Source organism: Elaeis guineensis, chromosome 10 (genome assembly GCF_000442705.2).
Source record: "Elaeis guineensis isolate ETL-2024a chromosome 10, EG11, whole genome shotgun sequence".
Classification (NCBI taxonomy): Eukaryota; Viridiplantae; Streptophyta; class Magnoliopsida; order Arecales; family Arecaceae; genus Elaeis; species Elaeis guineensis.
In genome coordinates, this window is record NC_026002.2 from 74,928,314 (window position 1) to 74,989,261 (window position 60,948).

General features: G+C 42.5%; 4 protein-coding genes across 5 annotated transcripts; 2 read left to right on the forward strand and 2 right to left on the reverse strand.

Moving 5' to 3' along the window:
* Positions 1-28,276: 28,276 nt before the first annotated feature.
* On the reverse strand, positions 28,277-32,571 carry LOC105052217 (probable protein phosphatase 2C 4). Its single transcript, XM_010932954.4, has 4 exons — positions 30,685-32,571; positions 30,464-30,577; positions 28,750-29,014; positions 28,277-28,649 (listed from the first exon to the last, which is right to left on the reverse strand). Exons 1-4 carry the CDS (start codon positions 32,263-32,265, stop codon positions 28,534-28,536), a joined length of 2,076 nt encoding a protein of 691 aa, XP_010931256.1. The 5' UTR covers positions 32,266-32,571; the 3' UTR covers positions 28,277-28,533.
* Positions 32,572-32,870: 299 nt separating this feature from the next.
* LOC140852226 (uncharacterized) lies at positions 32,871-41,930 on the forward strand. The gene is made up of 6 exons (XM_073245199.1): positions 32,871-33,017; positions 34,835-35,201; positions 35,286-35,403; positions 37,199-37,261; positions 40,769-40,874; positions 41,679-41,930. The coding sequence occupies exons 1-6, from the start codon at positions 32,871-32,873 to the stop codon at positions 41,928-41,930; spliced, it is 1,053 nt and encodes a 350-aa protein (XP_073101300.1).
* Positions 41,931-41,966: 36 nt separating this feature from the next.
* LOC140852093 (uncharacterized) lies at positions 41,967-43,594 on the forward strand. Its single transcript, XM_073244879.1, has 6 exons — positions 41,967-42,198; positions 42,279-42,482; positions 42,584-42,676; positions 42,837-42,938; positions 43,032-43,391; positions 43,492-43,594. Exons 1-6 carry the CDS (start codon positions 42,157-42,159, stop codon positions 43,567-43,569), a joined length of 879 nt encoding a protein of 292 aa, XP_073100980.1. The 5' UTR covers positions 41,967-42,156; the 3' UTR covers positions 43,570-43,594.
* A 1,468-nt stretch (positions 43,595-45,062) lies between these two features.
* Positions 45,063-50,359, reverse strand: LOC105052218 (fasciclin-like arabinogalactan protein 4). 2 transcript variants are annotated; one of them, XM_010932955.4, is made up of 2 exons: positions 48,902-50,352; positions 45,063-45,680 (listed from the first exon to the last, which is right to left on the reverse strand). In XM_010932955.4, exons 1-2 carry the CDS (start codon positions 50,201-50,203, stop codon positions 45,558-45,560), a joined length of 1,425 nt encoding a protein of 474 aa, XP_010931257.2. In that variant the 5' UTR covers positions 50,204-50,352; the 3' UTR covers positions 45,063-45,557. The 2 variants fall into 2 exon arrangements, with proteins under 2 accessions (XP_010931257.2, XP_073100879.1); XM_073244778.1 differs by lacking the exon at positions 45,063-45,680 and adding an exon at positions 46,387-47,454 and having other exon boundaries at positions 48,902-50,359.
* Between the last annotated feature and the right edge of the window lie 10,589 nt (positions 50,360-60,948).

Sequence of the window (60,948 nt, forward strand, 5' to 3'; positions counted from 1 at the left end):
ATAAGTATTATTAACGATAAAAATTTTTGTCGTTAATACTTTAAAAAGTTAGATAATTTAAAATTTTAAAACATAAAGATTATTTGCGACGAAAAAATAAATGTCATAGATAATTAAAATATTTGCGATGGAAAATTTTTTTCATCGCAAATGATCAATCATTTACGATAAAATTTTTCGTCGCTAATACCTGAGAATGAAAAAAAATTCAAAAATTTAAAAAGTAAGATATTTGCGAAATAGAAAAAATTTTCATCGTCGATAAGTAATTTTTTACAACAAAAATATTTCATCACAAATAATTAAAAAAATTAAAAATTTAAAAATTATAAAATATTTGCGACAAAACACGTTTCGTCGCTAGTATTATTGCTTATTTGCGACGAAAACTTATATTCTGTCGCAAATAAATATATTTTAAAAATTTAAAAATAAAAAATAATTTATGATAAAATTTATTCATCATAAATAATCAACTATTTATGATGATAAATCAAATTACCGTCACAAAATTGTTACTTATTTACGACGTATATCTTTCGTCATGAATATTTGAAAAATAAAAAAAAATAAAATTTAAAAACTAAACTATTAACGACGGTAAAAGAATTTTTCATCGTTAAAATAATTTTTAACAATGAAAAATTTCATCGCTAATGATTTAAAAATTTTAAAAATTTTAAAAAAAAATTCTATTGAAGGATATATATTATAGTAATTTTTTTATATTTAAAAAAAATATAAGATAGTTTTAAAAAATAATATGTGCAAAATAAAAGTATGTAAAATATTAAGATGAATATGTAGTAATATAAAAAAATTATTGGAATCATACTTAAAATATCATATGTAATTTGAAAAAAAAATAATAAAAATTTTTATCATAAAAAATTATAAATAACTTATAAAAAATAATAAATATTCAAATTAAAAATTTACAAGAATGATGGATAGAGTAGGCCAAGAAGATATTTTAGAATATGTGACTACATTTTATCTAATTTTATCATTAGTTAGTTCATAATTATCATATATACTAAAATTTATATTTATTATATTTATAATGATATATTTAAAGAAAAATCTTGATTTTGTTGCTTGTGATCTTTGAAAAACTCATTTTGTTTTATTTCTTAGTTATACACATAAGTAATAAATAAAAATTTAAAAAGATTGATGAGCTGATATGGATGAAGGAAAAGTATATGTAGGATATGGGTCGAATCTACTGAAGCGAAAATTCAGTGCAGGGGCAAAATGATAATTTTAAAACTTTTTTAAAATTATTATTTTATAGTAAAATTATTAATTAATCTCATTAATTAATACTAATTAACCCTATACTAGGATCTAAATATGATACAACAGCATGCATTTAAATTTGAAATTCAAATTTGAAACAGTAAACTTTTTACTGTACTGTGTTCAGAACACATCACCTTTTGCGGATAGTCGATCACTGCAATCTGATCACCGTCGGAGAGCTCTGATCGTCACGTCACAGCCACATTAGTATCTGGCCTCTGCGGATCATCCACACGAAGCTTCCATCTGATCGGCTCCTCACGAATGCTAGTTCGTGATTTCATCCTTTTGATGGCTGATGTTGATCGAACTCCTTCGATCGATGTGTGCCAACTCCTCAGACGCTTCAGATCATCTGCACGGTTGGTTGAGAGGCTGATGGATCTTTCTCTGAAATTTGGTGGACTCACAACACTCGTGGCACACAAATCTCACTTCCCGATCCCTAGGTAGAAACCCTAGGGTACACACCAAAAATCCTACGCCCTTTTTCTTTCTTTTCTTTCTTTTTCTCTCAGAAGGTTTTGGACCTTCACCTCACGCACAAGGCTTCCTCACGCCCCACTTTCTTTCTCAAAATTTTTCTATGCACGCCCCAGCTCCCTATCTCTTTTAAAATAGTTCAAAACGTGTCTTATCCGCGTGAGAGGATAAAGATAAGTGGTTACACATTTGAATTCAAATCAAATTTGAATTCAAACTAAAAATGCGTAAGAGATAAGTTATCCATTCAAATTCAAACATGCTTTGAATTTGAATGGCTAACTAATCATCTTTATCCAAATATTGGCGCACAAGAGTGGGCGTGAGAAGGGCTTTGCATGAGAAAAAATTCACGAGAAGTTTCTTCTCGTGAATTCAAATGGGCGCAGAGATTTAAGATGGTGCAGGGATTCAAATTCAAATGGTGGTTTGATCTTAATTGAACCAACCTAATCAAAATAGGTTAAACACAATTAAACTAAATTAAACCCAACTTAATTATGCTTAATTAGGCTCAATAAAATTCTAATCAAATCAGGAATTAACTAAGCCTAACCCCTGATCAAATCAGGGACTAAACCACCTTAGCGATTAGATCAACACTTAACCTAATCGGGTCAATCCAAACTGAATCCAATTCAATTGGACTTGATCTAAAAATAATTACTCAATCAAATTGAGTTAATTAGCGATCAAATCACTAATTAAACTTCTCATAAATATTGAGTCCAAATTTGATGGGTAATTAGGCATCAGAGACCATCGATATGAAACCCTGATCAAAGAGTTCAAATTTCAAATTCAAAATTTGAAATTTAAAATTTTGACCCCGGTACCCAAAATGTGTGGAACTCATGATCAGAAAATCCTAATTCTCAATCATAGAGTCTCAGACACATAAGACTCATAATCAGCCATCAGATCAGAAAGGAACCTCTAATGTGTGTGACCCCGCAGGTTCGAACCTAAGTCGGTAGCACAGGAACCAATTCCTGTACCAATCGAAGTGACCATCTAGCAATGGTACCCGACGACCGGATAGGTCGAATAGTCGCAATCATAATATTCAGAACCTACGTGAATATGGTTACCGTATAATTCATCCCTTTTGACCCCTGTGTTTAGGACGACTCAGGGTTAAACTGTCAACTCTGATGAGATCATCCGAATCGTGCTCAACTCAATTAGTCCTGTGACTCCTCACTAGAACTACCCTGGCCAAGATTTTGCTAAATTGAAACATGACTGTACACAGCTCCTAAACTGGAGTGGTCAATCCCATCTTGACACACGCACCGACAAGTCAAGTACTTGACTACACCCAACAGCCTTCCATCACTGAATTAGAAATTCAGGTAGTCCAGTGCCTAAGTGCAGTGAGTTGCTTGCAAGTCACCGTGGCGGTCTCAGGTCGGAGGGACATTTATACCCATATCCCATCGGAGCAAATCTTGACAGCAGAAATAGCTCCGGAGTCTGTCACGTTCAGTGCAGATGTACCATTACATCTCACCTATATGCCATACCAGTATCTCCACACTCCTTGATTATGAGGACAACCAACCCATATGGCACACAACGACCTATGCTCGATAAACATTGTCGTCCTTGGTAACAACGTATCATTTGATCGCGAACAGGTTTAAGGACTAAGTGACAAATCCTCCTTTGTCGAGTCTAAATAGTCCTAAGGACTTCACCACAACACAGGAGTTCATTAGAAGATGAAATATTTGTGATGAAAAAATATCAAAATAATTTTTATTTATTTATAATTCATATACTAATACAAAAGGAGCACAACCGTCAACAGACTGATGATTGGCTTTGGGACACTATTTCCAACAATCTCCCACTTGGCCTAAAGCCGATCGGTGCAGTATCTAATACCCATCTTCGACTTATAGTCGTTGAACTCCTTCACCGCAGTGGCTTTAGTGAATGGGTCGGTCAGGTTCTCCTTTCCGTCGATCTTCTGAAGGTCGACGTCACCTCGATCCACGATCTTTCGGATGAGATGGTAGCGGCACAGAATATGCTTCGTCCGCTGGTGTGCCTTCGGTTCCTTCGCCTGAGCAATGGCTCCAGAGCTGTCACAGTAGAGCAAAACTGGACCAACAAGGGAGGGTGCTACTCTGAGCTCGGTGATGAATTTTCTCAGCCACACCGCTTCTTTGACAGCATCTGATGCAGCAATATACTCCACCTCGCATACTGAATCAGCCACAGTATGCTGCTTGGAACTCTTCCAGCAGACAGCCCCACCATTAAGGAAAAAATAAATCCTGACACACTCTTGCTGTCATCGCGATCAGACTGGAAACTAGAGTCTGTAAACCCTATAAGTCTCAAGTCCGATTTACCATATACAAGCCACTGGTCCTTAGTATTTCTTAAATACTTCAGGATGGTTTTAACAACCTTCCAGTGATTCTCCCCTGGATCAGATTGGTATCTACTCACTACCCCTAGTGAGTATGCCACATCTGGTCGTGTACATGTCATGGCGTACATGATAGATCCCACTGTCGAAGCATATGGAATCCTACCCATACACTCTCTCTCTTGAGATGTTGTTGGACAATCCTTTTTCGAGAGAGAAATTCCATGGCCTATCGGTAGATAGCCTTTCTTGAAATTCTCCATGCTGAACCTTTTCAGCATAGTATCAATGTACGTGGACTGGGATAAGCCAAGCAACCTTTTGGATCTATCCCTATAGATCCTCATCCCTAGGATGTAGGAAGCTTCTCCCAGATCCTTCATGGAGAACTATGACGATAGCCAAATCTTTATTTCCTGTAATGCAGGGACATCATTCTCGATTAAGAGAATGTCATCCACATACAATATAAGAAATACTACTATTGGACCATTAGCCCACTTATAAATGCAGGACTCTTCTCCGTTCTTAACGAAGCCATACGTTTTGATTGTCCTATCAAAATGTATGTTCCAACTCCGAGATGCCTGCTTAAGTCCATAAATGGACCTTTGTAGCTTGCATACCTTAGACTCATCTGTGGATGTAAACCCTTCAGGTTGTATCATATACACCTCTTCATCCAGCTCTCCATTTAGGAAAGCTGTCTTCACATCCATCTGCCAGATTTCATAGTCTAGATGGGCAGCTATCGCAAGCATAATCCAAATGGATTTGAGCATTGCCACAGGAGAAAATATCTCGTCATAGTCTATACCATAACGTTGACGATATCCTTTGGCAACCAGATGGGCTTTATAGGTCTCCACCTTTCCGTATGCGCCCCTCTTCCTCTTGAAGACCCACTTACACCCTATGGGTTTCACTCCTTCGGGTGAGTCAACCAATGTCCACACATCGTTGACCTTCATGGACTCCATTTCGGATTTCATGGCCTCTAGCCATTTCTCAGAGTCAGGTCTCTGCATTGCATCCATGTAGGTGATCGGATCCTCATCGTTTTCATCAAGTTCGATAGGATCGCCATTCCGGACCAAGAAACTATAGTATCTATCCGGTTGATGTGGTACTCTACCAGACCGCCTTAAGGGTGCATAATCAATGGGCTCCGGATCTGATCTAATCAAATCCAGTTCAGGTTCAGTAACATGTGTCGGATTTTCCACCTGTCGAACTTCGTCAAGTTCGACCTTAGAGGCAACAGTTCCTTCACTAAAGAACTTCTTTTCTAAAAAGATTGCCTTAAGGCTGACAAACACCTTTTGCTCATCAGCAAGGTAGAAATAATACCCTTTGGTCTCTTTTGGGTACCCTATAAAATTATACTTGTCAGACCTAGGTCCAAGCTTGTCTGTAATTAAACGTTTAACATAAGTCGGACACCCCCAAATCCTAAGGTGCGAGAGTACTGGCTTACGTCCTATCCATATCTCATATGGCGTTTTAGCTACAGACTTACTCGAAACTCTATTTAGAAGGTAACAAGTCGATTCGAGCGCATATCCTCAGAGGAAGATCGGCAGACCAGCAAACCCCATCATGGATCGAACCATGTCCAATAAGGTCCGATTCCTCCTTTCAGACACACCATTATGCTGTGGTGTTCCAGGAGGAGTCCACTAAGAGAAAACTTCATTCTCCCCTAGATACGTCAGAAACTCATTAGAAAGGTATTCACCTCCTCGATCAGATCGAAGAATTTTAATACACTTCTCAGTTTATTTTTCTACCTCATTTCGGAATAGTTTGAACATTTCAAATGACTCTGACTTATGCTTCATTAAGTAGACATACCCATACCTCGATAGGTCGTCTGTGAAGGTTATGAAGTAGAAATATCCACCTCTTGCACTTGAGCTCATAGGTCCACATACATCAGAATGTACCAGACCCAAGAGTTCACTGGCTCGCTCACCTTTTCCAGTAAAATGTGACTTGGTCATCTTTCCAAGAAGACAAGACTCACAGGTTGGAAGTGATTCACAATCACCAAGTTCAAGAATTCCTTCTTGAGCCAACCTGTTTATCCTGTTCTTATTGATATGACCTAGCCTACAGTGCCAAAGGTAGACTTCTGACACATTATCTATTCTAGGGCATTTACCGAAGTTTTGAACCACATTAACAGGCTGTGATAGTAAGTAAATTCTATTATTTAATTATCCAACAAACATTGTAACACCATTCAAAATGATATTGCAAATATTTTTTTTTATTAAAAAATCATAACCGTACATGGCCAAAAGGCCTACAGAAATAACATTTAATAAAAAGTTTGGACAATAGTGACATTCACTCAAAATTACATTACGAGAATTGATTACAAGACTCATGATTCCTAAAGCTAGAACTGAAACTTTGCTTCCATCTCCAACGTTCAGGAACCTCTCGCCTTCATCAAATCTCCTACTGACCTGCAGACCCTACATCGAATTACAAATATGATAAGGGCTTCCGGTATCCAATACCCAGGCAGTAGTATCACAAATGGAAAAGTTGCAAGGAGTTATCATATAACTACCTTGCTTCTTCTTCGGTCTGTTCGGGTCCAGGGAGGCTATGTATTGAGGACAGTTCCTCTTCCAATACCCCTGCTTCTTGCAAAAGAAGCACTCTGCCTGGCTCTGATCGGGCTTGCACTTCTTGGTCTGATCCTGTGCAACCATCCCAGCATGAGGCTGCACCTTCTTGTTCTTCTTCTTGTTGTTCTTCTTCCCCTTCCCAAAGGATCGACGATGAGAAGAAAACCCTCTCACTACATTCATCGACTCCTTATGGAGCTGGTGATCCTTCTCAAAGTTCTGCACAACCCCAACAACCCGTGGTAGTTTACTGTAGGCTTTGTCATTCGAAAATGAGTAAGGAATGAGAGAAAGGACTTGGACAAGGAATTAAGGATCGCATCCTTACCGAGCTACTCGTGCAGAGGAAAACCCAATTTACTTAGGCGCTCAATCATCTCGATCATGTACAGTACATGATCAGTGACTGAGGCCCCATCCCTCATCCGAGCATTGAAAATGGCACAACTAGTTTTGTGCCTTTCAACATCGTCAGGCGTGCCAAAGGAGTCATTCAACATTTGAAGCATCTCCTGTGGCTGGGCGTTCTCAAACCTGCAGCTGAACTCGTCATTCATTACTGCCAGCATAATATATCGGACGGTGGTGCGGTCATTGAGCCACTTCTGGTAAGTGTCTCGGATCGCCTTACTAGCGTTCGGAGCTGGCTCCTCAGGTGCTGGATCCATTACTACATAAAGGATCCACTCATGCTCAAGGATGATTTTTAATTTTCGATACCAGCTATCGAAATTAGGTCCCATGAGCTTGTCATTATCTAATAATGACTGGAGCGACAAGGTAGTGGCCATAGCTGTATAAAGAAAAATCAGACCTCTATTAGTACATAAATTAATACTAAAGACTTGGACTTTAGTCTAAAATTTTTTCCAATATTTTTACGAACTGGTAGCCTCAACCTTCAATTCGAGAAATTACTTTAATTCCTTAATGAGTACTAGAATCCACACAGACTACACACGAGCCCAATTTTGGTTGGTCAACCCATGTGCATCTATGGGTAGGTTCTTAACCAGTTATTTCTCTAAACAACTTCTAGTAATTGATTTTGCCCCAGAACCTAATCAGTAGGCTTTGGCCTCCACTGAAAAGATCTGGTTAGGTCCAACCATTAACATGACTTAATTTGGTGAATCAGATCAATAAATGATTAGGCCCGACTTTGACCGGCCAACCTAACCACCATCAGAAAGACTCAACCAAATTATCATATTATGTATGATAATTCCATTAGCCAATGAGCACCAGGCCTTTGGGCTTCCAATGATCATTGAACAAATGGACTCATTATCACTCACTTAATGGGAGGCATTGACTTAGTTATCATTATAACTTAATCATTTTAGGGACCTAATAATTTTTGAGAATTTTATTAAAGGATAGTAGAGAAGAAATCATCCAGCCAATTTCAATCCTCCCACTGACTTCACCAAGTCAGATTAAAAAGGATTTAATTAAAGCTGGTATTAGGAGCACCTAAATCAGTCACACTGATTTACCTAATGACATGGGTGAGCTCTAATCACCAAGTGATTTAATCAAAATCTAACTTACCAGATTGGCCAGGTAAGTGAGATCAGTGGTGGGGATTTTTCATTAACTCGTCAATGATCGAATCAATGCGAGTAGCTCCCGCTTAAGAACCACTGGTCAAAACTGCCGAACTTACCTTAGACACCAACCGGTTCATTAGTTTTAATTTTGATCAACTTAGTAAATAGGGCTCCACCGCGTAGCCATGAATTAAGTCCATCTTGGTCTAGTTAAAGATATGGACCCATTCAACTACAACTATTGAAGTTGAGTCTAGAGTATCCTTGACCTAATCTAATTCAACTTTTGATTAGATTTGACCAATTACTCCATTTAGTCCATTTTTTAAGCTAACCTTAGGTCTAACCCAATTATGGACCAATTCATCTAACTCATTGACCTACAAGTTTATACAATTGTCTTAGGTCTTAATGCACAATTTTAGACCTACTAGACAACACTTAATTCTTTTAATTAAGTACTTGAGCTGATGGGTCAGGATTTGGCATTTCAAAAATAATTTTCAAATTTTGAAAGATTTTATTTTCTGTTCACCAAATGTGTTGACTCATTTCACAAACGGGTCAGCACAATTCATAAACAGCAATCCTATTGCTCATTTCATAACAGAAAATAACTCAAAATAAATCATGAATTTTCTTTTAGATCTAATCTAACACATTCATGATAAATTTTATAATTAAGTTCTTTCGCTGCTTCATCGGCATGGGATATAATTGCATCGGCACTCCTACCGCCATAGGAGACCCCATCGAATGGGAAGAGAGGACCTTTAAACCCTACTTTTCTACTATGACCAGACGGCCATGGCAACCAACCCAACTAGATTACTTGCTACTTGGATCAAGTATATCTAAATATATCAATTTCAAAATTTAAATTTTGAATTTCAAATTTCAAATTTTAAATTTTATATTTCAACCAAATTTCAAATTTCGAATTTCCAATCTTTGAATTTTAAATTTTTGAATTTTGAATTTTAAATTTTAAATTTTGAATTTCAAATTTCAAATTTCAAATAAATTTCAAATTTCAAATTTCAAAATTCAAATTTCAAATTTTGAATTTCAAATTTGAAACTTCTAACAAATTTCAAATTTTAAATTTTAAATTTTAAATTTTAAATTTTGAATTTCAAATTTAAACTTATAGATTACACCTTAATCTACGCATGCATATGTATATCATATTCTAGAACCATGCTCTGATACCATTTGAAGTGAAAATTCAGTGCAGGGGCAAAATAGTAATTTTAAAACTTTTTCAAAATTACTATTTTACAGCAAAATTATTAATTAATCTCATTAATTAATACTAATTAATCCTACACTAGGATCTAAATATGATACAACAACATGCATTTAAATTTGAAATTCAAATTTGAAACAGTAAACTTTTTACTATAATGTGTTCAGAACACATCACCTTTTGTGGGTAGTCGATTACCGCAATCTGATCACCGTCAGAGGGCTCTGATCATCACGTCGTAGCCACACTAGTGTCTGGCCTCTGTGGATCGTCCACACGAAGCTCCCGTCTGATCGGCTCCTCACGAATGCTAGTTCGTGATTTTACCCTTTTGATGGCTGATGTTGATCGAACTCCTTCGATCGATGTGTGCCGACTCTTCGGATGCTTCGGATTGTCTGCACGATTGGTTGAGAGATTGATGGATATTTTTCTGAAATTTGATGGACTCACGACACTCGTGGCACACAAATCTCACTTCTCGATCCCTAGGTAGAAACCCTAGGGTACACACCAAAAACCCTGCGCCCTTTTTCTTTCTTTTCTTTCTTTTTCTCTCGGAAGGTTTTGGACCTTCACCTCACACACAAGGCTTCCTCACGCCCCACTTTCTTTCTCAAAATTTTTCTACGCACGCCCCAGCTCCCTATCTCTTTTAAAATAGTTCAAAACGTGTCTTATCCGCATGAGAGGATAAAGACAAGTGGTTACACATTTGAATTCAAATCAAATTTGAATTCAAACTAAAATCAACTCATCCCTATCCACTTGGGCATGAGAAGAGAAGGTGCGAGTCTGCTTTGTGCATGAAAGGTTTCACCAGAAACTCTTTCTCGTGTGAGATGTGGGGTGCTAAAGTGGATAATGTCATGTATGCGCAAGAGATAAGTTATCCATTCAAATTCAAACATGCTTTGAATTTGAATGGCTAACTAATCATCTTTATCCAAATATTGGTGCACAAGAGTGGGCATGAGAAGGGCTTTGCATGAGAAAAAATTCACGAGAAGTTTCTTCTCGTGAATTCAAATGGGCGCAGAGATTTAAGGTGGTGCAGGGATTCAAATTCAAATGGTGGTTTGATCTTAATTGAACCAACCTAATCAAAATAGGTTAAGCACAATTAGACTAAATTAAATCCAACTTAATTAGGCTTAATTAGGCTCAATAAAATCCTAATCAAATCAAGAATTAACTAAGCCTAACCCCTGATCAAATCAGGGACTAAACCACCTTAGCGATTAGATCAACACTTAACCTAATCGGGTCAATTCAAACTGAATCCAATTCAATTGGACTTGATGTAAAAATAATTACTCAATCAAATTGAGTTAATTAGTGATCAAATCATTAATTAAACCTCTCATAAATATTGAGTCCAAATTCGATGGGCAATTAGGCATTAGAGACCATCGATATGAAACCCTGATCAAAGAGTTCAAATTTCAAATTTAAAATTTGAAATTCAAAATTTTGACCCCGGTACCCAAAATGTATGGAACTCATGATCAGAGAATTTTAATTCTCAATCATAGAGTTTCAGACACATAAGACTCATAATCAGCCATCAGATCAGAAAAAAATCTCTAATGTGTATGACCCCGCAGGTTCGAACCTAAGCCGGTAGCACAGGAACCAATTCCTGTACTAATCGAAGTGACCATCTAGCAATGGTATCCGACAATCGGATAGGTCAAATAGTCGCAATCGCAACATTCAGAACCTACGTGAATATGGTTACCGTATAATTCATCCCTTTTGACCCCTGTGTTTAGGATGACTCAGGGTTAAACTGTCAACCCTGATGAGATCATCCGAATCGTGCTCAACTCAATTAGTCCTGTGACTCCTCACTAGGACTACCCTGGCCAAGATTTTGTTAAATTGAAACATGACTGTACACAGCTCCTAAACTGGAGTGGTCAATCCCATCTTGATACACGCACCGACAAGTCAAGTACTTGACTACACCAAGCAGCCTTCCGTCACTGAATTAGAAATTCAGGTAGTCCAGTGCCTAAGTGCAGTGAGTTGCTTGCAAGTCACCGTGGCGGTCTCAGGTCGGAGGGACATTTATACCCATATCCCATCGGAGCAAATCTTGACAGCAGAAATAGCTCCGGAGTCAGTCACGTTCAGTGCAGATGTACCATTACATCTCATCTGTATGCCATACCAGTGTCTCCACACTCCTTGGTTATGAGGACAACCAACCTATATGGCACACAACGACCTATGCTCGATAAACGTTGTCATCCTTGATAACAACCTATCATTTGATCGTGAACAGGTTTAAGGACTAAGCGACAAATCCTCCTTTGTCGAGTCTAAATAGTCCTAAGGACTTCACCATAACACAGGAGTTCATTAGAAGATGAAATATTTATGATGAAAAAATATCAAAATAACTTTTATTTATTTATAATTCATGTACTAATACAAAAGGAGCACAACCGTCAACAGGCTGACGATTGGCTTTGGGACACTATTCCCAATACCTACTTCAAGCTACATGTAAACCAAACACAATTTAACCCATTGACACCCCTAGTTTGAATCATGCTTCTGCCCGATTTTAATTGGCCTTCCATCTATTTTAGTTAATAAACAAAAATAAAAAATAAAAAGGGTGACATGGCAGTAGATCAATGAAAAATTTTGCACCCCATATCTGGGCTCTGGTGCTAAAGAGGTCCGATTCTATTTGCCGAAGGCTCCATTGAGTCTCTTAGATAGAATCAGGCCCAAATTTAGCTCATTTTTATGTAGTTCTCATTAAACCTATACATAATACGAGTTCTACAAAATCTAAATAAGCAGGACGAAATAGGCTATGGAAGTATAACATTCTATGAAAATTTAAAGATAGATATGGTCCCAATCGTGTGGGCCATGAAAGAGGGCCCGATGAACTTGGTCACATACTTCCTAAACAACAACATCAGAGAAGAAAGAAGCAAGGTACTTTTTTGACCTCTCAAATATCATCATTTTTCGTATGGAGCCCTAAGTTAAAAAGTTTGCTGTCAAATCCTTGAACTCGCTTTCAGTGAATCAATGTGGTCCCTGCCGTCTATCTTATCAATTGGATCTGAAAAAATTTTATCATGTGAGCATCATATAATTACTTATAAAAAACTTATAAATGAAAAAAAAAATTTAAGTAATTATTAGCGATGGAAGATCTTTTTCGTCATTAATAACGTAATTAGCGATCAAAATAATCATCGTAAATAAAATTTTTTTATCAAAAAATTTTTGATGGGGACTATTAGCGACGAAATCCTATTGTTTCATCATAAATAATATTTTTTGGGGGAATATTTTTGATGGGGACATTCTCTCGCGCTCCCCCCCCGGCGTCCCGCATCTCTCCCCCTGTCCGGCCGCCATCGCCATTCGCTCCATCATCGTCATCCACAAAGCCATCGCCAGCACCGCCGTCGAAGTGAGTTTTATTACTTTTTTTTGGAGAGGGAGGGGTTCAGGCCGGGGATGGGGACAGGGACGAGGTCGGGGCTGGTGGATCGGGGCAGGGATGGCACACTTGGGCCAGGGACGGCGGGCCGGGCTTGTGGGGCTTGCAGGCAGGGGCCGCAGGGCCTGCAGACCGAGTCCGACGGCCCGAGGCCGGGGATGGGGACGGCGGGCAGAGGCCAGGGACGAGGCCACAGGGCCTGCACGACAAGCCGAGGTCGGGGACGAGGATAGCGGTCCGGCACCGGCGGGCTGGAGACGGGGGCCTACAGGGCCAGGCCGGGTCGGGGCCGTGGCCGGGCGGGTCCGTGACAGGGTCGGGTCGGGCCTGGTCATTTTTGGGTCGGGCTGGGCCGAGCTGGGTTGGTGCAGGTCGGGCCAGGTCGGGTCGGGCTGGGGTGGACCGTGGAGCCGAGGCGGGTCAAGTTGGGTCGGTTCCGATTCGGGCCGGGCTAGGGTGGGTCGGGTTTGGTAGGGTTCGAGTCGGGTCGGGCCGGGGCCTTCGGGGATGGGTCCGGGGATGGGGACGGGGCCGGGATGGGGCCGGTCGGGTTGGGGCCGAGTTGGGCCGGGTCGGGTTTGGGCCGAGTCGGGTTGGTTCCGAGTCGGGTCAGGGTCGAGTCTAGGTCGGGTCGGTTCTGAGTCGAGTCGGAGCCTTCAGAGATGGGTTTGGGGATGGGGCCGGGGCGGTCCGATAGGTCGAGTGGGGCTGAGATTGGTCGGCGTCGGGACGGGTCGGATCAGTTTCGAATCGGGACGGGTCAGACCGGACTGAAGTTATTATAATTGTTGCATATTTTTTTTTAGTGTTACTGCTGAAATTATTTAATTATTTGACTAATTATTTTTTCACTAACACAATGCACGTTGCTGTTACTTGTTATAATTAAATTATTTTATATATTATTTTGTATGTTGCTGAAATTATAAATAAAAAAATATTTTTATTTTAGAAAAAACTCTATTGAAATTTTTGATGAAGAAATTTTAATACAAAATTATTTTTTTTAATAAATTAGAAATCTATCTTCAAATGTACGTTCAAAGATGGTACTTAAATTATATTGAGCCGTAGATTTTCGTTCAAATTTCGATCTTCATCGAGATCGAAACTTGGATGTCCCGTATTTAAATTTTTTAAAAAAATAATAATAATATTGTTGTTAATAGTTGATATTTCGTTTCATTATATGGTATTCAGTAGTTATTTATCCATTGTTCTCCAGATATATGGTGGATAGGGTGTGTAAGCACCATATCCACATCGTATACTTAGAGAACTATGGGGAGATGCTGTCGAAATTTTTATGAAAATGAGATAAAATATCAACTAATAACAATAATGAGATTATTACTTTTCTGAAAAAGATAGGACCACACCTGTTAGTAATAATTTGAAAAAGATAAGATCATACATTTTTACTTCATTAAGTTGATGTAACATATTTTCTGTGTTACTGTTCAGTCTGAATGTGTTTTTTAATATGTGTTATTTTATATCAAGTGATCCAGATCTGGATCCGAATAGAAATTTTGGCTGAAATTTGGAACGCGATTAAGTTCGAAATTTGGATCGAGAGCTAGAATACCACTAAACTTTTTTTTGGTTGTCAATGATTTTATGTTTGTTGTTAGATGAATATCAACAAAAGTTAGATGAATGCTAAAGGTATTTTTTTGTCTGAATATCAAAAAAGAGTTCGAGATTTTATTGACTTTGCACGGCATAAGGCTGACAGTGCTAGTCGGATAAAGTATCCATGTAAGAGATATGTCAATATGGTATATCGTCACATAACACTTATTGAGGAGCATCTGATATAATATGGTATAGATAAGAAGTATACTTGTTGAATATGGCATGAAGAGGGTGATCCGAATGAAGTGGTGCACGATGATGATGATACTGAATATGATAGTGATGCTGCTGGACCTGTCGAACATAGTGGTATTGAAGAATTGTTAGATGATTTACATCAAGGTGCTTGTTCAAATATATGCATGAATACTGCTGTATCTGAAAGTAATTCTGATCATGAACATAATATCCGACTTGAGGTAGAAGGGACTTCTGAACAGTTTGCAAAGCTTGTAAGGGATTCACGAGAGCCACTCTATCCAAATTGTACAAAGTTTTTTAAGTTAAAGTTTTTGATAAAATTACTTCATATTAAAATCATAAACCGATGGAGTCAGAAGTCATTTGACCAAATTTTAACATTGATTAAAGCAGCTCTGTCCGATGGAGAGAGACTTCTGAAATCATATTTTGAAGCAAAAATATACATGTGGAAAATGAGACTTGGCTATACTCCTATACATGCCTGCAAAAATGACTGCATATTATTTTATAAGGATAACGAATAAGCAACTGAATGTCCGAAATACGGTGAGCCTAGATACAAAATCGATATTAGGAAAGCAAAGAAGATACCTCAAAAGATTTTAAAATATTTTTCATTAATTTCAAGACTTCAAAAATTGTATATACCCACAAAGACAGTTGAAGAAATGAGATGGCATTATGAGCAGTAAGTTTCGGAGGAGAACATATTTAGCCATCCGACCGACTCTTTAGTGTGGAAAGACTTAGATGCAAAGCATCCACACTTTGTGAGTGATCTACATAATATCCAGCTTGGTCTAGCAATAGATGAATTTAATCTTTTTGACAATCTAAATACCTCTTACAGCATGTGACCTGTGATGCTAGTTGTATATAACGTGTCACCTTGGAAGTACATGAAATAACCATTTATTTTTATATCACTGTTGATTCTGAGTCCGAAAGCATCAGGTAATAAAATTGATGTATATCTACGACCTTTAATTGATGATCTGAAGGAGTTATGAGAAAATGAGATACAGACATATGATTCTGTGAGTCAAAGTAATTTTAAGTTGCATGCTTCGATTTTATGGATCATAAATGATTTTTCGACATATGAAAATATATCTGGATGGAACACCAAAGGATATCTTGCATGTCCAATATGCAATAGGGATGCATCCTACTTACATTTAAAGCATGGATGAAAAATATGTTTTATGGATCATCGGTGGTTTCTTCCTGCTAATCATTCTTAGAGAATCCATTATAATCAATATTTTGATGATAAGTTCAATCGACATCCATCACCTAAGGAGTTAAGTAGAGCAGAAATTTTAGAACAACTTGAAGTCATTAAAAATGTTCAATTTGAAAAAATATCAGGTACTCACAAATGGAAGCATACTGAAGCTGAGCTGAATTGGACGAAGTGAAGCATCTTTTTTTAACTACCATATTGGAAGCAGCTACTACTTCATCATAATCTGGATGTAATGCACATTGAAAAGAATATTTGTGATAATATCATCGGTACTGTATTGAAAATTTCAGAAAAAATAAAAGATGGTACAAAGCTCGTCTTGATTTGCAGAAAATAAAAATTCGATCGGAGTTATATTTAGTTTATTGAGGTGAGAGATTTTTTATGCCATCCGCATGTTATTCGTTGTTTGGAGAGGAAAAGAAGAATTTCTATGGATAGTTCAAAACCGTAAAATTTCCTGATGCATATGCTTTAAACGTATCATGGTGTGTTGGAAACAATGACGGTAATTTCTTCGATATAAAAAATCATGACTCCCATGTGATGATGCAACATTTGCTTCCTGTGGTCATGCGTGGCTATTTGGGTGGTGATGGTCAAACTGCATTGATTGAGCTGGGAGTGTTCTTTTGAGAACTATGTTGTCGAAAATTGAAGATTAACTTACTTGAGATATCAGAGAAAGATATCGTACTCATTCTTTATAAATTAGAAAAAAAAATTTCACCATCATTTTTTGATGTTATGGTACATCTGGCTGTTCATCTTCTAAAAAAAACTCTTTTGGTCGGACCGATACATTATCGATGGATGTATCCTATTAAAAGATAAAAAAATTATACGTACTTTATCATATCAATTATAAGATATAAATATATTTTTAAAATTTAAATTTATTTTTATTTATAGATTTTTGTATACCTTAAAAAAGTATGTGCGCAATAAAGCAAGGCCTGAAGGATCTATAGCGTAAGCATATGTAGCTACCGAGTATGTCACATTCTGCTCGATGTATCTTGACAATATCGAAACAAGATTCAATCATGCAGATCGTAACGCAGACCGTGAATTGGGTGACAATGAACCGACGTTGTCTATATTTAAACAAATGGTTCGACCTACTGATGCAAGGAGATATGAATTTATGGACGTGAACAAGCTATCTAAAGCATACTTTTACGTTCTAAATAATTATAAAAAAATTAAAAATTTTATTAAGTAAGTATTATCTTACCATACTATTTAATGATTAAGAAAATTTTTCATGTTGATATAAAATTAAAAATCATAACTTCTTGCAGTGAGCACAAGAGTATACTATATAGAGAGAATAATACGAATATCGATGATCGACATAGGAGGAAATTTATAAAATAGTTTGGTGATCTTGTAAGTTGCATTAATGATATGTTATTTATTTACTTATAAATAATATTATTTGAACCAACATAATTTTTTATCTTATGATGTAGATGAAACATAAGTATTTCAATAAAGAAGTAGGTACGATCGATGAGTTGCACAATTTAGCATATGGTCCCAATCGAAGAATTAATCACTATACATCCTGTATCATTGGAGGAATGAGATTTCACACAAAGGAGCTTGAGATGCAATGACAGACCCAGAATAGTAAAATTGCTACAACAAAATATGAAGGAGAAGAAGAGATTGATTATTATGGTGTACTGGTAGATATCATAGAACTAAAGTATGGATCCAGTAATTCTATATTTTTATTTCAGTGTGAATGATGGGATATTAGTAATAAAAAGATCGATATTCATATCGATTCATAATTTATCAGTATAAATCTTGCACAAATATGGTACCAAAATGAGCCGTATATATTAGCAACTAAAGCGAAACAAGTAATATATTTGAAGGATTTAAAGTATCGAGGTAATTGACATGTTGTACAAAAAATAATACCTAAAGGCATATATGACATACCAACTTGATTAGAGATGGATGAAAATTCGGGTTTACATGAAGAGAAAGCTTTTCAGCAAGAAGAGCAAACATTAGCCGAGCTTTTGGTTGATAAAGAACTTGTAACGGCACCTTTGAATAGGAATGATCTCCCATCCAACGAAGTTGAAAATGATTTTGTATTTAATCTTGATCAGTCAGAGGGCGATGATCAGTTCATAAATGACGATGAGATAGAAGACGACACATATATCGATTACTGTGATTCGGACGACGATCTACACATTAAGGAAGATACGAATATTGAAGAGTAGATCTATATTCTTCATTCAATTTTGTCTTCCAATAATGGTATGCGATATAATTATATTCCTTAAAATATTATTTGATTTTTATTATTATTATTTAATATTATATTTATTTATATCTCAATTCCTGCAGATATGGCACCAAGAGACAGACGATGACGTTTACGTTCATAGCTCGCTGCAGATATCTCGGAGGTTGAGGCACCTCCACTGATCTCCGTTGCCACACCGGCTCTACTGTCAGAGGATCCTACATCGGCAGGTCCTAGTGAGGTGGGTCCCAGTGGTATTAATTATTACATTTTATATATAATAAAATTTGATTCTTTTATTTGGATCATACTAATGATTTATTTATTGTTGTTTCAGGTGAGTCCTCATTGGTGGTGAGGCGAGGGCGAGGTCCATTGAAGAACCTCGCTCTGAAGCATTGGAGATGCGAGCACCCGGGACAGCATCTCTGGATCGAGATACCGACCGGCTATATCAGACCCATTAGGGAATGGTGTGAGCCATGACAGACTGAGCTGGACATCATATGCCGCAGTTATGCCCCCGTGACGTTATTCGATTGGCGTCACATTCTACCAGCTCAGAGAGAAGTTTTCTACACCCACTTACAGGTAAAATAAATTATATTATGAATATTTAATTTGTATAGTATTCTTCTAATATTTATTATTGGCAGGGTATATTTGACATCGCTAATTTTGAAGAGGATCATGTGAGACGAGCCATCGACACTCAGTTATCATTGCGTTTCAAGGACTATTGCCATCATATGCATCAGCATTGGTATCGGGTGGTGCAGGATCATGGGAAGGAGGTAGCGTGGCAGCAGCCTTATGATAGCATCATCATGGATGATTGGACTACCATATGCCGGCATTACGCGAATCCGGCATATCAGGTTACACATCTAAATTTTTTTTTTGAGTTTAATGACTTAATCATTTATTTTTAAATTAAATTTTTTATCTACTAATTTTATTGGTAATTTTATAGAGATGATGTGCTCAGAATGCGACGAATCGGACGAGACAGACCATGTCGCATTGTGGGGGTTCGAGATCGTTTGCTCGTCACATGGAGCATATGGTAGGTAATTTTTAATTTCTAATTAGCATATAATTCTCTAGTTATTTAAAAATTTTTTAATTAATTCTCAAATTATAGAGAGATGCTGAAAGTGACGAGCTTCCTAGTAAGATCGATATCTACCAGTTGACCCACCAGCAACAGTCGGGGGAGTGGACGATGGGGAGTCAGGAGCTCTTTATAAATTTTTTTAATTATTTTTTATTTACAATCTGATTTTTATTATAAAATTAAAATAACTATAATTTTAATTTTCAGGATCATATGACAGACATGAGATCCCAGCCTATCCCTGAGGGCTCGATCGTACCCACAGATAATGAGATGTGTGATCGGATGCTCGGTACGAGATCCTGTTATGTTAAGGGTCTAGGACATGGGATCACTGCTCCCTCATCCTCACGCTCATCTAGGGAGGACATCCATTCTGTGTGCAAGGCTCGACTGACGGAGGTACAGAGACAGACTATCGAGGATCGACAGCAGGCTGTCGAGCATCGATAGCGAGCTCAGGAGTTGGCTGCATATGTCGACGACTATCAGCGCTTCTAGATCCAGATGATGGAGTGAATAGCGCAGATGGAGCAGACGATATAGCTGATGAGGCAGCTGCAGGCCGATCTGAGCTCCATCACCGGTCCGAGCTCCATCCTGCGCTCTCCGTCCCTAGCTCATTCTCCAGATGCTGATATTTGATGACTTACTGATGTATTTTTTTTTATTTCAAACATCTTGTAATTTTAATTTAATATAATAAAATCATAAAATTTATTTATCAATTTATTTTATAAATTTTTTATTTAAATTTTTTTAACTTATAAAAAATATTATATATATAAATTTAAAATATATATTCATAAATTTTTTTAAAAAAATATGACTAAATTATTAGCGACAGAATTATTTTCAATGAAATATTCATCATCAAAAATATTTTACTAACATAATTTAATTTATCAATAAATATATAATTAAAAGTGATGAAAAATTATTCATCGTAAATAATTATTAGCGACGTAAATTTTCGTCAAAAATTATCTTATTTGTGATGAAAGTTTTCATCGCTAATATTATTTAATTTTTTTTTAAAAAAATTATTAAATTAATAGCGATGAATTATTTTCGTTATAAAAAATATTTTTTGCGACGTAAATTTTTCGTCGCTAAAACTTTTGAAAATAATAACGATGAAAATATTTTCATCGCTATTAATTTTTTATTTATCACTGACGATTTTTTCATCGTAAATATCTTTTTTTTAGATTAAATTATTTTTTATTTTTTTTAATGATAAAAAATATTCGTCGTAAATATTTTTTATTAGTGATAAAAAAAATTTATCGTAAAATATTATCAACGATAAAATTATTTGCGATGAAATATTAGCGATCAAAATTTTATTACTTATATATATTAATGATAAAAATTAATTATTAATAATAAAAAAAATTTATCATTAATAATTTATTTTATTGTAACATACGAAACCATCAAGCGCCACTGACATTGAAGTAGCAGTAAGACACCGTACCAAAGTCATCATCGCTGAAGTGGAAATTCAACTTTGGTATTTTACACAACAGGGATCCAAGAGAGATAAAGTTGGAAGATGATTGGTCACATTTTAGCCAGCCCTGAAAGATTAAGCAGCCAGCTCATAAGATAAAAATGGAAACAGAAGTACTTTACGACATTAGTGTTAGATCACCTCAACATATATCTGAAATTTGATGGTACAAATTTGCTGGTTGATTTCTTTAAGAAATGATCTTTCAAGAAGGAAGAAAGAAATTACAGGTCGAAGAAAGATGTTTGGGAACCTGCTGATGAGCATTTAGGGGAAAAAGCAGTCAAGATCCAAGAGTAGATGTTCCAAGATTTGGTACTTCCTCAACTAAGGAAAAGATATGGCATTCAGGAAGATTCAATTTCGCTTTGTTGGTTGTGGAGGCTTACAAGCCCCACTATTACTTCTAGGAATACTGATTATAATATGCACAAATTGTACAAAATACCAGAGTATCCATTCTAAACTCCTTGAGTCTCTGATTTCATGAACCCACATTATTTTTTCAGTTACTCATTGGTGGCTTCTTAATAGGAGAGAAGGAAATAAAAGGAGGCTTGTTCTTACAAGGGCAGGTGATCCTTGTACACTGAAAGCTAGATGGATTTCAGTCGCACAAATGCATCATCAATTACTTGATCATTTAAGAATAATCTCTCACCAATTAACCGCATATGTGGACATCAAACACTCATCCAATCATTTTCCTTTTCAAGTACTAGGAATCCAAACTTCCTTTTAGAATTCAGACTTTGTGCAAGCCCTTGATATCCATACAGAGCTACTTCACAATAGAAATGTTATGATCCGGCCCAATTACCTAACCCACAAAAGCCCATTAAAAATAAAAATTTAAGGAAGACTCCCGTAGGGCTCCTAAACAGAGTCGGAAAACCTTATTGGGGAGGAGTCAAACTCCTCCCCTCGGACTCTATTTAAGGGGGAGACCCCTTCTCCCTTCCTCCACCTGAGAATCTCAAGGCAAAACGGCGGGGATCACCAGAAAATCCTCGCAGAAGTTCGTCACTGTGCTTGCCTTGATTTTTCACCGGAGACGTCGTCGGAGCTCGAGGTAAGTCCCGATTTCTCTCTCTCTCTTCTCCTCCTTCCTTCCCGTGCCCGTGTGCACGATCGCCGGCGACCGAAGTCGTCGAATTTTGTTGCGGAAGAAATTCTTATTTTTTTTGTTGTTCTTCTCGATTTTCCAACACCGGTGGTCACTGCCGACCGTCGGATTCACTTCTTTCGAGCCATCCCGTCATCACTCTTCCGCCATCGGCCACCACCGTGCCGGCCGCAGCCTTTGATCGATTGAACAAGGGAGGGACCCATGGTCTCCTGTTTTGCCAAAAGAGACCACGGGAAGAAGGAAGAAAAGAAAAAGAAAAAAAAAGAAGAAAGAGAAAAAAAGAGAAAAAAAGAAAAAAAAATTCTCTTTCTCTCTAGAATTTCTATTTCTCTCTCTAGTCTCTCTCTCCACTTTCTCTCTCTACTTTCTCTCTCTAGATTATTTTTCTCTCCTAAGATTTTTAAAATTTTGAGAAGAATAATGATGAATTGAAATTGATCCTAATAATGAATTTTGATCTGTGATCACCGGACGGTATACCGGCACCCACCTTGATCAGACATAATATTTTTAGATTTGATTTCTCATGATTTTATTGAATTATCCACATGATAATTTCAGCATAATTTTATCTGATCGATCGAATTTATTGAATCATATCGTCTGAAGAGTCTAAGATGAATTTCTCTTTCTAAAATTTTCTCTCTCTAAAATATTCTCTTTCTAAAACTATTTCTCTCTCTTGATTGATTTCTCTCTCTAAAAAGATTAGTCAATGAAGAATTTTTTTTAATATTTCTGATCTGATGAAGAATCATGATCTATGATTGTCAGACAGCGTACTGGCACTCATCTTGATCAAACCCAATATTTCTCAATTTGATTATTGTTAGGATTTGACGCCTCGAGATTCAGCCCACATTGAGCCCACAGCGAGGTTTGCGGCGAAAAACGGAGTCCAACGAGACCAAGATCACCTGAAACGGAGCTCGGATGGAGGAGATACGAGCTTTCGAAGTCGGCACGAGAATCGAGACGGCGGAGGACCGCCGACGACCGGCGGCGGGCGGCAGCGGCGCGGCCGCAGGCGACGGCGCGCGGGACGCGCGTCCCAGGCCCGCGTGGGACGCGGGACCCAGGCCCGCGCGGGACGCGCGACCCAGGCCTGCGCGGGACGCGCGTCCCAGGCCCAGGCCAGCGCGGGACGCGCGACCCAGGCCCAGGCACGCGCGGGACGCGCGACCCAGCGGCCTGCTGGCCCATCCCCGGTCCACCGTGGACCGAGTGGTCCACGGAGCGGTCTGTGGACCGCGTGGACGTTTCCCACACGTTTCTCGCGGTCCACGGTCCTATTTCGTGGACCGGAGCGCGATCGGATGGCCCAGAGAGCTCCCGGTCTTGATCCGACGGAGGGTTTCTTGGCTTTGTTAAAGAGTCCTAATCCCTCTCTAATCATGCTTTAACCTTTGTTTAAGCCTTTAAAAGGCCTGAGACGAAACAGAGAGGTGGGTTTTCGATTTTCTCGCCGTCCGTACGAACCAGAGGAGAGAGAGAGGCGTGAGGCGCTGTGAGAGAGGAGCAGGAGGCTCCTGGACAGCGGTCGCCAGGCTCTTCAGGGGTTCAGGGGGGTCTCCAAGAGAGAGAGAGCTTTTGTGAGGGAAACTTCATGTGAGAGAGAATTAGGTGTACAAGGGTTGAGGGTGAGGTCTCCTCTTGTAAAATTTTCTTTTCATAGTGAAGTTTGCATGCCCCGTGGAGGCGAGCCCTTTTGTGGCTGATCCACGTATTTTGATTGTTTTTCCTTCTGTTTTGTTTCTTCTTTCTTCCTGCTGCATCGCGTGGTACTGAAAGGATCTTGGGAGGTGATGTCCTGGCCAGACATCCACCCAACAAGTGGTATCAGAGCAAGGCGGTACAAGGACGCAGATTGCAGTGGTGGTGAGCAAGACTGAAGATGGAGAAAACAGGAACAATCAGGATGGAGATCAACAAGTTTGATGGTAAGAGCAATTTCTCCTTGTGGCAGGCAAGGGTGAAGGACGTGCTCATCCAACAGGGGTTGATCGAAGCTCTCTTGTACGATGAGAAACCGACCACCATGGAGGTGCGGGATTGGAAACGGCTACAGATGCAGGCGGTGAGTACCATCCGCATGTACCTGACGGATGAGGTGGTGATCCATGTGCTGAGCGAGACTTCCCCGACGGTGCTGTGGTCGAAGCTTGAGGAGTTGTACATGGCAAAGTCTCTCACCAATACTCTTTTCCTCTGGAGGCAGTTTTACCAACTGCGGATGACTGAGGGACAGAGCGTGCAGGAGCATTTGAGCCACTTCCAGAAGATCCTCACCGACCTTCTCAGCGTTGGCGAGAACGTTGAGGAGAAGACCAGGGCGCTGGTTTTGCTGGCATCGCTTCCTTCTTCGTACGAGTCCTTGGTGACTGCTCTTCTAGTGGGGAAGAGCACTATCAAGATGGACGAGGTCACCGCGGCGATACTCCAGAACGAGGTTCTCAGGAGGGAGAACCCAGCTTCGAGCTCAGGTGGCGATAGCTCAGCTTTGGTGGCTTCTGGAGGAGCAGGAGGCGGTAGACGGAGCGACAGGAGATCGCAACGAGGGCGGTCTAAGTCCAGGAGGGACTTGAGCAAAACCAGGTGTTACCGGTGTGAGAAGTTGGGGCATCTAGCCAGAGATTGCCCTCAACTGAAAAATCGGATGGTGGCTGCTGTAGCGACGGCCGGCAGCGATTCAGATGGAGATGTCCTGGAGATATCTGATGAGGTATCTACTTCTTCCCAGCAGTGGATATTAGATTCTGCATGCCCCTATCATGTGTGTTGCAGAGAGGAGCAGTTTGACTCCCTGGAGAACAGTGAGAGCACTGTATATCTGCCGAATGGATCGAGCTGTGCGATCAGAGGCATTGGGACGGTCAGCTGGAGGACACATGACGGTGCAGTGAGGAGATTGGGGGAGGTCCGATACATACCCGATTTCAGGCGGAATCTTATCTCACTTAGCAGACTGGATTCGAGAGGCTACAGGACGGTAGCTGGTGGAGGAATCTTGAGGGTGCTACGCGGCGATAGGATTGTGCTGGAGGGGAAGAAGGGGAGCAGAGGACATTATTACCTGGCAGGGAGCCCAGTGCGAGGTGGAGCATCGGGAGCCAGGTGGAGTCCAGAGCGAGGTGGAGCTCCAGGAGGCGGATCGGGCACGAGACAGGAGACTCGGGAGGACGAGAGGCGACGTCGCAAGGTAAGATTCCTATTGCCGCAGGATGATGCCCCGAGCAGGTCTCAGGTCAGGAGGAGCACAGCATACGACGGAGATGGGATCGAGCAACCTGGCTCGACTCCCATGTTTGCCCATCCATGATCAGCAGGCGATTGCCCCAGGGCATGGGGGCGAGGAGACCCAGAAGCTCTCGGAGTTTGGAGGAGGCCGAATATCGAGTCGAGGTGGAGATCGTTAGGATTTGACGCCTCGAGATTCAGCCCACATTGAGCCCACAGCGAGGTTCGCGGCGAAAAACGGAGTCCAACGAGACCAAGATCACCTGAAACGGAGCTCGGATGGAGGAGATACGAGCTTTCGAAGTCGGCACGAGAATCGAGACGGCGGAGGACCGCCGACGACCGGCGGCGGGCGGCAGCGGCGCGGCCGCAGGCGGCGGCGCGCGGGACGCGCGTCCCAGGCCCGCGTGGGACGCGGGACCCAGGCCCGCGCGGGACGCGCGACCCAGGCCTGCGCGGGACGCGCGTCCCAGGCCCAGGCCAGCGCGGGACGCGCGACCCAGGCCCAGGCACGCGCGGGACGCGCGACCCAGCGGCCTGCTGGCCCATCCCCGGTCCACCGTGGACCGAGTGGTCCACGGAGCGGTCTGTGGACCGCGTGGACGTTTCCCACACGTTTCTCGCGGTCCACGGCCCTATTTCGTGGACCGGAGCGCGATCGGATGGCCCAGAGAGCTCCCGGTCTTGATCCGACGGTCAGGAGGGTTTCTTGGCTTTGTTAAGGAGTCCTAATCCCTCTCTAATCATGCTTTAACCTTTGTTTAAGCCTTTAAAAGGCCTGAGACGAAACAGAGAGGTGGGTTTTCGGTTTTCTCGCCGTCCGTACGAACCAGAGGAGAGAGAGAGGCGTGAGGCGCTGTGAGAGAGGAGCAGGAGGCTCCTGGACAGCGGTCGCCAGGCTCTTCAGGGGTTCAGGGGGGTCTCCAAGAGAGAGAGAGCTTTTGTGAGGGAAACTTCATGTGAGAGAGAATTAGGTGTACAAGGGTTGAGGGTGAGGTCTCCTCTTGTAAAATTTTCTTTTCATAGTGAAGTTTGCATGCCCCGTGGAGGCGAGCCCTTTTGTGGCTGATCCACGTATTTTGATTGTTTTTCCTTCTGTTTTGTTTCTTCTTTCTTCCTGCTGCATCGCGTGGTACTGAAAGGATCTTGGGAGGTGGTGTCCTGGCCAGACATCCACCCAACAATTATCCATGATCCTGATTTAATCATGATTTGGATTAGACCATTTTGATCACACCAATCGAGATGTTGGACTGTGCCACTTGATTAATTTGGATTGTATCTTATGAATTCTCTCTTCTGATTTTCTCTCTCCACTTGATTCATGAACCCAATGAAGGAACCTCGGTCTTATTACTTCGAATCCAATTTGATCTGATAGTCAAACTTTGGATCATTTATATTCTAATTAGATTTTGACCAGATGAAATTAGATGATCGGACCAATCTGGACGATAGGATAAGGGTATCCATCAATTCTATTTTTCTTAATTATTCTGATCTTTTCTAATTATTGAAATTGATCCTATATAGGATTGTGGATGTTTGATCATGGGATATCGTGATATGATCTATGAACAAAGGATGTTGGAAAAAAATTTATAGAATTATGTAGATTTGTTGGAATACGTATAAGGTAAGTAATATTTTATTTTTTTTAAATTTATCAATAAATTATAATATATTTTTTTGATATAATTTGAAATGATGCATGAATTGGATTAATGATATTTTGTTATAAAAATATCATATTTTGATATGTTATGATGAAGCATGATTGAACATATTGATTTTGTTATGCATTATATTGATTGATTTCGATACCACATGATTATATATTTTTTTATCAAATTAGAATAAGAAATATGATTTATGAAGAATTTTGATATAAGATGAATTAACAATCTGACTACGTAAAGGACCACGCCAATGGGAGCATATACGTTGGCCATTGATTTGTCCTAAGAGTTTATGTCGTCAGTGAGACCAGCGACAAACCACCAGCGAGACCAACGATTTCGAAGGACTTTGATGCCAGATAATTCGCAGCTCACCGTAAGAAGATACGCGGTATTATGACCATACCATACAGAAAATATGGTCATAGCTCATGGTTGATGAAAAGAACGTAAGAATGAAAGAAATTGAAATCTCGAAAGAAACTCGAATTTTAAAAAAAAAATAAATTTGGCATGACCTATGTTGCATAATCGAAATTGATTTCGAATTGATGAACTCTATATGCCTATTTTTCTATAAATAATTATTTACTTAAATACCTGATGAAATCTGTTGAAAGTGATCATTGCTTACTGGACTGTCTAGCTCATTACCTCCCATTTTTACTGTTTTTACAGATATTGAAAAATTAAGATGATACAAGATATGAATGGAAGAGTGATTAGAAACAGAATCTGCATACTTTTATTTTAGATTGAAAGTTTTATTGAATTTGATGTAAGACCTATGAATTATTGTTAAATTTATTGAGTTATTAATAAAAAAAATTTAAATCATTATATTTTAAATTTAAATTATTGAATAATTGTTCTGTTGTGAAGCATTGATATCGTGATAAGATGCCTTACATGCTTATAAGAAGAGTTTCTTATGAGTATGCAGTGGTTGCCACGATCTTCAGCTCCCGATCTCGGATCACGGGTCAGAGTCGTGACAAGAAATATTAGATCGTTGTGAAGTTAAACTAGAGATTGATAAAAATAATAAATAATAAAAAAAAAGCTATATAATTGATGATACAATTCCATAGTAATGATGCAAAGGAAAAATGAAGAACACAAAGTAGAAGGATGACAGATTAGGACAACATGAATTATTAATTGAATAATTAATCTTTCAGAGAGAACCACTTATAGAATATTACACCCTCATTTTAACAGTTTGAATTGACTTGAAGCAGCTTTGTACCTTTGTTCCCTGCCACTTTTTGATACATGGGCACTGACACTTCCCCAGAGCTGATCTGTTATGGTACAAACGCAAACAGGAAAAAACAGAAAAGCCTTTTAACTCTTCTATGGATCTCTAACAATTCTTTTTCATCTGTATCTATATTTACATGCAGGATCTCCATATTCTTCCTTCCAAAGAGAGAACAATGATGGAGACATCATCATGATATCGTCGACGGTCACCTTGTGGAATTTCCAGTAGTTCATGGAAGTCCATGCCTGCAATTATAAGTACACAAATTTAACTATTAATAGATTGATCTAAGTAATTGATGTAGCAAGTCCATTAACATCAATATTTTGGATATCTAGATTGTACCAGCTTTTTTTGCTGCACGGAGAAGGACCTCCTCGACAAGGTGTTGAGCAGGATCACCTTCGGGAGTCGTTGCAATGAACATTTCCACTTGAGCTACTGCTTCCTCATTGGTGAAATATTGGTAAAGCCCGTCGGATGATAATATCAAAAATCTATCCTTTGGGCTGAGTTTATAGTGATAAAGAGAGGGATTGCATGAGATGTATGGAGAGGTTCCAACATAATCAATTCTGAACATCTCCAGAAGTGCATTGTTCCATTTGGGCTACAGAAAATATTCAGGATCTCAGAAAATGAATAACTAAACCACCAAAACATTCAAATCACAAATCCTACTCCATATATATTATCAAATTCAAGATGCCAAAAGCTTAACTGCTGGATAACAAAATCAAGAATGAAACAAATATTCCTGATCTTATCAGATATTGTCTAAATCTGTAACAGTACAGGTAACTTTTGCAAATTAGTCTGACGGATTCAGTTGCGAAAATGTCCAACGTTCTACACTAGTAAGCCAGACAAGTACATTATTGAAGTTTTCAGTTTACTGAGCAACTACTTAATTGAATCACTAAATTCTTTGCAAGCCTACAGACCTATCTGTAAGGCTTAGTGCTGAAACTTCTGAAACACATTAACAGTTGGCAATGCCGATCTTCTGGGACAAGTAACTCAGCACACCAGTGGTGAACTTTTAAGAAAACCTCTTCATGTTTGTTGCCTTGTTGGTAATTGAAAAGGTATATATGCACCTAAGGCTGAATCTTGCCCTCCAAGACATCAGCTGGAATATGGTTTTCTTAGAAGGCACGCCACCAGATTTCCTAGTCCCATCATCAATTTGAATAATATACTCCTTTTGTCCTTCCTTTCCGGAAAAAGACCAAGAAGACCAGATTCTTTTCTTGGATACTAGGATCACTTAAAATAGAGGATAAACATCATGCAGAGAATAAGCTGGCTATGGGCCCTAGACTGACTGACTGACTAATTACAAGTTCTCCGAGACCAATCTTGAACAATTTCAAGACAACTCAGAAATTGATCGACAAGCATTGAATGAACCCACATTTATTCCTCCCTTAACAAATAAACATAAAAAGAGCATCCAAGTGCACAAGGCTCCTACTAGGGGTTCAGGGAGGGTCAGATGTACATAGTCCTCATCCAGTATAGAAAAGTTATTTCCATGTTCTGAACCTATGACACCTAGGTCACAATAGAACAACCTTACCATTGTGCCAAGCTCCCCCTCCATCAAAAAAATAAGCATCAATGGAAGATTTTTTAAACCATGCAGTAACACAGTATTAGCATCCTAAGGCATGGCTTTGAATAGAGTTATTTATCTTCATATCTATTTTCTAGAAAAGCCCAATGTCAAGTTACAAGCATCATCATAGTATTCAGCCTTACCGTAAGCATCAAATCCATTAGTTCCACCATCTTATGCGGGTCAAAAAGCTTTATCCAGAGTTTATTCTTCTTATGGAGCACATGATACCTTCAATAATTAAAGATATCGCCTAACCGAAATACATACTAAAATGTTATGCCCAACGACCAGTAATCACTTATACAATGCGCCATAATAAATCAACGAGTGCTCACGTATATTTATAGTCTGATGAATGCTTCTACCAAGTCAACATCAAAAACAGTTACAAGCTTTAAAACATTATGAGGAGCATTCTGATGATAATAGCCATACCTGTTTCAAAAAGCCGGCCCCAAATGCTCGTGTGACCTTCAATGAACCCTTCACACGATCATTCGCAATGGCAGAAGCATCATCAGGGTGTTCATTCCTTATTCTACGAACTTCCTGAATCAGAACAAATACCAGAAACCATATTATTCAGATGACCACCCCATTCAACACCGAGGGAAAAAAAAGGAAGACACTAACACCAAGACCAGACTACCATCTACCTCTTCAACACAGGTGCTGTGATCTATAGTAAGCTGCAGGGCTGCCAGATTTGGCAATCCATCCATTGGAATCCTGCAGTCATAAGCTTCAAGAACATTCAACATCCCCTCATTAATCCTTTCCAAGTCCTGACTCTCCTTCGCCATCGAACTCCACGAATCTGGCTCTGCCTTCTGTGCCAAAATTGCTCGGCTGTCGCCGACATTCATCAGATACACATCCTCTCCCTTCATCAACATCACTAAAACACATGAGCCCATGAGTGCCAGCTCGGGATTCTCTGAGACCATTTTATCGGCGATGTCCAAATAAGACTCCTCTGTTCTCCTCAGAGCCTGGAAAAGAGCCTTCAGCACCTCCACATGGTTCACTGCACCATTCCACGAGCTCGATTGGCTCAATTGCTCCTCTAATGTCCTATCAAGCTCCCGTGATTCCCTGTTCCACTCAAACCTCCACCTCCTCTGGGACTCCAAACGCTTGTTCGCCGACCCTCGAACTTTCCTCCCCTTCCTCTGCTTCCCTTCCTTCCGACGTTCCTCAGCCGCAGTCGTCTCTGTTGCCGTCGATGGATCGAATTCCTCGACGGCAGTGATGATGGCGGTGACTGGATCATCGGAGGGCTCGCAGAGTCCTTCAAGCTTGTCTTCCCAAAGGAGGCCCTTGAGCTCTCGTTGCACGGCGGAATAAAGATTGGAGAGGAGGTAATCGGTGGCGTCAGGGCCGTTGAAGCCATCGTAGATCCCGACGAAGACCCACTCATGCTCCTCCGAGACGACGATATGGACTCGGTCCTCCCCTGCTTTACCCTGAGCCCATTGGAGACTGCTGCCCTGGGCGCTGAACAAATCAGAATCCTCGCCACCCTCCACGCTGTTGCGGCCACTGCTAGAGATCGGATGCATGAAGTCATCGCCTCCGCCGCCTCGGTCGCCGAAAGGATTGGACTCTTTGGGCCTCTTGACGGGGATGACGTGGGCGGCGGAGGAGATGGTGCGGGCGATGCCCTTCGTGAGGCCACGGAGGAGGGAGGCGGCGGTGCGGCGCGAGCGGTGGCGAAGGGTGAGGCCGTGGGAGCGGCTCCGGGGGAGGCGGCCGGAGGGAGCGCGGTCGAGGGGGCCGGAGAAGAGGGCGGCACGGTGGTCAAGAGGGCCGGACATGAATCCTCTCTCTATGGGTCCCGAGAGGAATCCCCCGTCGGTGGGGGCGATGGGGCCGGAGAGGGGCCCGGAGGAGAAGCGGGGGATGGGCTGGAGGGGAACGGAGGAGAAGGAGGTGGAGCTCTCGAAGGCGGCAGCGGCGGCGGGCGGGCAGACGAGGTCGGCAAGGGCAGTGGAGAGAGAAGTGGCGGCGTTCGCGCTGACGGAGGCGCCGGAGATGGTCCGGAAGGTGGTGGTCTCCTCGGAGTGATGGACCTTGAAGGAGGCCGTGGAGGCCGCGGCGAGGGCGTCGGGTCGGATGTAGCAGAAGGAGTGTCCAAGGCCCTCGTCGTAGGGCTCCGACGTGACCGCGGCGGCGACATGGCGGCGGCGGGCGTCGCCGGAGAAGCAGTGCATCAGCTTCGCGGAGCCGTTGCCCATGGTGAGAGAGGAAGAGAGGAAAGTGAAGAGTTTCGGAGCAGTCGAGATGAGGGAGGGAGCGCTATATTGGGAATAGCATGGCAGAAAATTCGGTGAAGAGAATTGGGGATGGCGACAGAGAGAGAAGAAGGGGAGAGAGGAGGCGCGTTGACTTGTAGCGTTCGTATTGAACTGCGGGAAACATGAACGCCATAGGCGTTGACCGGAGAGCGGTGGAGTGAACCAAGGTATTGGGTTTGAGTTAAAGATAAGTTAGAGGGAGGAGAGAGAGAGAGAGTAATGAATGAGAAAATAGAGAGAGCACAGCAGGTCAAACGTAGGAGGGGCACGGGAATGTGTGCCGTGGGGCTGATCGGTTGGATTGATTTCTACCAACACGTGGCGGTCGATGGTAGCGCCGTGGACGGGCTTCCAACCTACCGATTGTCGGACGCATGAGATTTACTCTCGGGTGGATGGTTTATCAGTCGGCCCATGCATGCTATAGAACGTTCTGCAGCAAAAAATCGAATTATTTTCTGACACGTACCATTTGAATATAGGTTCGTTTATACGTGTTGTTATATGAATGTTCGAGATGGTGTTTTCTGTTTTCGCGTTATCAGATGATGTTTCCCTGCTGCTTCCCTTTAACTCCTTTACCAACCTTGTCTGACTTTGGCGAAGATTTCTTCGCCGAATTTATGGATTCTCAGACAACGCAAGAAAGAGACTGCAGCGGATCAATTGTAGAATTTGTAGTTGATATAAATGTAACAGTTATAGGATGCAATACATATACATGGTTTTGTAGGATCTTGACTGCAATGGCAAATACCATATAATAATTTTGTTGGACGTTGTTTTGAATAATCAATATATGATGTCTTTCTTAAAATGTGAATTCGTTGGTCGTATATGATGGACATTTCAAACAGTAAGATAGTGACCAAATATGAATTCATATAATAAATCTTCATAAATAATAGCTCCTCAAAAACCACAAGAATAAATAGGTATCTCAAAAATAAATGCTAACCACTCAAAAATAAATGGAGACCTAAAATAGATATGCAAAAATAAATATAAATATCACAGAAATAAATATACACTTGACTATCCACTTCCAATCAAGTTGGGGCACACTTACCCTGAACAACAACATTAAAGAACAAATATAAAGTTTGGAGGGAATATATGCTAAATGATCCAGCCTTTGTACGTAATGGGATGATAAATATACTCTTTATACGTACAAATAAAATAAGTCAAGGAAATATAAGGGATTAGAGTGCTTTTCAAACTAAGATTTTGTCACATTTGACACAATCCTATAGTCCACATTCAAAAGATTTGATTAAAAAAAAAAAAAGAGGAACATAGTTGCCAAACAAGGTATGCATTTGGACCAAGACACAGACATCAAGCATTGCAATTTGTTAAATTAGCTCATTAAAGTCACAAGTTCCAAAGCCATAATTGTATTGGATAATAAAAAAAAAATAAGTGTTGCATGAAAAAAGTTCCACATCCAAACCCTACATATCATCTCAAGTTTAGCTCCATGTACAAATATATTGCGAATCAAAACCTTTGCCAACCCTGCATGCGGGGAGGGAGAGAGGGGGAGAGAGAGAGAGACTTGTAGCGTTGGTTAGAGGCATGGTGACATCCCACACACATAAATGGGGGGTTATGTCCAAATTACTTACAAGAACCAACATAGCCGTGTTTGATCGTTTCTTAGGCTAGGTGAAAACAAGTCCCACAATAACAAATTAAAACCGATATTGAGAATTTTCAAATCCGGCGTCATTTTGCTCGTCAAGTGGAACGACCCTACGTACCCACCATCCACCACAATCCCTTGTCTCGACCTTCTCCTTTCCACCGCCCACCGGCAGCTGCTCCCCTCCCTATCGGTGCTCGTCGATAAATAAATATATATACTGGCACACAGAAAGATATATATCAATATTAGGTACACATGCTGTTGATATAAAGTGAAACCAACGAGACCAAAAAGAGCTCCCAATCTTGGGCACAACTCCAAGAAGGTTCCCCAGTCACCATGTGAAAAATGACCCTTACCCTTCTCAAAGGTCATCAATTTCCAGTCATAGTCCCAGACCAAACTCTTGAGATCATCCCCTCGGGCACGTGTTTCCTTGAACTACTTTTCCTCTTTTTGCATAGCTTTCCTCTGTGCCCTGATCACCGCGACAGTGAACCTTGTCACCAAGAAATACGAGCAACTTTCTTCGTTCCACAGTTTCCTAGGCCCTTCCATCAACCTGAGAAGCCTATCCCTATTTGACATCGGAGACGGCCCAACACCAAGGGGGCATGCATGCATTTCCTTCAGCTCGCACTACAACGAAAAGGGCCTGTAGCGACAGTTTTTTGCCGACGCTTTTGGAAAGCGTCGGCAAGTTGCGCAGACCTGCCGATGCTTTTTAAAAGCGTCGTCGTTTAACGACGCTTAAAAGCGTCGGCGTTCAACGCCGACGCTTTTAGCAAAAGCGTCGTCAAATAAAGCAAATGCCGACGTTTTTGTACAGTAATTTACGACGCTAAAAAGCGTCGTTAGGTTCGTTTAATACCCTTCTTCCCCCGTGCCCTAATCCATCTACCGCCGCCCTTTCCATCCTTAATTTCTTCCGCCGACCCCGTCTCATCTCCGCCGCCGGCACCGCGCCCGCCGTCCACGCGCATCCGCCGTCCACGGCTCACCGCCGTTTGCCGCTCCCCTCTGCTGCCGCGTCCGTCGACGCCGCACCCGCGCTGTCGAAGCTGTACACCGTCCGCTGGAAGCAGCCACCCCACCGGCCCTCCTCCCCTCCCCCTCCCGGCGGCCATCTTCCCATCACGATTTCCTTCGATTGCCGTGCACTTTTGCTTGGATTTTGTTTGGCGCAGACTGATTCGTGTTCGACCGATTCAATTTCGGCCCAAAGGTTCGGTCTCTCTCTCTCTCCCCCTCCCTCCTTCCCTGTGTCATGACCGGTAATCGCATCTAATATGTGTTTAGCATTTCTCAGAGCGGAAATCCTCTCCGTCATCGAACATCGACGCGGTCTCCGGTCGATCCAGCTCCAGCATCGGATCCACCGCCTGGAAACCCCAGAATCCGAGAAATCCGCAAATCGAATCCTCAAGGTGATGAGATATCCGTGGATTCTGGTATAATTCCCCTGTTCTTTAGTATTTCTTCTTAATTAGTTGATATTGTGGAGCTTGGAAGCTCGAAATTAGGGTTCTTTATATTTAGAAAGACGGACAGAGGATTTACATTGCGAGTTCTTCTCTTTGGAGCTCCGAATTTGGTTTAGAATTCTTTGCTATGGATGCTAGGTTTTAGGGAGTGTGAGGAGATCTTCACATGACTGGTTTTGATACGCCTAGGTCTAGGAAAGTGAGAGAGTTCTTCTCTGTTGAAATTTGATGGTGCAAGTTGTCCATCAATTGGTTTCTCTCTGTGCATGTCCATGTCTGCCTTGTGCATGTGCGATGTGCATGTGACTCATCTTCCATTTCAAGTAGGTGTGTATTCTGCAGTATGGTTCATGTTGCCCGTATCGGCTTATATAGAAAGTTTGATCTGGTAGTTGCTGACTAGTTTGGGCCGGCAATGGGTCATAAAAGGATTCCAAAACCCTTTATTTGGGTTCATTTTCATCTAATGCAAGAGAGGGAGATGGGATAATTTTATACCAAATCTTATGATTCTAATTTACTGGAGATGTGCTACCATGATGTTGTGATACACATTGCTATTTAATGCCTATATAGCGCTAATGTAGAACGAAAGATGAAAGGATACACTGCCTAATATAAGGAAAACAAATAATGAACTTTTGGAGTTATCTGTATTTCGTAGTTTTTTTCTTTTGTAACGAAATGCAAATGCTAATATTATGATCTTCTAGAGTTACACCTTCATAATATTCTAGTTAAAAACAATATGACGTTATTAGTGCTGCATGGTTTTCTTTCACAAAACCTGGCATCCTAAATCCATGTTTTCTTTCATTTTGAAACAAGTATGATGTTAGCAGTGTTGTGTTTTGATTATTTTGTGATTACTTGAGCATGACTCATCTATTTGTCATTATGTTACTTTCTGTGGATGATGTTATTTAGTCTCTTTGGATCAATGATAGTATTATTATATTTCATTTTGGCCTGTTTCAATCTTCCTGCTGTAAATCATACTTTAATCTTGTTTAGCATCCGTCATCATGTCATGCTCTAAATACATGAAACCTTGAATTCATTAATGAAAGTTTTTTTACTGCAATGTTTATGAAGTGTGGTGAAATTTATCCTGACATTTTAGGATGGACCCTGAAAATCTCTTTGATCGGTGAGTATGTTGCTCTTCTTGCTACCAATCCCCCTTACTTATGCTTCTGCATCTATTTTTCACTCACTCTGTCTTCCAGAATCTTCTCTGTGTTTGTTTCCTCTGATCAATGGCATGCTTATATATAGTTCTTTTGAAGTTTCTATTTTACTGTGCTTGTGCAAGGATTATAATGCAAATATGTGTAACAGGAAAATTTTGATTTAGTGAATAGGCTTGTACTTCATGTATGTCTGTGCTCCAAATTATGCAAGTCATACTCTTTTGGATTTGGTGGTTAACAACTGGTTGTACATGATCAATTTACAACCAGTTATCAAATATCAAATATGGTAAACCTGTGTAGCATAAAATAAATGATATAGAGCTAGATCAATTTACAACCACACCCTCTTAGTATCTCTCTACGAGGTTCACCCGAAAATATGTAGTACAATTAATTAAGGTTGTGATACATGGTTGATGAATGGATAATTTCATAGTTTCATGAATCCTGATCGATTGCTTATCTGACATGTGGCGCTCGTTATGTGGCTGGACCCTGATATCGTGTGGCCTACGTTATCCTTATCTTCGTGACTGATGAAGACTAAGCATCTGGATTAAGCTGGGCCAAGTTTCTTTGTCCACTACTCCCCAAGTTAATATCAGGTATTAAATCAAATTAATTATGAATTAATTTTTCAAAAATTACATTGCATCGAAACATAGACCCGTCTTTTGATTAATGTACATATTCTATTATATCCGTACATTTATTTATTTTTGTACGGATAAAAGAATTATGTACATTGATCAATTGATTGTCCAGTATGGACAGTTTGAAAAATGTGAGTAATTCTATAGGTCATTACCATAATCAAATGGTATGCTGAGAGGTTCGGAAAAAATTTCGGATGGTATTTTCCTTTTGTTCTTCCTATACGGAAGAACTAAAGGGAAATGCTGCCGAAATTTTTTTCGGCTCTTGTTGCATATCATTTGATTTTTGTAATTGACCTATAGAATTAATACATTTTCTGAATGGGATAGGACCTTCTTTACCTATTAGTTGATGATAGTAAGCATTTACTATGTAAACTTTATGTAGTTGTTATTTTTTTGGATTTTATGAAATGACTGATATTTTTTACTCATTGCATTAATATAGATTGTATAATTTTTTTTTATTTTTAAATAAATTGCAAGTTCGGTCAGTTTTATCCTACAATGGACAAAAGTTGGATAAATAAACCAAGGAATAGTAAAGAATATTTAGATGGAGTTCATGACTTCATTAAATTTGGTATGGAGAAAAGTAGTTTGAATGGAAAGATTTTATGTCCATGTCGGAAATGTGTAAATAGTTCTTCTTTAGATCCACAAAATGTTGAAGAACATTTGGTATGGAATGGTTTTTTAAGAGGTTATACCGACTGGATTTTTCATGGAGAATCTATGTTGCCATCATCATGTAACCAACCCCTGACTCATTGCGGATCCACTAGCCTAGAAGACAATTCTGCAAGAGATGATGATATAAGGGGTTTGATCACAGATGCTTTTGGATTTGATGTTCAAAATTTAGGAGAATCCAGTAGTATACAAGAAACAGTTGGGATGTTTGATGGATGTACGCATACCGAACGTATGCATGTTGAGGAGCCCATACATACATCTAATGATGAGACAGCTCGTTATCACACCTTAATGAAAGATGCAGACGAAGAATTATATCCGGGTTGTACAAAATTTTCTAAGATTTCTTTTCTTGTTCATTTATTTCATATCAAATATTTGAATGGATGGTCTGGAAAGAGTTTTACCATGCTGCTCAAGTTATTAAAGGATGCATTTCCAGAAAGCACTCGTTTACCACCATCGTATTATGAAGCCAAGAAAGTAGTAAAGGAATTGGATCTTGGATACGAAAAGATTCATAGTTGTCCGAAAGATTGTATGTTATATCGGGGTGAAAACGCTAATCAAGAGTCATGCAATGTATGTGGATCTTCAAGATGGATAACACAAAAAGAAGATCGAGATGATGTACTGAATGAATTGGATGCAACGCGGAGTAAAAAGAAACCGGCCAAGGTATTGCGTTACTTTCCTCTTATACCTAGATTGAAAAGGATTTATGCATCATCAAAAACAGCTTCATCAATGAGATGGCATCATGAAGGACGTACAAAGGATGGAATGTTGAGACATCCAGCAGATAGTCTTCAATGGAAAGCATTTGATGATAGACATCCTGATTTTGCCTCTGATGTTCGCAGTGTTAGGTTTGGCTTAGCTTCTGATGGCTTCAATCCATTTCGGACCCTGAGTTCTACCTACAGCACTTGGCCAGTCGTTTTGATACCTTACAATTTGCCACCGTGGATATGCATGAAACAATCATCACTTATCTTGTCAATGGTTATTCCAGGAGATAAGGGTCCAGGCAATGATATTGATATTTTTCTACAGCCTTTGATAGAGGAATTGAAACAGTTGTGGGAGGGTGTTGATGCATTTGATGCTTCCAACGGCCAAACATTTAAACTACGGGCAGCATTGTTATGGACTATTAATGATTTTCCAGCATATGCCAATTTATCTGGCTGGAGTACAAAGGGACGGGTCGCATGTCCTTGTTGTGGAGATTCAACACATTCAATTTGGTTAAAACATGGAGGTAAATTTTGTTACATGGGACATCGTCGATGGTTGGAAGCAAATCATCCGTTTCGATTTCAGAAAGATTTGTTTGATGGTACTATAGAATTGGGATGTGCCCCTATTCCACCTTCTGGAACTGATGTTCATAGACAAATGGATGGCATGAATTACAGCTATGGTAAGCACTCAAAGTCCTCTAAAAAAAGAGGAAGGGATGATGTTGAACGCTCAGTGCACGAAGGGTTACCAGAGGAAGTCAGTATCAGTACTATAGATGCAGAGTTGTTTCAAGATCCAGACAATTATTTCGAGGATGAAAATGAGGAAGACACACAGATAGCATCTACACAACAGCCAAGTAAATATTTATGGAAAAAATAAAATATCTTTTTTGACTTACCTTATTGGAAACATAATCTTATTCGGCACAATCTTGATGTCATGCATATAGAGAAGAATGTTTGCGATAATTTACTTGGAACATTTTTAAACCTTGATGGAAAGAGCAAAGATAACATGAAGGCACGTCTTGATTTAAAAGAAATGGGTATCCGACAGGAACTTCATCCTAAAATGCTTGCTAATGATAGAATTTATGTGCCTCCTGCATGTTACACAATGTCTGCTCGAGAAAAGGATAATTTTTTGGGAGTTTTGAAAAGTATCAAAGTACCCGATGGATATGCATCGAATATTTCACGATGTGTGCATCTAAAGGATCGAAAACTTTCAAATCTTAAAAGTCATGATGGTCACATATTGATGCAAGATATTTTTCCAATAGCTTTAAGATCGTCATTGCCGAAACAAGTTGTTACAATTGTACTTCGATTATCGTCATTCTTTAAGGCATTATGTTCCAAAGTTATTGATCCTCGGGAACTTGATCAGTTAGAATCGGATATTGCAATTACACTTTGCCAGATGGAAAAGATTTTTCCTCCTGGATTTTTTACTATTATGGTACATCTGCTCGTTCACCTAGCTTCAGAAGTTAAAGTTGGTGGACCGGTACATTATAGATGGATGTATCCTATTGAGAGGTATTATTACAAACCTTAAATCTTTTGATAATTTTATTAGAAACAACAGCATACTGATATTTTAATAAATATTTAATTCTTGACGGTATCTTGTGCGTCTTAAAGATTATGTGCGAAATAGAGCCTATCCCGAAGGCTCGATTGCTGAAGCATATATTGCGGATGAATGTTTGACATTTTGTTCAAGATATCTTCAAGGTGTAGAGACTATTTTTAGTCGACCTCAACGGCATAATGACTTTGTGGAGAATGCAGAACTGTATAAGTTCTTAACTGCTGGAAAATTCTTGGGAAGAGGTGAAGGTATTGTACTTGATCAAAAATCCTTAGCACAAGCACATCGTTATGTGTTACTTCATAGTGACATAATATCTGACCATCGCAGGTTAGTATATTTAAGGAATGACATCAAAATTTAAATTTTATATTAGATATAATGTTCTAAATGATATATTTATATTTTATGCAGTGAATTTTTAATTTATCAGAGACGAGCCAATCATAACATTCGTCCTAATGCAAGGATTGAACAGCGATGGTTGGTCGAGTTATTCCCTATGTGGCTTTCGAATCAGGTGTGATTTATATTTAATTATTGGATATATTAATTTTTGATACATATTTAATATCAGATAACTCAACTGCACTTCGTCATATCATTTTTTGTTAGGTATCAAAGATGATGGAGACAAATAAGTCAGATGAACTAATAGCTCTTGCTCGAGGACCTAACAAGATTGTGAATAGATATAATGGTTTCATAATTAATGGCTTTAAATTTCATACTAGAGAACGGGAGAAATTTAGAAAAACACAGAATAGCGGTGTTATGGTGGAAGCGGATGAAAAATCCTATTATGGTGCACTTAAAGATATCTATGAGTTGGATTATTATGGAAAATTTAAAGTAGTACTGTTTAGATGTGATTGGATAGACATAAACTCACTAAGGGGTTTGAAACAAGATGCAAATGGATTTACACTTGTAAATTTTTCAAGGTTGATACACACTGGTGTGTTATTGAAGGATGACCCATTCATTTTTTCATCTCAAGCTCGTCAAGTATTTTATGTATAAGATGCAAAAGATAAAGATTGGTTTACTGTCATCAAAACAAAACCTAGAGACTTATATGATATGGGAAACCAAGTGGAGGATGATGACGATGACACTTATACACAATGTATGCCCTACAATTTTGTGCCAGCTGATGATTTAAATGATACGACGACGTTGGTTAGAACAGAATTCGAAGAAAACACTACTGCTTGATTGTTACTGGTAATAATTATTTATGATGTATATATTTTGCATTAATTATTGTGTTATTTTACTCCATATATTAACTGATTCTACCTTTTATTTATATAAATGCTAGGTGACATCATGCGTCGCAGGGGACGATATGCTGGTGTGCAGTTCCAGTTTTCACAGACAGAGACCGGTACGTCTTCTTCAGCACAGCAGCCTGAGGCCAGTTCAGCTGCACAGCATTCTGAGCCCTGTCCTTCATCATCAGCACAGCACGATCCTCCTGTTCATCAGCCAGATGATGAGATACACGTGCAGGGTATATATTGTCTTTCATGTAAATTTTTTTTATTTTATTTTATGTATATTTATGATATAGTTACTTTTATGTATTTTTTGCAGACGGATCCGGGAGAGTACACCCCAGACGCGGACCCACAGTAGTACGAGATGTGTGGCAGATGCGTGAGGGCGAGAGGATTGTTGTGGAGTGCAATCAGCTAGGTCAGCCAATTAAGAAAGCTGCCTGCTTATTGACTTCATTTTTGGGGACTGTTGCTCGGAGGCCTCAGCTATGTCCGTTGGGCTATGCAAAATGAAATGACATGCTTCCAACGTACAAAGTTGAGCTCCTCCGAGTTATAGAGGTAATGAATTGATGTTCATACTGTATATTAATTGTTAATCATTTATATAATTTATTTCATTTAACTTTTTTTTTTTATAGAGCAAGTTTGTTCTCCCTCCATCCACTCATGATTTTGTAATGAAGTCTCTCAACCGCAAATGGAAAGAATATAGAGCGCAATTGAAGAAGGACTATATGAGACAGGGTATGACAGAGGAGGAGGTTGCTAGGAATTGTCCTCCTGATGTACCCCCTCATCAGTGGATGGAGTTGGTTCATTATTGGTTCTCCGAGAGGGCACAGGTATATTATCTGTTTATTATCTTTTTTTTTAAATATTTTATAAAAATATTGATTTTTATTATATATTGTATATATAACAAGTTCTTTACTTTATTTTACAGACTTATTCTGCTATTGGTAGAGCTGCACGAGCAGCTCAGTCTGTTCCTCATACATCGGGGTCGAAGAGTTATGCACGACTCCGACAGGAGTTTGTATGTTCCTTAAACTTTCATAATTAACTTTTAATTTTTATGTTCAAATATTTATATAACTAATATCATTATGTATCGTGGACCATGTCTGTATCATGATACTCATATATTTTTTTAAATTATCATAATTGTTTGCTTAAAATTGAAATTATTTGTGTAGGAGGATGAGCATGGGAGGGAACCCGAACAAGTGGAGTTTTACCGAATGACTCATACTCATCAGGATGGTACTTTTGTTCGAGATGAGTCGAGAGATTTATATGTACGGTATTATTAATATTATATTTTTTGCAATGATTTAAATTTAATTTTGTTAGCTATTAATGTATAACTCTTGTTTTCAAAAAAAATACAGGAGAGGGCTACATCTCTCATTGCGGAGCGTGACGACGAGTCCGCAGCATCTACGCAGCAGAGCCGTATCGAGACCGAGGTCTTCACAGAGTTGATGGGACCAGAGCGCTACGGCCGAGTGAGGGGTTATGGAGTAGGAGTCACCCCCACTCAGTTATCTGAGGTTAGTAGATATACGCAGCATGCTGCAGCAGATGCTCAGGATTCACGCGTTCGCAGACTCGAGACGGAGATACAGGAGATTAGACAGAGTCGTGCCGCTGAGATGGAGGAGATGCGACAGAGCCGTGCCGAGATGCAGGCCATGAGGGGACAGATTGATCGCCTTACATCTTTATTAGAGATGTATGGTTCATCTCAGGTAAACACATAATATTAAATATATATTTTTGTATTAATTTAATGATTTATATATTTTATTTATAGATATGCAAATCATGCTTTTGATATGTTTTTTGTAGGCTCCTGGCATATCAGGCACCCGTCGAGATAGCGGCACGTCACGTGGAGACAACGACGACCATCCGCCTGCAGATTGATGTTATTTTATTTTTGCTGTATTTTTATATTTATTTATATTACTCTTGATTGTAATGGACGATTAGTACTTTATTTTTATTTATATAAAATATTGTCTTTTGGTTTGATTAAATTTTCTATTTCAGCTTGCTTTTGATGTGAATGATGGTGATTGTACAGGTGTGAATGTGAATGTGGTGATTGTACATGTTTATTGTATTGTACAGGTGATATGAATGATGGTGATTGTACAGGTGTGAATGTGAATGTGGTGATTGTACATGTTTATTGTATTGTACAGGTGTGATATGATTTCATACAGGAATGTATTGTATTATTTTTTTTTTAAATAATATTTGTATTTTTTTTTTCCTCTTAAAACCTTTAACGACGCTTATAAGCGTCGTTAAATTTGTATTTTGCGACGCTTTAAAGCGTCGTAAATTTTTACATTAACGACGCTTATAAGCGTCGTTAAATTTGTCTTTTGCGATGCTTTAAAGCGTCGTAAAGATTTAAATTAACGACGCTTACAAGCGTCGTTAATGTAAATCTTTACGACGCTTTAAAGCGTCGTTAAAAAATAACGACGCTTTTAAAAAGCGTCGGCGCTATTCGTCTCCACTCTTACATAGTCGACGCTTTGCCGACGCTTTTCGAAGCGTCGTAAAGCCAAATAGCGACGCTTTAAAGCGTCGTTAATGACCATAAATAGCGTCGTTAATGCCTATTTTTTCTGTAGTGTCGTTCTTTGGACTGATTGCAGTGGTTGCCATCTCATGAACCTCATGACTCAAAACTGCAGCATTTGAAATGGCAACCTATGATTCCTTTCGTTACCATGCCATGGCTCACACTGCTCCATATGTCGCACAATAATTAGAGGCAGATTGGACCATGGGGCAAGAGTCTGTCGCAACGCTTCTCCTTTTCAATTGACTAGGACCGGTTAGTTTCGGACTAGACAAAAAGGTTCTTGCCTCCTTCGGACACTAGCTAGTAAACGTTTCCGGCCAATGAAGGGAGGATTTGATCCTAGGCCTTGGATACAACTACCATTAGACTTTGGTGTTTTAAAGTTAGAATGCACCAAGATACTTGGAATGTGTTCTAAAAATTAAGATTTATGACGAATTATTTTTTGGATCAGGAATCATGCAACAATTTGCGATGTGGAGAAATTTAGACAAATTGAGGCATCAAGCCTTATTCCGAATTCTTCTTTGGAAAACAAAGAAGCCTTGCTCTAAATTGATCTACGCTTTCTTCTGCCATTCCGAAACCATCGACAACGGTGAGGTAAAGGAAGAAGGAATTGGCAAACAGGAAGCTTCATTCTTTGACCTTCCATTGTATTTTGGAATTACATCATTTAAGAGGATACAGTCATCTATCTTACTTTCTCTAAAATTGGATTTCAAGGTTGACAAGATTGTCCAAACTCTCAACCCCCGAAACCCTATATTTCACTTAAAAGTCATTATCCTAGCCTAAACCTAACAAAGTCCATTACACGATATTCCATTCTGACCCAAATGTTGCATCAGGCTTTGATTTGAAATGAAGTTGATGTTTGCCCCTCTGAACTTTACACAAATTCAATCCATGTTTCTTGAATATGGCCTAAAATTTGGATTGAGTCCAGTTAGGCTCAAATCAGCCTAGAATGAGCAACAATATGCAGGGTAGCTTATCCAAGGTCAGGATGGTCTGGCAAGAGAACCCAACTCTCATTAGCCACCTTAAAGTGGGAATCTAGTGAAGGATGTGGTGGCCATTGAGCAAGCACGACACATCAAGGGGGCTTGAATCCATTACATTGTGTCCTCCACTACACCATCGCCTTCATCCCATCCACCTTGTCCTCATCCTGCAATGGAGCAAATTGTTTTGGAGTTTGTGTGCACTAATGAGAGGGGAGGGGGATGCTGGATTCTGAGAATATTTTGACTGGCTATATATAACTGCAAGTGGGATCTGTATCCATGTTCTTTGCCACCTAATAAATTCATGTCCAGTAAGGATCCATGGCCTCCTTGTTGTGACACAAGGGAAAGGACTCACGTAGAGAGATTCCCTTGTCTCCATCTTCCAAAATGGCAGTCTCGAAGAAGGATGGCCAGGAGAATTGCTGCAGATAATTGGGCAGCACAAGGGAAACGCAGGAGTTGTTAGGAAACCAGTGTGTCTTGTCAAGCATTACTGAAAATTTATGCTCTCTAAACAGAGTAAACTTGACATTGCTTACAATATAATCATAAAATATAATTTTATCTATTACAGATTTTGTGAGATACAAGGGCGGAGTTCTTTTATAAAACTTATTTTTCAATTATTTAAGACTTATTTCTCAAAAAAAAAAAGAAAAAAGAAAAAAAAAAAAAGCTCTTTTATCTTAGGATTTATGTAAGACAACCAAATATCTACTTTCACAACTAGGTAAAAACTCCATTGAAAATGCTTAGATGATTCAACATCACTCAATTTTGGATTTAGCAATTCTCATTAGCAATTTTAATACCTTGAGGCCATGAGTCACACTTACTCTAAATTTTAAATTGATATTCCCATTAAATAATTTTAAACTGCTTGTGTTGTCACTGACACACCACCTCATCCGTGTTGTGGGAATCTCCTGCATCTAGAGTTGCTTAGGATCTATGGTTGCAGGGGATTTGCATTCCATTTGGCCTGATACTGAACATGTGTTTAGACGACATCAAATTAATCAGCCACATCCTTAATCAAGAAGTTTTGTCTTACCTTATCCAGCAATTAAAATCAACATAATATGGGTACACTACACCATCACACCCCACTTAGGATCTCCTCCAAGACTTCCCTATCAAGGATAGAACAGAAGAATGCTCTTACAAACAACCATAATTCAAAGGCAAGTTATGCAAACAATATATTCTCAGAAGGCTCTGCCTTCACAAAGCAAGCTCCTGACAATCTTTTTCCAATATACAGCAACAATCACATATTGAAGGATTTAAACATGCAGCCCAACCTTAATCCTGCCCGATGTACATGGTCGATTTAAATTCACCTTCCCTTCTAACATGATACAGATCTCCACTTCACCCAATTTTTTCTTTCCTGCTCATCAGATTATTCACTATTGACGGCCACCACGCATCTAACAAGCTTTTCGCTTTTAGGAGAATAAAGCTGTCTAAAGATCCTCTGCAAATAAGCAGCACTGAACCATGCTTCGCCTCCAGGGGCCTGAAATAAAAATAGGGAGTAACGGTGGAAGAATTTTGGGGAATTTAGCTTCTCACAGCCTGACCAGGGCAAACAGTGACTTCCCACAAAATGTTTTGTACACAAACACGACAACCCAACAACACATTCCCGGATTCAATCATTGCTTGGCCGCCGCTAACAACCAAGGAACCAACATACGGTGGCACCATAAAAAGAGATGGTGGATCCAGCTTGCATTGTACGAAAACACAGTAACAAATTGCTCCAATCCTCTTGTTTCCCCCTAAAAAATATATCCTGATATTTTATGCAGAAGCATTCAAAAGTAGCAACATTTGTACAGATGAAAATACTTCTCTTTCATTAATAACACATAATTCTAACAGAATCAGTACATTTTTTTAATGATCTTGTGATGATGATAACATGATAAAGCATGCCAACATAACTGTTACCACTTCAACCAATTCCACTTGATTGACATGTTTAGTGGGTTTTCTGTTGGCTCGAGAATGCCAAGATTGAAACTTCCAGACTACAATACCAGTAGAACAGCAGTTGTTACAATGTCGAACGAATCCTAGCTGCTCAAACCTCGGTCGAACTCTTTTCGACGAGCAATGGAGGAAAATTCCAACAACCATGTTATGCAGCAAATACTCGTTAATATTTACTGGCTTTGCAACTCTGCTCTGCATCCAATTCACCAGTAATGTTAGTTTTAAATGGAAAACAAATCTCACCTAGATCCCCTAATATCCTATCAAAATCTGCTCTGCAGCCAACCGGGGTTCTAAAGGATCTCTTGCCACACTGCTGGCCGACAAGGAAACGACCATCAGGATCTCCAACTTAGCACAGCTCCATCCTAACACTGAAATCCTATGAACACTCAAAGGATGCAATTGCATGTCTCTTGAGAAAAATGCAATTGGATGCTTTGTACACACTTTTTGTTCAGAAGAAGATGATACTCTACATTTGGTGATGCAATGCACCTTCATAGAAGCTCTATAAATCATGGAAAGAGAACAAGAGCTACATATTTATCCTCTTGTCATCTTAAGTCTTTTAGTTTCTGAACCTTCTAAATAAAGCTCGATTTTGAATAAGAAGAAACAAAAACAAAGAAGTCAAAATTTAAGACTCGATTATTTCCAAACTAACTAAAATAAACGAAATTAACAATCATCCTGCCCAACCAACAGCCCAATTCAGCAAAAAGGGGGAGCGGGGAGGGATTGGCTACGCCGCTAGGCTGGAAGAATTTTCTCACACAACTGGCCACGTGGCCCCCAGACAGCACACGACACGCGATCCCGAGCAGCACACGTGGGGCCCGGTCGGGAGGTACGAACAAAAGCTTATCACCTAACAAGGAAAGAATGGAGAATATATAATAATAGAATCTAACGGGTGACGGACGGCTTCCGGCTGTGCTCTTATTCGTACCCTCCTTGTCCCCGCCAGCTCATCCCCACTCCCAGTGATCCCGTCACCGGCAAGGTCAACTTATCCGACCGTAGAGCCCTCCGCCTACCTCTCGAAAGCTCTCGGCCTCAGAGAAGAAAACAGAGAACGAGTGGTGGTAGAAGGAAAAGTCCATCTCTTCTCTCGATTCTTGAATTCCGTTTCCATGGCATTCCAGGAGAGAAATGGGATAAATAAAAATGGGAATGTAATTCGTCATCTTCTTCTAGCTCCAACAGAGACAAAGAGAGAGAAGAAAAAGTCGTAATTTTGGAGCAGAGAGACGCTTGAAAGGGGGAAAACCTTTCCTTGCTCGCCCGAGAGAAGAAAGGAACCATCTTTCTCGATTTATCCAGCTCTTTTTGCCAGCGGATGAAGACGAGTAGAAGCAAAGGGAGATGGAAAGAAGTGAGACAGAGGGACAAGAGAGGAATCGCAGTCTAATTGTTGAAGAATTCTCCCACATTATTCCAATTCCAACAAAACGTCAATTAAATTTAAATTTCCGTCCCCCATTAATAATCACTCCAAGATATCGAAAAAGGAAAAAAAAAAAAAAAATCGCTGCTTTGCAGCCAGAATTCGAATTTTCGTATACAAAATTCTGAAATCCAAGAAAAAGAAAACAAAATTCAGAAGAAAGGATGAGAAGAATCCCAGATCTCATACCAGTAGTAGATACAGGTAGCCTATACACAACAGAGCAACTCCATTGAAGATAGAACCCCGATACCTCGCTGCGGATGATCTAATGTTCCCTTTGAAACCCGGCGGCGATGAAAGTCTCGTCGGTGGCGTTTCCACCCCGTCAGGCCCCTCCGGCGCGGACGCCCCTGGCTGCTCCGGCGGCGGAGCCGCCTCCGCTCCGCTTCCCGGTCCAGGCCTTGGCCCTCCCCCGCCCGCCGAGTCCTTGCCGAAGATCTCCTTCGGAAGTAAAACCCTCGAGACGGCGAAGACGGCGACGGGGTTCTGGTCGAAGACGGTCCGGGTGATGGAGGCCTGGACCACGCCGGTGTCGATCGCCACGGAGCCGTTCACCCGGGTGATGTTAAGCGTGAACCGGCCGGCCTCCGTCGCCTCGGTGGCAAGCGTCGGCTGGACCGGGTTCAAGATGGACTCCAGGGAGCCCAGCGGGTAGTAGGAGGGGAGCACGTGGAAGCGTAGCACCACCGCCTTCCGCTCCGCCGGCAGCGACTGAAGCCGCTCCGTCACCGGCAGCTCGGCGAATGCCTCGTCGGTGGGCACGAACACCGTGATCCCAGCCCCGCGCTCGTCTGCGTCGAACTCCCCCGCCACCCCGGACGCCTCCAGCATCGACGCCGCAACGTTGAAGTCCCGCCCGTCGAACAGCACCCGGGTGATGTTCACCGGCGCCGCCGCCGGCCGGCTCTCCGACGCCGCCAGGTCAAACCCGTAGGGCACCAGCAGCGCATCCACCGCAAATATACTTACGTTGTACGGCAGCGACTCCACGAGAGAGAGGATAGTGGCGTTCGAGGAGGAGTAGGGAACCGGGGAGTGGGCGGTGACGGAGCCGCCGCGGGGGTCGCGGGTGAGGTTGACGGCCCCCAGATTATTGAAGGCGCGGCCGGTGGTCTGGTAGAGGGTGGTGACGAGCTTGCCGGCGGCGGGGATGCGGCGGAGTTCCGCCCAGGAGAGGTACTCGAGGAGGACGTGGTAGCGGAGGACGTCGGCGATGTCGGCAGTGGAGTGGCCGAGGTCGCCGGAGCGAAGGAGGTAGGCGTTGGGGACGGCGAGGAGGGTGAGCGATGACCGCCGGGTGAGGTCACCGGCAACCGGGCTCGAGCTCAGCAGACGGTTGAAGCCGGAGAAGTCCGAGTGCGCCGCGAGGATGGCGGTGACGTTAACCGCCACGGACACAGAAGGAAGAAGAAGTAAAAGAAAGAGGACGAGAGGGGCAGAAAGGGGAATACGAGAACATGGGTGGAGGAAATGAGGCGGCGGAGCCATTTCTTTCTTCTCTCCACTCCACTCCACCGAAGAGAGAGAGAGAGAGAAGTGCAAAGGGGAACGATGGGGAGAGATGATGATGAAAATATTATAATATATAATTATTATTTTTTTTTGAAAATTTAGAAATTTTGTGCATGGGGTGCGATATGATTTGCCTAAGAACGCTCACCTCACTATTCACGGCGCCGGTTTTTATAATGGAACTTGGAGCAAAGCGGTAATGAGACTATCGGTGACTTGGTTTTGATAACCGGAGGTAAGGGGAAGCGGTTGCCGTAATAAAGAACGGTGGCCCCTTGTGAGGTGTCCGTCCCCACGTGGGAGGGGATGCGATGAGAGTGCACCGCCTGAGACAGGGGACATGAAATGGGGACGAATGGATACGGGACACATGGCTCGTTGATCTCGAGTGTGTTTGGAAACGGTGCTGGCCTTAGGGAGAATTACATGTGTCTGCCATCTTTGCTTTGTGCGTTCGCTTCTGCGCCTGTAACAGTGGATCAAATTTGTACCCAGTGTTTTCACTGTCATTCGTGGAAGTATCGAATATTGTCGTTGTATTTTTACCGTCCCTGGGAAATTATAGGGTCGTTATGTCAGAAATAAAGGAAGGGGTGGGCATTTCTACGGGTCCCAATTGATGGATACCACCACCACATGGTAGTAGCGCGGATGAATAGATACCCTGGTTATCTTAAACAATGCATTAGTATGTAATTTAAGGTTTTAATGCATTCTGGAAATCTCATGTGTTCGAAGATGACTCATGGATGTCTAAGAATTAATGAAGATCCTTTGCATACTCCAAAACATTGGTGCACATAAGGTCTTAAAAACATAACTTGAAGGAGAAAAAGGAAATTTACCAGAAAACAGAAAAAGGAAAAAGAATTGAAGCGCATCTATCATGAAGAGCAATTAGTAAGGAGTCTATGCTATGGGACACATACGGCTATAATATAATGCTTCTTGACCTTGCTGTTGATCAAGTGGGATTTATTTGAGATGTATTACTGCACCGCAAGCTGGCAGTCAGCGTATCTCGCATAATATGACGTATCATCATTAAATAGATGTTGAAGTCTCATTGATAGGTTGTGGATCATCACTCATCATACAAGAATATCGCGTACGTTTTGGATAATTTCCTTTCATGCTTAAAGTTTGTTGAAGGTGTCCTAAGAGATAAATCATATCATCAACTTTAATGGTTCTCAGTGAGCATAAGGTGAATTTCTTTAGTACCTACAAAGCTATAGCCTCTAGGTCTCCCATTCAAGTGCGTCATGGTGCATTCCCTAATTTTTTTTTTTTTTTTTTTTTTCTCCTTTGGTGGAAACAGGCAACCATTACCATTAGGAAATATGAGTGTTGTTCAGCATTACAAGCCAAAAGCTACTAATAGAGATGCACGCTGAAAAATATAACCTATAATAGATACTGCAAGTGACACAGTCCCAAGGAGCAAAAGCAAAGCTTGCCGGAGGACTCCTGAAGACAGAATATCGGGCTTCATACAAGTGGAGTTTTAAATTGTAATCTCCCAAACCTTCACTGAGACAGTAAGCGCCAGCTCTGAACATGTTAAATGGGAAAAGGAGATGAAGCCCACAGTCGTTGCAACCTCGTGCCACTAAAATCTTGTAGAATTTTCTGAATGTGTAGGATAGGAATGGCTCCCTACATTCCCTAATTGACATGCTTTTTTTTGTGCTAGTAGACATACTTTTTCAATTTTCATATATATTTAAATAACTGAAGCTAAACTAAGAGGTCACTGCAGGGGACTTAAAGCACTTACCGAGGAATTGTGGCGACACTGATTGTCTCTTGACATACATGTTAGTGCAAAAATCTGCTTGTGCCGGAGAAGCTGGAGTCGGGGAAGTCGCGGTCACCGCCGAGACCTGCAAAGGAAGTCTAAACCGGAGGTGGGGTTGCTCCGGCAAGACCCTCCGACGCTCAAGTCAGTTCTCTGCCTCAACAAGAATGGAGTGCTCGAACGGAGAATTTAGCAGAGTTTTGAGATAAGAAATGAGCTTAGAGAATAACGTATCTGGGTTCCCCTTTTTATAGGTGGAAGAGGTAACGGATTGATGGCGACGTTTGTAACCGTCTGGTAGTGGGCCGCCCATAGTCAGGAAAAATTTATTGCGAAGGGTAGTGGAGCGGAATCGTGGCTATCGCCGTAGCTCGCCACGTGGAATCAGTTGCGAGGAGTGGAGCAGCGTCCGTTGTCGCTAGTTGCCAGGGAGTAGTGGAGTCACGCAGCACCTGCCGCAGGGAGCGAAGTAGAATCATGGCCGTTGATACAGCCTGTCGGAGAGTAATGGGGTCGCTCAGGGTCCGTCGCAGGGAGTGGAGCAGGACTGCGACCGTTACTGCGACCTGTCAGGGGGTGATGGAGCTGCGCGGAATCCGCCGTGGGAAGTGGAGCAGGATCGTGGCCGTTATTGTGGCCTGCCAGGGAGCGCAGATCCATCGGCTGAAGTTCGGCAGCGGTCGGAGTCCGGCCCCCGTAGGGGTCCGGGCGGAGTCCTCATTGCGGTTGGGGTCGTGGGTGGAGCCCGGCTCCCATGGGAGTCCGGGCGGAGTCCTCTCGGAGCTGAAGTCGCGGGCGGAGCCCGGCTCCCGTAGGAGTCCGGGCAGAATCCCCTGCGATCAAAATCAGGTGCGAAGTCCGGCTCCCGTAGGAGTCCGGACGGGTCTTACCGGCAGTCGAAGTTGGCGACGGAGCCCGGCTCCTGTAGGAGTCCGGGCGGAGTCTACTTGCGGTTGAGGTTGTTGGCGGAGTTCGGCTCCCGTAGGAGTCCGGACGAAGTCTGTCCGCAGCCGCTGGAGTCGAGGACGAAGCCCGGCTCCCGTAGGAGTCCGGACGGAGTCTTCCTGCAATTAAAGTTAAAGGCGAAGTTCGGCTCCCGTAGGAGTCCGGACAAGGCTTACCGGCAGCTAATGTTTGAGGATGGAGCCCGGCTCCCGTAGGAGTCCGGGCGGAGTCTACTTGCGGTTGAAGTCGGTGGAGTCCGGTTCCCGTAGGAGTCCGGACGAAATCTGTCTGCAGCCGTTGGTGTCGAGGACGAAGCCCGGCTCCCGTGGGAGTCCGGACGGAGTCTTCCTGCAATTAAAGTTAAAGACGAAGTCCGGCTCCCGTAGGAGTCCGGACAAGGCTTACCGGCAGCTGATGTTTGAGGATGGAGCCCGGCTCCCGTAGGAGTCCGGGCGGAGTCTACTTGCGGTTGAAGTCGGTGGAGTCCGGTTCCCGTAGGAGTCCGGACGAAATCTGTCTGCAGCCGTTGGTGTCGAGGACGAAGCCCGGCTCCCGTGGGAGCCGATTCTGCTGAGGACTTCGGCTGTGGGTATTTTATACCCAACACCAGTCTCCCTACTTTCGAGTTCGAATTTCGAACGAAGGAAGTACAGAGAGATGGGCACAGCCGAAACTGTCCCCTCGAATCCTGCGCACCACCGCCCCCAGATATTTTGGCATTAAATGTGTGCATATCGGAGCTCTTTTTCTGGTTAAGGTGACCCGAAGAGTCTTCTCAGAACTCCCGCCGAAACGCGATCCCAAGCGCCGCGCTTCGAAAATCCGCGAACGGTCAACCCTCGATAGCGGTGAGGGGGACATGCTGGACACGTGGCATGTATCAGTTGGCCCAGATACGCCCGCCGCCATAATTGCGCTAAGATTCGCTGTCTATTTAAACCCCCTGCTCTCCCTTCGGGGTTTCATTCTGCCGAGAAGACGGCACCCTTCTTTCATCTGAGAGCTTAGCTACTCCGCTACTTCTCCCGCACCAGTCCTTGCCGTCTTCAGCCTCCCAATCCTTCTCTAAGGAGTTCACACGCCATGTTCTCTACCCCGGAGGCCATCCTTTAAGGGATGTCTAGGGCTTGGAGGAAGGCGAGGAGGAGAACAGCGGCCGGTGAGGATCCCCGTCGTTTCGAAGGAGGCTCAAGAAAGAATTCCTTCAACAACAGGGGTTTAATAACGGGGGCCGTCGGTAAAGTTATTCTGCCCGAGAATTTCGGAGCTGCAAGGCGGGGTGATACCGGTCAAGAGGGCAGAGCTGTCGTCACAAGCTGTGGCGGGATCCTTGATGCCGTCGGGGCCGAGGGACCAGAAGCGGTCGGCGTCGACGGTGGGGCAGTGGAACTTGTTGCGGGGACGGTGGAAGTAGCGCATGCCGACCTTGCCGGAACATTTTGGGTGGCGGCTGTCACGGAGCATTCGGAGATGGAGCATATCTTTGACATCACCGCTGCCTCCAAGGTGACTCCGGCTCTTCTTGAAATAGGTCTTCGTCACTGCTGCCGTTGCCTTTACCGCCCCCGGGAATCTATCCCACCCTTTTTCTCCTAGGGTTGGGACTTCGAAGATGGAGCGAAGCGAGACGGGACGAGAGCCGATAAGTCCGTTACACGCACTGGAGAACACGGCTGAGAAGGACAGAAACGGGAAGAGGAGTTTGCAGCTTGGAGCGGCCTCCGGTATATCCTTTCCAAGCCGTGCTCGCGAGGCTTGCAATGATGTATATCTCTTTTTTTCTTGACCCACCGGGTCTTGTAACGTATATCTTATTAAATGAAAAGAAGATTTTGTTACCTTGTCTGCATCTTGCATCAAATAGTTGTCTGTCGAACTTCTTCGTTTTTCTTTCCTCTTTCTTCCTCCTTTTCTTCTTTTCTTTTTCACGTCGTCCTAAGGTCATCGACGACCTCTTTTATTCGTGTAGGGTTGTTATTTGCCGAGCTCCTTTTCGGCTTTTACGCCGTTCGAAGATATCCGGTTGTCATTCCGTCAATGGCTGCGGGTTCGCTTGGGGCCATTCGGGCCCGGAGTTCCTCCTAGGGCTTGAATTCGGGGATCCGAGCCTTTGTCACCCTTGGGCGCTGTTTGTTTTCCAATCGTCGCTGTTGCAATCCATTGCTTTCCTTTTTTCGCTTGGAGTTTTGCTCCGCTGAAGCCGAGGCGAAGTTCGGCTCCCGTGGGAGTCTGAACGGGGAACCCTCTCGAGGTCGGAGTGGTGGGTGGAGCCCGGCTTCCGTAGGAGTCCGGGCGGAGCTTTCCTTGGCGTCGTGGATAAAGCCCGGCTTCCGTAGGAGTCAGGGCGAAGTCTTCCTGCAATCAAGGTCATAGGTGAAGTCCGGCTCCCGTAGGAGTCCGAACAAGGCTTACCAGTAGTTGTTGTGGTCGGCGGAGTTCGGTCCCCGTAGGAGTTCGGACGGAGTTGTCCTGTAGTCGATGTCGGTGATGGAGCCCGGCTCCCGTAGGAGTCCGGGCCGGGCTTACCGTCGGTCGAAGTTGCTTAAGCTAGGGCAAGATTTTCTTCTTGGGGGGGGCGCATATGGGCGTTGCAGGGCCTCTCCCCCCATCCGGTCTAAAAGAACCAGGCCTTTGACTTTGTTCATGTCAGGATGAGGTCCTCCTCCTGTCCCTAACAGGGCTGTGGGGGCACATATGGGCGTTGTAAGGCCTCTCCCCCCATCCGGTCTAAATGAAATCGGGCCTTCGACTTTGCTCAAGTTAGGGCGAGGTTCTCCTCCTGTCCCTAACAGGGCTGTGGGGGCACATATGGGCGTTGTAAGGCCTCTCCCCCCATCCGGTCTAAATGGAACCGGGCCTTCGACTTTGCTCAAGTTAGGGCGAGGTTCTCCTCCTGTCCCTAACAGGGCTGTGGGGGCACATATGGACGTTGTGAGGCCTCTCCCCCCATCCGGTCTAAATGGAACCGGACCTTCGACTTTACTCAAGTTAGGGTGAGGTTCTCCTCCTGTCCCTAACAGGGCTGTGGGGGTACATATGGACGTTGTGAGGCCTCTCCCCCCATCCGGTCTAAATGAAATCGGGCCTTCGACTTTGCTCAAGTTAGGGCGAGGTTCTCCTCCTGTCCCTAACAGGACTGTGGGGGCACATATGGGCGTTGTAAGGCCTCTCCCCCCATCCGGTCTAAATGGAACCGGGCCTTCGACTTTGCTCAAGTTAGGGCGAGATTCTCCTCCTGTCCCTAACAGAGCTGTGGGGGCACATATGGGCGTTGTGAGGCCTCTCCCTCCATCCGGTCTAAATGGAACCGGACCTTCGACTTTATGAGGTTGCCCTTTCATTTTTGATACAGTTTGTTTGAATTGTCCGTAGACATATGGGCATGCGATTTTTGATTAAAACGAAGTCACTGATAGTACATCCGTAAGTTTTCTGAGCTCCACGGTCGCGGGAGATCGGTTCCTCCGAGCTCCTTAAGATAATAAGTTCCGGGCCGGACTACTTCTTTGACCTCATAAGGTCCCTCCCAGTTTGGGGTGAGTTTCCCCCGGTCCTGAGGTTGCGAGACAGCAGCTCGTCGAAGCACTAGATCTCCTGCTTTAAAGGCTTTGTTCTTGACCCAGGCGTTGTAATATCGAGCGACTTTCTGTCTGTAGGCTGCTATTCGAACCTGAGCGATCTCCCGTCTCTCTTCCAGCAGGTCGAGGTTGGCTCTAAGACTTTGTGAATTTTGGTGTTCGTCGAATGCCACGACTCGCGCCGACGGGAGTTTAAGCTCGATCGGGATGACGGCTTCTGTTCCGAAGGCTAAAGCAAAGGGGGTCTCCCCCATAGGTAATCTCTGGGTAGTCCGATACGCCCATAGCACATGATATAGCTCGTCCGCCCAAGTTTCTTTTGCTTTTTCAAGCCTTGTCTTAATCCCCTGCAAAAGGGTTCTGTTAGTCACCTCAGCTTCGCCATTCGCCTGAGGATGGGCTACTGATGTGAAGTTGTGGGAGATGTTGAAATCTTCACAGAATTCGACGAATCTGGCTCCCGCAAATTGCCGTCCATTGTCAGTGATTAGGGTTCTAGGCAAACCGAACCTGCAAACGATTGATTTTCAGACGAAATCTTGCACTTTCGCTTCTGTGATTTTCGCTAGTGGTTCGGCTTCAACCCATTTGGTGAAGTAGTCGATCACTACAAAGAGAAACTTCCTTTGTCCGGATGCCATGGGAAAGGGGCCAAGGATGTCCATCCCCCATTGTGCAAAAAGCCATGGGGCACTCAAGGGTGTGAGCTCGGTGGCGGGCTGTCTCTGGATGTTGGCGTATCTCTGGCATCGATCACACTTTTTGACATATTCAATCGAGTCATGATGCATCGTGGGCCAGTAATATCCTTGGCGGAGTAGCTTGTGGGATAAAGATCTAGCTCCCAAATGGTTTCCGCAAACTCCCTCGTGTACTTCCCCTAAGGTGTAGTCAGCTTCCGAGGGACGGAGGCATCTTAAGAGGGGCAAGGAGTATGATCTTTTGTACAATTTGTCCTCATAAAGGATGTACCGGGAGGCTTGATTTCGGAGCTTCCGAGCCTCCTTCGTGTCCTGGGGGAGAACTCCATCTCTAAGATAGGTTATCAGTGGGTCGACCCAGCTGGGCTCGTGGTCGATCTCCATTACGGACCGTGATTCTTCTGTACTCGGATGTTTTAGAACTTCAAAGAGGACGCCTTTGGGCAATTCTGCCGGAGCCGATGTCGCCAGCTTGGAGAGAAGATCGGCTCTGGTATTCTCCAGCCTTGGAATCTGCCTAATGTCGAAACTGCTAAAGGCGGGGGTAAGTTCCTTTACTTTCTCAAGATATTTGGCCATACTGTCCTCCCGTGCTTCATAACTCTCGCTGACCTGCCCCACCACTAGTTGGGAGTCGCTGTGTGCCCGGAGTTGACCTATTCTCAGCTCTTTGGCGATCCTTAATCCTGCGATCAGAGCTTCATATTCCGCTCCATTGTTTGTTGCGGAAAACTCGAAACGCAGAGCGTACTCCGCGATGACTCCCTCCGGGCTGACCAAGATCAGGCCTGCACCCGCGCCTGCCATATTGGAAGATCCGTCCACATAGAGGGTCCAAAAGCAATCGGAGGGATTGGCTTCTTCGTTGGGGGAGTTCGGTTGAGACTTCAGGTCGTCAAGTTTGCTTTGCTCAGGTTCGGCCTCCTTTGGGATGGTGCACTCTACTATGAAATCTGCCAATATTTGAGCCTTTACTGCTGGTCTAGGTCTGTAGTTGATGTCGAATTTCGTGAGCTCGATCGCCCATTTTGTCATTCTTCCGGAGGCGTCAGCCCGATGCAAAACCGCCTTGATCGGTTGATCGGTGAGTAGCGTCACGGTGTGCCCTTGAAAGTAGGGTCGGAGCCTTCGAGCTGCAATCAACAAGGCGTAGGTCAGTTTTTCTAATTTGGTATACCTGGTCTCAGCGTCCCTCAGTGCGCGGCTAATGTAGTAGACTGGTCGCTGGACTTTCGTTTCTTCTTTGACAAGGACGGCCGCTAGGGCCATGGGAGAGACCGCCAGGTATAAAAATAGTTCCTCCCCAGGTTCAGGCTTTGCCAGCAGCGGGGGTGAGCTGAGATAGTTTTTTAATTCTTCGAATGCCTGTTGGCATTCAGGGGTCCAACAAAAGTTCTTCGGCTGTTTGAGAGTTTGAAAGAAGGGCAAACATCGTTCGGCCGACCTTGCGACGAAGCGATTAAGAGCCGCTATCCTCCCCGTGAGGCGCTGAACCTCCTTGATCGACTTTGGGGCGGTCATCTCTTGGATGGCGCGAATCTTCTCTGGGTTGGCCTCAATCCCGCGCCCTGATACCATGAAGCCCAGAAACTTTTCTGAGGTTACCCCAAAAGCGCATTTAGTTGGGTTCAGCTTCATTCTATACTTTCGAAGAGCGCCAAAGGTTTCCTCAAGATCAGCGACATGATTTCTGGAAGACTTGCTTTTCACAAGCATATCGTCCACGTAGACCTCCATGTTTCGGCCGATCTGCTCTTTGAAAATTTTATTCACCAACCGTTGGTAGGTTGCGCCCGCATTCTTGAGGCCGAATGGCATGACCCTGTAGCAGTAAAGGCCGCGATTAGTGATGAAAGCTGTCTTTTCTTCATCTTCCGATGTCATTCTAATTTGATTATAGCCAGAGAACGCGTCCATAAAAGTGAGGAGCTCATGGTCTGAGGTAGCGTCAATCAGTTGGTCGATTCTGGGCAGGAGGTAGCTGTCCTTTGGACAAGCCTTATTCAGCTTTTTGAAGTCTATACACATCCTCCACTTGCCGTTTGCTTTCTTGACCAAAACAACATTGGAAATCCAATCAGGATAATTGACTTCCTTAATGAATCCGGCCTTGAGAAGTTTATCCACTTCCTCAACTATCGCCTTCTGCCTCTCCGGGGCATGATTCCGGATTTTTTCTTTTGTCGGTCGGTGCTTAGGATCGACTGCTAGACGATGCTCCATGACTTCCGTGTCAATCCTCGGCATGTCCGTCGGAACCCAAGCGAAAACGTCCGCATTCCTTCGGAGGAAATCAATAAGACGCGTCCGCACCTCCTCCCCCAGGCTAGAGCCAATTAACACCACATGCTCTGCGTTCCCATCATTCAGGGGAACTGGTACCAGATCTTCGATTGGGCCGCCCCTTTCTTCGGTGAGGTCGTCGCGAGCATCCAATCCATCGACGGGATAGGGGTCAGCCGGGTCGCTTCTTTGCAAGGCGATGTTGTAGCAATATCTGGCCAGGGCTTGGTCTCCCCGGACCTCTCCGATCCCCTGGTTGGTGGGGAACTTCAATTTCAAATGGTAGGTTGAAACGACAGCTCTGAGAGCATTGAGGTCGGGTCGGCCAAGGATTGCATTATAGACAGATGGCTTGGTCTCCCCGAGACGGCCTTGACGGAATCCGGCAGAGGCCGGTCACCCGGCCGCTCCTCATCGGCGACCATAGCCGGAGGTGATTGTGCAAAGGCCTCGCGAGGAGACATCAGATGAGGGAAGGAGGAGTGGGTGCCGGAAAGGATGGCCGGAAGTGGATCCGTTGAGCGTTCCTTTAAGAACAAGGGTACTGCGAAGACACAGGCCCCTTCCTCTAGCGCCAATCCTGTTGGTGCAAAAATCTGTTTGCGCCGGAGGTGCTGGAGTCGGAGAAGTCGCGGTCGCCGCCGGGACCTGCAAAGGAAGTCTAAACCGGAGGTGGGGTTGCTCCGACAAGATCCTCCGACGCTCAAGTCAGTTCTCTGCCTCAACAAGAATGGAGTGCTCGAACGGAGAATTTAGCAGAGTTTTGAGATAAGAAATGAGCTTAGAGAATAACGTATCTGGGTTCCCCTTTTTATAGGTGGAAGAGGTAACGGATTGATGGCGACGTTTGTAACCGTCTGGTAGTGGGCCGCCCATAATCAGGGGGAATTTATTGCGAAGGGTAGTGGAGCGGAATCGTGGCTATCGCCATAGCTCGCCACGTGGAATCAGTTGCGAGGAGTGGAGCAGCGTCCGTTGTCGCTAGTTGCCAGGGAGTAGTGGAGTCACGCAGCACCTGCCGCAGGGAGCGGAGCAGAATCATGGCCGTTGATACAGCCTGTCGGAGAGTAATGGGGTCGCTCAAGGTCCGCCGCAGGGAGTGGAGCAGGGCTGCGACCGTTACTGCGACCTGTCAGGGGGTGATGGAGCTGCGCGGAATCCGCCGCGGGAAGTGGAGCAAGATCGTGGCCGTTATTGTGGCCTGCCAGGGAGCGCAGATCCATCGGCTGAAGTTCGGCAGCGGTCGGAGTCCGGCCCCCGTAGGGGTCCGGGCGGAGTCCTCCTTGCGGTTGGGGTCGTGGGTGGAGCCCGGCTCCCATGGGAGTCCGAGCGGAGTCCTCTCGGAGCTGAAGTCGCGGGCGGAGCCCGGCTCCTGTAGGAGTCCGGGCAGAATCCCCTGCGATCAAAATCAAG

Coding starts and splice junctions, on each gene's coding strand:
- LOC105052217 (XM_010932954.4), bottom strand. CDS start 32,265: ATGGGCAACGGCTCCGCGAAGCTGATGCACTGCTTCTCCGGCGACGCC. Junction 29,015..30,463: donor GGGCCGGCTTTTTGAAACAG/GTATGGCTATTA, acceptor TATTTTCTGTAG/CCCAAATGGAACAATGCACT. Junction 28,650..28,749: donor CCGTGCAGCAAAAAAAGCTG/GTACAATCTAGA, acceptor TTATAATTGCAG/GCATGGACTTCCATGAACTA.
- LOC140852226 (XM_073245199.1), top strand. CDS start 32,871: ATGATGTTTCCCTGCTGCTTCCCTTTAACTCCTTTACCAACCTTGTCT. Junction 35,202..35,285: donor GATTCAATTTCGGCCCAAAG/GTTCGGTCTCTC, acceptor AGCATTTCTCAG/AGCGGAAATCCTCTCCGTCA. Junction 37,262..40,768: donor ACTCCCCAAGTTAATATCAG/GTATTAAATCAA, acceptor TATTTTATGCAG/TGAATTTTTAATTTATCAGA.
- LOC140852093 (XM_073244879.1), top strand. CDS start 42,157: ATGCTTCCAACGTACAAAGTTGAGCTCCTCCGAGTTATAGAG. Junction 42,483..42,583: donor GGTTCTCCGAGAGGGCACAG/GTATATTATCTG, acceptor TTTATTTTACAG/ACTTATTCTGCTATTGGTAG. Junction 42,939..43,031: donor ATGAGTCGAGAGATTTATAT/GTACGGTATTAT, acceptor AAAAAAATACAG/GAGAGGGCTACATCTCTCAT.
- LOC105052218 (XM_073244778.1), bottom strand. CDS start 50,203: ATGGCTCCGCCGCCTCATTTCCTCCACCCATGTTCTCGTATTCCCCTT. Junction 47,455..48,901: donor GCTACCTGTATCTACTACTG/GTATGAGATCTG, acceptor AATTGGATGCAG/AGCAGAGTTGCAAAGCCAGT.